At 43.1% G+C, this 70,828-nt stretch overlaps 7 protein-coding genes and 1 non-coding gene across 11 annotated transcripts in view; 1 reads left to right on the top strand and 7 right to left on the bottom strand.

Annotated features, from left to right (window-relative positions):
- LOC107281262 (aspartyl protease family protein At5g10770) overlaps positions 1-2,878 on the bottom strand; it is a 3,998-nt gene extending 1,120 nt beyond the window's left edge. Inside the window, exons 1-2 of the mRNA XM_015786807.3 lie at positions 2,710-2,878; positions 1-181 (exon numbers count right to left, since the gene is read on the bottom strand). The exon at positions 1-181 is cut by the window's left edge and continues 1,120 nt beyond it. Coding sequence (XP_015642293.1) covers positions 1-181; positions 2,710-2,878 — 350 coding nt within the window. The remainder of the gene's footprint in view (positions 182-2,709) is intronic.
- A 15,469-nt stretch (positions 2,879-18,347) lies between these two features.
- On the bottom strand, positions 18,348-20,469 carry LOC107281261 (aspartyl protease family protein At5g10770). Its single transcript, XM_015786806.2, has 2 exons — positions 20,289-20,469; positions 18,348-19,669 (listed from the first exon to the last, which is right to left on the bottom strand). The coding sequence occupies exons 1-2, from the start codon at positions 20,467-20,469 to the stop codon at positions 18,348-18,350; spliced, it is 1,503 nt and encodes a 500-aa protein (XP_015642292.1).
- A 1,464-nt stretch (positions 20,470-21,933) lies between these two features.
- Positions 21,934-23,241, bottom strand: LOC107277751 (aspartyl protease AED1). Its single transcript, XM_015786805.2, has one exon. The coding sequence runs from the start codon at positions 23,239-23,241 to the stop codon at positions 21,934-21,936; it is 1,308 nt and encodes a 435-aa protein (XP_015642291.1).
- A 6,047-nt stretch (positions 23,242-29,288) lies between these two features.
- Positions 29,289-40,362, bottom strand: LOC4340842 (nuclear pore complex protein NUP155). Its single transcript, XM_015787875.3, has 13 exons — positions 39,924-40,362; positions 37,777-37,946; positions 37,473-37,599; positions 36,555-36,817; positions 34,841-36,473; positions 34,557-34,769; positions 34,176-34,423; positions 33,661-34,072; positions 32,756-32,961; positions 32,291-32,636; positions 31,119-31,337; positions 30,681-31,009; positions 29,289-30,208 (listed from the first exon to the last, which is right to left on the bottom strand). The coding sequence occupies exons 1-13, from the start codon at positions 40,083-40,085 to the stop codon at positions 30,109-30,111; spliced, it is 4,428 nt and encodes a 1,475-aa protein (XP_015643361.1). The 5' UTR covers positions 40,086-40,362; the 3' UTR covers positions 29,289-30,108.
- Positions 40,363-51,193: 10,831 nt separating this feature from the next.
- On the bottom strand, positions 51,194-51,933 carry LOC4340841 (uncharacterized). Its single transcript, XR_010741793.1, has 2 exons — positions 51,651-51,933; positions 51,194-51,529 (listed from the first exon to the last, which is right to left on the bottom strand). It is a non-coding gene; the product is annotated as an uncharacterized protein (transcript).
- A 766-nt stretch (positions 51,934-52,699) lies between these two features.
- On the bottom strand, positions 52,700-56,072 carry LOC136351097 (putative disease resistance protein RGA3). Its single transcript, XM_066311241.1, has 2 exons — positions 53,564-56,072; positions 52,700-53,288 (listed from the first exon to the last, which is right to left on the bottom strand). Exons 1-2 carry the CDS (start codon positions 55,925-55,927, stop codon positions 53,256-53,258), a joined length of 2,397 nt encoding a protein of 798 aa, XP_066167338.1. The 5' UTR covers positions 55,928-56,072; the 3' UTR covers positions 52,700-53,255.
- Positions 56,073-61,568: 5,496 nt separating this feature from the next.
- On the top strand, positions 61,569-68,928 carry LOC4340840 (aspartyl protease family protein At5g10770). Its single transcript, XM_015788922.3, has 2 exons — positions 61,569-61,765; positions 67,166-68,928. The coding sequence occupies exons 1-2, from the start codon at positions 61,666-61,668 to the stop codon at positions 68,473-68,475; spliced, it is 1,410 nt and encodes a 469-aa protein (XP_015644408.1). The 5' UTR covers positions 61,569-61,665; the 3' UTR covers positions 68,476-68,928.
- A 179-nt stretch (positions 68,929-69,107) lies between these two features.
- The window catches only part of LOC4340839 (uncharacterized CRM domain-containing protein At3g25440, chloroplastic), a 3,672-nt gene continuing 1,951 nt past the window's right edge, over positions 69,108-70,828 (bottom strand). For 2 of the 4 annotated variants that reach the window (XM_066311558.1, XM_015788923.3), the window contains exons 5-6: positions 70,585-70,828; positions 69,108-69,651 (exon numbers count right to left, since the gene is read on the bottom strand). The exon at positions 70,585-70,828 is cut by the window's right edge and continues 30 nt beyond it. The gene's annotated coding sequence lies outside the window, so the exon portion shown is untranslated. The remainder of the gene's footprint in view (positions 69,652-70,584) is intronic. The other 2 variants (XM_066311559.1, XM_066311557.1) reach the window with 1 other exon arrangement.

Genomic DNA, 70,828 nt, shown 5'->3' with positions numbered 1-70,828 from the left:
GGAATGGGTGGCATGGCCGTCGGCGGCGACGCGTACGGAGCGAGGGAGGCGGCGGCCGACGCGGACGACGACCTCTGGAGGATGGTGCGCAGCCGTGCCCTGTCTCGGACGTGGATGTCGCGCGCCGCCGGCTTCTCGGCGGCCGAGTTTCGGATCGAGAGCTTGCGGCCAGATGTTGCGGCTGAATAATTTTCAGGTAGTGGAGGCAAAATCAGAGAATGCCAAGAGGCGCTCATACAACTAGCTAGGGCTCTTTTTTGTTGGAGACTGAACAATTGAAAGCAATTAATCATGCAAAGCAAACTCACGCACACAAATTCATAACACCGGAAAATGTATGTTTTGCTGTTCAAAAGGAAATAAAATCTTACTTGCGTTCTAGCATTTTTTTTTTCGGATGTAGCTACCAAACAATGAACAGATTTTTTCGGTATTGCTATAAATATGGCGACACATTTTTTCTTAATTCTCAGTCGAAATTTTTCTAAGCCTTTGATTGGCTGGAGCGCCGCTTTTTTCGGTGGCATAGGCCTCATCAATTGCATTTGTTTGGCTCGTAGCACTGCTTTCACTGTAGCTCGTTGGCACATTCTTTCAAATAAGTAATCAATATATGTAATTTTCAATGCAAAATATAGAAATTACATTGCACTTACATTATAATTACACTTATATATGTAATTTAGAGATTTACATATGTAATTTTGGGACTTATACATTATAAATACACTAAAATTACATATGTAATTTAGAGATTTACAATGTAAATATATGCCGACTATTTTTTGATGAAAAATATGGCGCTATAAATATAGTTACTCCTGATTTTTTTTAGGTGGAAAATTTTCAAACATAGTTTAACTTATACTCCATATGTTACTAGTATGTTTAGTTGGTTAGCACTTAGCAGTGTGGGCTTCCATGTTCAGTTGGTACTTGGTTAGCAGTGTGGGCTTCCGGGCTTCCGGCTGCTAGGCATAGGGCAAAAAAACCGGACAGGTAAGTAACCCAGACGATGCCTTGGTTCACCGGTCCAACGGTCTGACCGGTGAACCGCCGGTTGAACCGCGGTTCAATAAGTTATTATATATAACATGCATATCTCCAAAACAAAACGAAGCAAAGGTGGGATGGTTAAGCCTACTCGCAGACCCAGGTTCATATCCCCATTCCACCACCCTTTTCTATGCATTTTGTCGAAAAAAACAGCCGTGTGGGCCTATAGGGCATGGACTGGGCCTTAACGTGGCCTATTAAACTCCTTTGTCCGGTCCAACCAAGCCGGTTTAGTCAAAACCCGCCCGGTTCAGCCGGTTCAATCCGGGTCGAATGCATGTCTGGTCTTTCAGTTGAAACAAACCGTGGAGACCTCTGGTTCTGGTTTTTTCTGTTCGAACTGCCTACCCGGTCCGGTTGTTTCCACTATGCTGCTAGGTCGCAAGTTTGATTCCCTTCATCCGCACGTGCTCGTGAATTTTTTTTCCTCATATCTTGAGGTGATCTAATGGCTGAAAATTCGAAAGTTTAGAGACAAGAAAACTGATGAATTGTTTTTAGCCATTCCGTTTTATTTTTTCTCTTTTGCCACAATAATTATATCTCTTTGAACACAAATGTTTTCCTTTTAATATATGACACTACCAATTTTTGGATTTGACGTTTGAGTATTTATCTTATTGGAAAAAAGTAAATATCATTTGTTACTAAGTATATTGTGACATAATTTATAAGTGTAATTTTAACACGACTTACATTTGTTATATTTGTACTATTTTTTCTATAAGACAACAATATCATATATTGAAAAAACAAACAGTACAACTTCAAGCAATAAATTTTGTATATTTCTAGTAAATGTTGTTACAGAGTGTATAACATATTTGTAAATCCGAACATAACTATAATATCATAAAAAAGTACTATTCGAGCAAACAACTTATATAACATTATGACTCATGTAACATACTAAACATTCGAAAGATGCTTATGCTCAAATTTTAAAATGTTTGGGGAAGCGGTTGTTGATGCTATGGTGGCAGAGTTATTGGTTCACAGTTCACACGACTTTTAAGCACTCTGGAGCTAGTGTCTTGTAAGGCTACATATTTGTGAGTGGTTGCATTTTAGCATGTGTTAGGGCCCAGGGGGTACATTCATTGGTGTGTACACGAGTCTGGTGTAGATGTTCATGTACACAAATGTGTTCCGTTTGATCACAATTTTTCATGTTCGAGTAACGTAATACTCCATCCATTTCTAATAGATGACGTCGTTAACTTTTGAACCCATATTTGACCAATCTTCTTATTTAAAAACTTATATATGCAAATGTATACGATATAAATCATGCTTTAAATATTTTAAGTGATAAACCAACTCACAAAAAAATAAATTATAATTACGTAAATTTTTTGAATAAGCCGAATGGTTAAATATGTGATAAAAATTCAATGGTGTGTCATCTATTAAAAAACGGAGGTAGTATAAATAAGAATTTAAGTAAGATTTGATATTCATTCCATTGAAAGTTTGACACGTGCTAATGGCCGGTATACGTGCTCACTTCACGTGTGCCTCTTTGATTAAAAGATTAAAAAAATCATTTGATGAAGAAAGGAGAAATATCGCATGCCGACCACAAATCGATCGATCGGATAATCCAAACGTTGTGCTTTCTGAATAGCTCGGGTGATCCCATATTTCCCATACCTGGGGACGTCAGGGGAGGGGAATGAACTTGATGACCATTGTATCCACGCAGCTCGTCGAGGCTGGCCGTCAGGTAGCGCCGCCGCGAACCGGCGAGAACGCCGCCGCTGAGAAGGCAGCTGATCAGCACGAGCAAGCACACCACCAGCGGCGGATGAGGCAACGCCATTTGGTTGATAGCTAGTGGCCAAAGCGATTTGGGTGATTATGGGTTCTTATAAAATACAGAGATACATACACAGTAGGCGTGGCCTCCAAGAGTGTGTTAATTACATTGGTCTTGGCCGAACTTATCTAGGGAGAAACTTTGTTGATGAGTACTACATTTGTCCTAAAATAAGTGCGGCCGTGGATATTCGTGTCTAGCGTTTGACCGTCCATTTTATTTTTAAAATTTATAATTTTTTTTAAAAAGAGTCATTCATGTTTTCATCTAATAACAATAAAATATTAATCATAAAAACAACAAAGTACTAATAAAAAAATTTAAATAAGACGGAACGTCAAATGTTAGATATGAACAATGTAAAAATACACTTATTTTAGAACGGAAGGAGTACATGGGAATGGGAATATATACGGGATATTTTGCGTAGCTAATTAGGCTTCATCGTGATGTATGTATCTATGTCCATCGATCAATTGCTGCGACTACGGTTTCCTACATGAACAAAGCGTCGGCGATGGAACCGATGCAAGTGTTTTTCATGGAGGTCTTTTCATCAGCCAAATCAAAATTAAATGATCAGCAGTTATATTTTGATACGGAGGATGAACAAATAAAAAAAAACATGAATATTTGGACCTACCATGACAAAAGGTTATTTACATTTTCATATAAAAGTGAATTATTTTGTGTTGGTCAAGCAAAGGAATATCAAAGAGTTTTATTCTACTATTTTTGGTTGTAAGCTTAGAAATTTCCCTGTGAAATATCTTAGTATTCCTATGCATTTTAGAAAACTTAGTAACAAGGATTGGAAAACAGTTGAGAAAAGAATTGAAAAGAAACTTAATAGTTGGAAAGGTAAACATATATCAGTTGGGGGAGGTTGGTGTTGATTAATTCTGTGTTTTCTAGTTTAGCAATGTTTATGATTTCTTTTTTAAGATTCCAAAAGAAGTTCTTCAAAAAAAATTGATTATTATAAATCATGTTTCTTTTGGTAAGGTGATGAGCACAAGAAGAAGTATAATAGACTTACTAAATGGGATATGATTTGTTAACCCAAAGATCAGGGTGGTCTTGGAGTTCATAATCTTGAAATTCAAAATCAATGTCTTTTGAGTAAATGATTGTTTAGGCTCATAAATGAGCAAGCCGAGTGGCAGGATCTATTGAAAAGAAAATATCTTTATAATCAATCCTTAAGTCAGATTGAGAAGAAACAAGGGGATTCCCATTTTTAGTCTGGTTTTATGAAAGTTAAGAGTAAGTTTCTACATATGGGTTCCTGGATTATTAATAATGGCGTACAAGTGAGATTTTGGGAGGATAAATGGGTAGGGAATTATTCTTTAAGAGAAAGGTATCCGGCGTTATATGCTATAGTTCATAGGAGGAATGCTTCAATTGCAAATGTTATGTCTTCTGTTCCACTGAATGTTTCTTTTAGGAGAGCTTTAGTAGGACATAATTTAAACAATTGGCATAATTTATGTGTTTCAATTGTTCATATTCATTTGTCAGAGGTGAATGATATTTTTAGATGGAATTTCCATCAAAATAGTGTGTTCTCGGTTCGGTCTATGTACTTAGCTTTAAAGAAAGGTATCCATCATTATATGCTATAGTTCGTAGGAGGAATGCTTCAATTGCAAATGTTATGTCTTGTGTTTCACTGAATGTTTCTTTTAGGAGAGCTTTAGTATAACATAATTTAAACAATTGGCATAATTTATGTGCTTCAATTGTTCATATTCATTTGTCAGAGGTGAATGATATTTTTAGATGGAATTTTCATCAAAATGGTGTATTCTCAGTTCGGTCTATGTACTTAGCTTTAATTAATAATGGCAATATTGAGAGGAATAAGATTATATGGAGACTTAAGATGTCTCTCAAGATTAAGATTTTTATGTGGTACCTATTTAAAGGGGTTGTTCTAACAAAGGATAACTTATCTAGGAGAAATTGGCATGGTAGTTTCAAATGTTGTTTTTCCTGAGAAATGAGACTATTCAACATTTGTTTGTGGAGTGTCACTATGCAAAATTTATTTGGAGAGCTCTACACTTTACTATTGGTTTATATTCTCCTCATAGTATATCTCATACTTTTTAGAATTGGCTTGTGGGAGTTAATAAAAAAATCTACCAAACTTATTCTTGTTGGAGCATCCGCTATATGTTGGGCTATATGGTTGTGTAAAAATGATATGGTTTTGATAAATCACCATCTATATCTTATATGCAGGTTCTTTTAAGAGCAACATGTTGGCTCCGGTCTTGGGCTCAGCTGCTAAAGTGTGATGAAGAAATCAAGTCAGTGAAAGCTGCATGTCGTAATTTTGAGTCATTGGTTATGCAGCTATTCGCTAACTTTGGATGGAGATTAATAAATAGAATTCAATAATTTTTGTTATCTTTTTATGTTGTGTGAGTTCTTATTAGTTCGTCTGTGCTTTTGTTTATTCAGGTGTGAGTTTTTGTTGAATTGGTGTAATAATTGGTTGTAGCTCTTTGAGCAAAGGCCGGGATTATATTCCATTATCTAAAAAAAATGGACTCATACATTGCTCTATATTACACCCTCCGTCCCATTTTAAATACAACCGTGAGTTTACGTGTCCAACTTTAATCCGTCCATCTTATTTCATATTTTTTATAATTAATATTTTTATTATTATGAGATAATAAAACGTAAATAGTACTTTATGCATCACTTATGTTTTTAAATTAAATTAAATAAGACAGACGATTAAAGTTGGACATGGAAAATCATGGTGCTTAAAATGAGGCGGAGGGAGTATTTGCTAATAAAATAACACACAGGTTAAGCACATTTTGCACAGTGCGGCGAAGACAAGGTGAAGAAGAGCACAAACAGAGGAAAACCCAAGGAATAAGTTCATCTGAGGTCCTTAATTTTGCACCGAATCCGATTTTCATCCTTAAACCTGAAAACCAGATACAACCGGTTCCTAAACTATCAAAACCAGTGCAAATAAGGTCCCTCAGTGGTTTTGAAGACGGTTTTGACTGGCGTGGCTCCTACGTGGCTGGTTTGACTACGTCTCCGTCTTACGTGGCATTGACGTGGTGCTTACGTGGCAAATATATCTTAGAAAAATAGTAAAAACCATGGGTCCACCTGTCAGCTACACAAAAAAAATAAAAATGACGGGCCCACGTGGTCCCACATGTAAGTAAAAAAAGTAGGGCCCACGTGTCAATACATCGCGAGAGAGAGAGAGGATAGAGGGGATGAGGCGCTCAAGCTCTGTGTCGGCGCCGCCGCCGCCCCACCGCTCCGCTCCGCCCCTCCGCGATCTGCCGCTCTGCCCACCCCTCAGCTCCGCCGCCCCTTCGCCGGCATGCTCGTGCCGCCGCTCTGCCGACTGTGAGGCGGCGCCGCGATCTTGACAGGACTTACTTCACGTTCCTCAATCTCACAGTTGAAATCAAAATGCAAAGGAGTTTCTGACATATGCAGTGCTTGAAGAATCGTTGCCACAACCTCAGAAGCAATTACTTTTCCAGCCTGCAGCTGAAATTGATTCACCAGGTTTAACCTTGTGAGGGCAAAAAAGTATGCATGAAGGATAAAATAAGACTGAAGCAGAATAAAGATCAGGAAAAACAGCAATGAAAATGGGCGCAATGGAGGAAGGCAGCGAGGCGCAGCCGGCCAGCCGCCGCTCCAGCCGGAGGCCGTGTCAGCCGAAGCCTCGGAGAGTCGGAGCTGCCGCCTCCAGTTCCAATGGACCAAGACGCGCGGCCAGGCCAGGCGGCAGCTGCGGAGCCCATGGAAGGGGAAGCTGAAGGCGCCGCGGCGGCCGCGAGGACCATGGAGGGCGAAGCGGGATACGCCGCGGCGAATGCCGACCCCATGGAGGATGAAGCGGCAGACGAAGCCGGCGCCGTGGAGCCCATGGAGGACGACCCGCCGACGTCGTCCCCGACCCGGTCCGCGCCGTCCGCCACTGTGGCCGTTGACGACTCGACCATCGCGCGGAAGCGTCGCCGCCGTAAGAAGCAGTTCCCCGGCATGATCCCAACGGCGGGTGTTCATGTCCTCCGAGCAGCCGCCTCCGCCCCATCCGCGGCGCATCTCAATGGCGTCCCTCACCGCCGTGGTCGGCCCCCAACCTCCTCACTCCGCCTCGCCCGAGAGCTCGATACTGAGGCTCTCATAGCCCTCGTGGCGGGGTTCCCGGCGGACTCCCTCTCCGAGGATTAGGTCGCCGCCGTCGTCCTCCCACGCATCGGTGGCGTCGACCAGACCAACTATCTCGTCGTCCGCAACCACGTCCTCGCGGAGGGGTGGGGAGAGCAGCGGGGCGGCGCCGACGTCGACACACTAGAGCTTGAGCGCCTCGTCTCCTCTTTCCTCTCTCTCGAGCGATGTATTGACTTGTGGGCCCTACTTTTTTAAATTATTTTTTAGTTGGCAGGTGGGCCCACGGTTTTTATTATTTTTCCGATATATAATTGCCACGCAAGCGTACGTCAAATGCCACGTGGGACGGAGACTTAGTCAAATCAGACACGTAGGCGCCACGTCAGCTAAAATCGCTTTCAAAACCACCGAGCGACCTGATTTGCACCGGTTTTGACAGTTAAACGACTAGTTGTATCTAGTTTTCAGGTTTAATGATGAAAATCGGATTCGGTGCAAAATTAAGGGACCTCAGATGAACTTATTCCAAAACCCAAGCATGAAAGTGCTGTCCGCACGATTACGTGATGACGCGTGGGCCAACCTTCGGTGCTGTGGGCCCCATTCTAGATTAGTCAGCCCATCGACCGATCCCATCGAGGCATTCAATGGGCGGAAAATGTACACCGAAGGTCCCTGAACTTGTCATCGAGTTAGAAAAACGACCTCAAACCACAAAAGCAGATATCTGGAGTCCCTTAACTAATCAAAACCGGTCACAATAGGTCCTTCGGTGGTTTCGATCTGGTTTTGTCCTATGTGGCGGTTGAGTCAGCGTGGGACCCCACGTGGGCCCCACATGTCAGGGTCCACATCATATCTCTCTCTCTCCCTTCCTCTCTCTCTTTTCTCCTCGTTCACTCGCTACAGGGCGGCTGGCAGGCGCGCGCGGCCGTCGGGCGGCCAGGGGACGGCGAGCCGTGGCCGTGGGAACCGCCCTTCGATGCGTCCCTGCCGGCACCGCCCATCTCCTACCCCATCACCACGCTCGCGGCGCTCGCATCCCGCGCCTACCTCTCCGAGGACGGCAACTTCCACCTCCCCTTCAACCGCGCCTCCGTGCCGGCCCTCGCCTCCTCGCCCTGGGCCGCGCCGCTCCCGCCCCGGCGCCACATCCTCGCGTGCCACGACTTACGGGGCGGGTACCGTGACAACGCGGCGCCGCAGGGGGGCGACGACCCGGGCGCCTACGCGCTCTGGCACTGGCACCTCGTCGACGTTTTCGTCTACTTCTCGCACTACCTCTGTCATGCTCTCGCCGCCGTGCTGGGTCAACGCCGCCCTCCTCCACGGCGTCAAGGTGTCCCCCCCCCCCAAAAAAAAAACAAAATCTCCAACTTCATGGGAGTTCTTGCTTCGATTGAGTGGATCGGGATAGGTTCTTGCATCCGCTCGATTGACGTTTGCTTCTGCTTGGCGACTGTGAGCGAAGGTTTTGGGGGCGTTCATCACAGAGTGGGATAAAGTGGCAGAAATCTGCAAGGAGATGCTTGCTACGGAGGCTTCTGCCCAAATGTATGCTGAAAGGCTAACAGAGCTGGCTGGTAATTACTTTCTTGATGTCTTGAGTTTGATATTGTATTCTAAATGATACTTTTTGAGGAAAATATGCAATCTACCAACTGAAAAGATGATTCACGTTCATTAGATGAGATTTTGTGGATGGTGGGAGGAGGCGGAGAGGTCGGCGTCCGTGATGAGGCGGCGGAGCTGGGACTCAGTAGGGGGAGTGGGACATCCGGCAAGCCAGTGCGGCGGGCGCAGCTGCCGCCGTCGCTCCGCCCTCCTCCTCGCGCCTCGGCCCGGCGACCTCCTCCCGCGTGGTCGCCGCCATGTCGTTGCCACCGAGGGAGGCCGGCGAGCTTCGTGGTAGGATTTTTCGTCGGGACGCCTTCTCCCGCGTCGCCGCCGCCGTCCTCATCCACTCCCGCCGCTCCTTCGATGGTGCCCGCGACGGTGCCGGTTCCAGGAGGTTGTCGCCGATGGCGGCGGCGGCGGCAACGACGGAGACGCACGGACGCGCTACAGCCGCCGCCGCAGCCAACGGAGCCGCTCCTGGGCAAACGCGCTACGGCCGTCGCCGCCATCGCGCGGACGCGCTACCGCCACCGCCGTTGACGGAGCCGAACGACTCGTCTGGGTGTGTGAGCAGTGTAGGAGAGAGGAAGAGAGGAGGAAGGGAGAGGAGGGGGAAGAGGGGAGGCTGACGTGGATAGTCTGACATGTGGAGCCCACGTGAGTCCTATGCTGACTCAGCCGCAATGTAGCACAAAACCGTGGTCAAAACCCCTGAGGGACCTAAAGCGAACGGTTTTATTAGTTGAGGGACGTCTGGTATCTGGTTTTGCAATTGAGGAACGATTTTGTATCTTGATGACAAGTTGAGGGACCTTGGGTGTACTTTTTCCTTCAATGGGCATATACGAACCAGATGCTATGGGCCGTTCGATGGTTCTTTTCTTCTGAAGGAAAAAGTACACCCAAGGTCCTTCAACTTGTTATCGAGTTACAATATCGTCCTCGAACCGCAAAACTGGTTTTATCCTATGTGGCAGCTGACTTAGCGTGGGACCCACGTGGGCCCCCACGCGTCAGCCTCTTTTTCCCTCCCCTCTCCACCTCTTCCTCTCCAATCTCCACGGGCGGCGCGCGGGGAGCAGCTGCACAGGCAGCGGTCGGCAGGCGCAGGCGGCGTGGGGAGGAGCCGCGCGCGGGCGGCAGGCGGCGAGCGGCGGAGGCTGGGCGGGCGGGCGACGGCCAGCGGGGGAGGAGCTGGGCGGCGGTGCACGAGCTCCTCGCCGGACGAACGCTAGACCGGCTCCGCCACGTCCGCCGCGAGGAGGTGGCGCGCCTCGTCGGCTCGCTCAGCCGGAGTGCCGCCGACGGCGAGCACGTCGACGTCGACGCCGCGCTGATGGGCCTCACCAGCGACATCGTCTCTCACATGGTGATGGGCCGGCGGTGGACCGGCGATGACAATGACACGAAGGAGATGCGGAGCGTGGTCGCCGAGACGGCGGAGCTCACCAGCACGTTCAACTTACAGGGCCGCCGATGGACAGGAGCACGGTGATGCCCCTGGACTGGCAGTGCTTGATGTCGGCGCCGACGGCGGCGAGCGGGTGGCCGGAGATGTCGAGCGATCGAGTAGCGGCCGTAGCCGAAGACGTTGTAGAAGGTGATGATGACGGTGGTGTAGTGGTCGGTGTCGCAGGCCTCTCTCAGGGAGCCTTCCTCCTTGTGGCACGGCGAGGCCCGGGTCGTCGGCCGTCGCCGGCGGCGGCGCGGCGTGGAGCAGCAATGCTGCTGCTGCTAAGGGGAGGAGTGCGTGCACGAGGCCCATGTGTAAGTTGCTGTGTGCTAGCTAGGTTGATGGTTTTGCCATGTATTTATAGAGAGATTTGCAGGTGAAGCTTCATGTCCTCTTGTGGTGTTCGTGCGTGATGTGCATGCGTACGAGTTTAATGGATTGATTCGTCCACGTGGATTGAAGCTTATGAGATGTGAGCATTTGATTCGATGATCGGCGGCTAGTTCGTCGGTGCTGCTCGATGGCACTGCTTGATGGCTGCTCGATGGCTCGATGGCAATGATCTCAAATTCTCAGGTCATTTGCGTAAATGCCGTCGGCGGCACTCCGGCTGAGCGAGCCGACGAGGCGCGCCACCTCCTCGCGGCGGACGTGGCGGAGCCGATCTAGCGTTGTCCGGAGAGAAGCTCGTGCACCGCCGCCTAGCTCCTCCCCTGCTGGCCGTCGCCCGCCCGCCCAGCCTCCGCTGCTCGCCGCCTGCCGCCCGCGCGCGGCTCCTCCCCACGCCGCCTGCGCCCGCCGACCGCTGGCTGTGCAACTGCTCCCCGCGCGCCGCCCGTGGAGATTGGAGAGGAAGAGAGGTAGAGAGGGGAGGGAAGAAGAGGCTGACGCGTGGGGCCCACATGGGTCCCACGCTGAGTCAGCTGTCACATAGGATAAAACCGGAGTCAAGAACCATCCAAGGACCGTTTGCACTGGTTTTGTAAGTTGGGGATGCGTCATATCTGGTTTTGCGGTTCGAGGACGATATTGTAACTCGATGACAAGTTGAGGGACCTTGGGTGTACTTTTTCCTCTTCTGAAAGAAGGCCGAGCTGTCATACAGATGGCCTAAACAAGTCTCTTGCATCTTCCTCATTTCATTTTTTGTGGTTTTCGATGGATTTCGTCACCGCCGACTGGGAGTCGCCGGCTAATGCCGATTGACAAAACTTCATCGCCGGCCGTGCATCGCCTTGCCTGGCCACAGCACGGCGCCGCGTCCGTCGGCCACGCTGTGAACCATGAACGCCCGCCATGGCCGCGCCACCAGTCGGCTACGCCTTGGCCGCGCACTGCTCGTCAGCTGCACCGGCCGCCGGCAACGCCACACCTCCGGCCCGAACCCGGCAAGGAAGAGGTTGAAAAGAAGCAGAAGAGCAAGAAAATAAAAAAAAAGGGGAAAGCAGGAGAGGCAGCGCCGGCCGCCGCAGTCACGCATATGCTCGGCGGCTGCGCCGCTAACCCCGCTACGCGCCTTGTGCCGCATCACCGGCCACCGCATCGCACCACCATGGACTCCATGGTCGCCTCACGGCCGACCGCGTGGGCGCCCGACCACCAAGCCAAGCCACGTCGGCCTCGGGCTGCCGCGCCGAGCCGTCCTCGGCTTGCTGCGCCATCCCTTGTCGGCCACCGCAAGGCTTCCCGGCTGCCCCTCTCTGCGCCAATTTCACGCCGCCGCACCGGCCGTGCTCATGAAAACCGGCGCCATCAAAGGAAGAAAAGAAAAAAAAAAGGAAGGAGAGAAGGCCGTCGATGGTAACGTCGGCTGTCACATTGCCGCTGACCGTGCCGACGCCCGGCCTCTGCGCCACCGAATAGAAGGGCAGAGGCAGCACCGGCCGTCCCCGTCGCACCCGCGCCTCCCAGCCGCACGCCGCCGTGGCCGCCGCACCGCCCGCCGCTGTGCGCCGCGCCGTCGAAACTGGCCGCCGCGCTGCCGCCGCTCGGCCGCACGCCGCCGGCCGACCGCGCACATGGCAAGGCGCCATCGGGGGCAGAGAGGAAGGGGAATAGAAGGAAAGAGAGAAGAAAAGGAAATAGAAGGGGAAAAGGAAAGAAAAAGGGAAAATGGAAAGAATTGGTGATTCTTCAAAAATTTCCTCGTGTTTTCTGAAAATCATGCACATACTCCTCCGCATTGGAAGGTTTGCATTTTAAACCCTGTATTTTCCAGAAAATACACAATTAACCCTCAGCATTGGGTTATTTGTTTGAATGTCCTTCATAATTTGCAAATATCTCTAAAAATCATATTCTCGCATAAAAGGGACCACAGGACTCTGAACTTCGACCCTCAACTTTGCATTCCAGGTACCTTTATTGCTGACCTATATGATTATGAAATTATTTATCGCATTTACGATTATTGATTATTTGTGATGCTTTTATTATTTATAATTAATATCGTTGCGGTAAAATGTATAGAATAGCATAGAATATATTGGAACTATTCACGGGAATTTTGTATACCATTATATTGCGACACTTGTGCATTTTACTGGCATTTAATTTGCACATATTTTTGAATAACGGAAGATGACTAGCATCGCGAATTAAAAATTCGCTAAATCTAGAATATCTCTGATATATTTATTCAATGTCGAAATTAAGATAGAGAAAGAAGCTTTATAGTACCGTTAATCAAATAGCGCTAAGTGCATTGACTTGGTGGTTTGATCTAGCATTTCAACCTCTCGCCAGTGCCTCTAAACTACTCTCATGAATGAGTACGCTAGACGAATGAGCATGTTAGCATTTAGGAGATTATGGTACACACCCTATCTCTCGTAGAGCAAGGACTATGAGCAGCGTAGAGCAAGGACTATGAGCAGGAATGGGTTTTTTTCGACTATGGTTCACTGAGCAAATTACCCAAAGAGTACGGTAATACAGTGCACCGAATTTGCACCAAATACTGTGGAAACTCTTGGTGTTCTACCTGAACGCGACTAAAGTCGCACGCAAGCATCACTAGTGCACATACAAGAAGTATGCCTAACTAGTTGATAATAGAATTGCGTATCGTTCTGGATAGTGTTTACTAGAAGAACATTGTCTTCCCAAAGCCATCTAGCATAGTTGATAATGAATTCAACACGAACAGTTAGCCTGGTGCACTTACCTCAATGAAATAAGAGGAAAGGGGGAGTAGAACGGGGGTCAAGGTGAACAAGCTAGAACCACACACTCATGAATACGAAAAGAAAAGGACGATCCTAAAAAGCACCCCATCATGAATTGAGGGGGAGAACTCCTAACCTACTTGCATGGCTATGGACGTGGAATCTCCTATGCTAGACTGGATCGACCCTGAAATTTATGTCGGAATAGAAAAACATTGCCATAGCTTCTAAGCAAGAAGCTCGCTATGAAGTTAATTGAATGCGATGTAACAGGAATACTTCGTTGAATCAATATACTTCGTCATCACTTGTTGCAATTGTGAAATAGAATATTGGACTGAATAAATGGTCTTTGCCCACGTAGAGCACACATTTTCCCCTGCGACAAAGTATTATTTCCTGTATAAAATAGCATATTTAAGGCATTTACTATTTTGTTGCTTTTTTTTCTAGCACATAGTTACAATGCTTTGAATTTTGTGTAGCGCCCAAACATAAAAGAAAAAAAATGAATTGTGGTCCGCATAGCCACAAATAACACTTTAAGAAAAAGAGCTATTTCCAGACTCATAGAACTGGAAATATTATGACCATTGCTAGTAGCAACAATTGAACTTGTTGGCCTGGAAAGTGCACTTTATAGAAGCATCTATTGCCCGTCAACCCCATTGAATCTCTCTAAAAAGTGTGATGATTTGGGCTATACCTTTTAGCAACGGTTTTTCAGCCATTTCGGTCTTAGAATTATAAGGAAAAACATTACAACTCGTATGATCATAGCACATATATGCATAATTTTCCTAAATCATGAAGATTTGTGTGCCAGTATGCACCGACGGGAGATTAATGCATAAACCGCATATAGTTCCAGCATCCCTGAACTGGATTGCGAGGAATATCTGCAGTCCCATTTGGTACTATATGGATAGATGCACTTCCGAAGCAGCGAACATTCAGTGTCTCTTAGACACCGTGTCTTTGCCAAGATTGATCCAGCAAGATCACGTGAACACCAATGGAACTCACTAAATCATCTTTAGAAGTCCGCGAGGACAATGCCAACATTGCATTTGATGATTGGTGAATTGGCAGCACGAAGTTCCAAATATCCGCATGAACGGACTAAGTATAAGCTATGAATTGCAATATTTGCTATGTCATTGTTGTAATACCCACAATAGAAAAGGATATGTTGTCCTCAAAGCAGCGACCATTGGCATGAACATCCACCCTGCAACTAGTGCAATTGCATCTACTTAGTTTATGTGCATATCCCACTATCATAATGCATTGCAAAGGCTCTCTCCGAAAGTCAGGAATTTTAATCGGAGATACTTGTGAAGCCTAAATTCCTTGACATAATAAGAATTATTTCCAGTCATTTAGGGGGAGAGAATGAACCCCTAGATAGGAAATGTCAGGAAATATGATAGTAGAAATAGACAAATGCATGTTACACCGCACTAGTGAATGCAAACTAAGTAACAAAAGCATGTAGAAAAAACTGAAACTGCCAAATCACTTTGCAAATACTTTTGTGATTTTGAAGAGTTTGACTAAGTTGCATAAATGAAATGCACCGGAGGAGGGTGAAATACCGAAGAAAGTAAAGGTATCCCTCGTCTTGTCCAGAGGCCTCCAACAAAAAGAATTGGACAAGAAACTCTAGCCCCTCACGCCCCTAAAGTAATCGGAGAAGTTTGGTGAAAAGAAAACAGGGCAAGAGGGATTATCATACTCAAAGTCACAAAAAGTACCCCACCGAGTAGAAGAGGAGCCAGTTGAGATCTGGCAAACGGTACAGAACCTCATAATAGGCGTATCGCACCTTCCCATCAAGGAAGAAAATCAGCTATTGGAGTGCACACTAACGCTGGTACATGCCCACGATACGAAGTATTAAGCAATAAGAAGAAGAAGCATATGAAAATGCATCTCCTCATATATCCATGGATACTCGCATAGAGTCTAATGCAACCAATAGAAGTTGGCAATGAGATCTATTATGGGCATTGTCTCTTTTAGACAACAAAACTCACTGGCAGTCAACCAAGAGTTGAATGGAATTAATGAACTAGAAGTTGAAAAGAAGAACTCAACCTGAATGTTGATAAGCATTGAAGGTAGAATCATTGAATGCATTTAAGTAGCTTGGATCGGACATTTGCATAATAGTACATGAAGAAGTACTAGGTCACGAACCAACATGGAAAGAATAGAATAAACCAGAAAAGAATTGAAGAAACAAACTCGTTTGTTTTGAATTTGAGTTTGATTTGAAATATTTGGCCGAATCCAAATCATGCTTACGCTTGCAGCTAAAGGCATGCGACAGATGGAAACCTAGTACATCAGTTCAATTGCACTTAAAAATGTTCATGGTGTATAGCTTTGGAATAGTCAATTATCGCCAAAATGGGACGGAATTCCCAAACACAAGTGTGTCATAGCAGCACATGAATACTTGGCTAATTGAACTAAACCAAACTAAGCATCGTTGAACTATTTAGAGCCTCGGCATGGTTTTGAGAGATGGCTACTGTTGGTATTTAATACGGTTACAGATAAAATCCGCAAGCGCACGGATATACCGATGTAGCACTTCCCCTACGGAGTATTCCAAGGGTATCGAATCCAAGGGAACGTGTGTGATCAGATCTTCCTCCGGTTCATCCAAGGACACCAAGCAAATGATAGGCCAGGATAGAGAGGATTTACTAGTGAGAAACAGTGTCTAGGGAAAGCTTAACTTTAATCCTAACGCAATACTTCAGGCACTGGCAACCCGCTGTTCCCAGATGTCGCTCTACTATGTACCCGGACAGGGAGGACTTAAGTGATCTCGAGAGCTGTCACCACCTCTACACCTACCTTAAACGTACTGTGGGATACGCAACAATTACTGGATAATAATTACCTAAACACCACGTCTAAGGAATTACTATCTACTTTAGTGTTTATAACTCACTAAAGCAATCACTATAGTTTAGTTGATTATAGTGAACAATAATCCCGTATGCTATTTAGGAGATAATTCTCACAAGATAAATCTAAATTACTCAAGAAGAATATTATATTAAATTCAAAATAATAAACAGAATAAAAAAATAGGAGAAGATTACTGACAACACTGGAATTCTTCTGACTTCTTCTACTCTACTCTCTTCCTATTCTAGTATACAATATAGTACAATAGAGCCTCTTATAATTCAGCTCAAGCTTGGAAGTGTGTGTATGCAGTGAGGAAGTGAAGCCTTTATATAGAGGTAGGTATGAAGGTTGGCGAAAGGGAAATGTCCGAAGTACCCCGCAAGCGCCATCAGGGAGTGATCTGGAGTGTCCACGCCAAACCCCAGGATCAACGGTGATCAGGGGGGTTCGGCCGAACCAGGGGGTTCGGTCAAACCTGGGCTAGGCCCTCCTGGCCTGGCCTTCGGTCGGTGGACTCCTTAGACCTTCCTCTATCCATTTCTCGGAGTTTTGGGTTGATTCACTGATGTTTTGATGAAGTTTACAACCCATCCTTGTAGAGATACATATTTCTCCTCACTTTAGTCTAGATTTCCTCCCAACATCGGGGTTTATCACCTGCATACAAATATACACCAACACTTGTGGAATATGTGAGATTAAGCACCTATCACTATGTTGGATGTTTTATTATCTAAACTTTATGCAGATGTTGGCGGTATGAGATTGGCTTTTAACAACCGCCAACAGTTACCCGCGATAGAAATCATGATTTGAAAACTATTTCAAACCCCGACTATTTATGAAATTTAAGCAGCATATGTCGAACATATACAAATGAGTTACGTGAGAAGCAAACTCACTAAGCACATGAACCCCAATCTCTTCTATGTACATGAATTACATAGAAGCAATGAACTAAGTCATGTGCAAGTCTTGTAGATTCATCCACTGACTCATTATTTACATCTTCTCTTGAATATGTGTGCTCGAGAAATCGGAATAATGAGATTTAGATAAATGCAAAATTCAGGGGGAGAATTTCGCTGACTCATTTCAGAATCTTGATGTAGAAAATCAAATACCCAAAATCAATCTAGAAAGATTGAACGAAGAATTGGGTGGATTGTACTCTTTTTCCCTTGGATAAGTTTTCCCAACAGTTTCTTATCAAGGTTTTTAACGAGGCAATCCGTGCGACATTGTAAGCGTATGCTATGTACTCTTTCTCCAAATTTTTCCCACTGGGTTTTTACTGGAGTTTTGATGATGCATAGACATCACGCGGTGAGTACACAAGGGGGAGTGTTAGGAAATCTTCCATACAAGCAATATGGAAATCTTCCATGTATATACTAATTGGGCCCACACCTAAACCTTCCATCTATTCAAGGTGGCTATACAAAGAGGAGGGGGGCTGCTCATTTGTACACTTGTGGTTGAGGATGACAGAATGATGAATGAGAAGAGAAGTCCCACCCTATATCTTGTATCTTCACTTTGTTCTATAGATTATGTAACCCCGTTGGATTACTCTGTAGCAGGGGGTTGCATAATATTTAGATCTCCAAAAAATAATCTCTGACTTATTGAATATTTTCTCACAGACAGTTTGCTGATAGACGGAACAAGAGCTCAAATCTAGCTGAGGTAACCTTTTGATACTAATTTAGAGTATATTTGGTTTAGAGTTAATTTTTATCCTACCAAAAATTTGATAGGTACCTATAGAAAATGAACAAATGTGGACAAAAATTGGTAACAAAGCAAACATGCGTTAGGTAGTGTTGAAGTTGTCAAAATTTTCATAGGGCAAAATCTGCTTCAATCCAAAAACAAGCCCTCGATGCACTAAATAAACAATGTCCGTTGTCGAAACTGTTAACTTCGGAGAATAATGCTACAATATCAAACTTGCAAGGAAATCAAAGCAAAATGAGAACGATGGCTCTATTCGTTATCGATCGAGCCTTATTGTGCACGCGCATATATGGGTGCGCACGTACGCGTGCATGAACGAAGACAGCAATACATCAAAGAAATCGCGACGAAACTGAAGTATGAATCCATCGATCGATCACCAAATCGATCAGCAGCTCCCCGGAATGAACCCGATCTTCCCTCCCGGCACGTCGTGCACCACCTCCATCGACGACTGCGCCAGCGTCCCCATCACCATCGCCAACGGCGCCTCCGCGTCGCCGTCGGACGGCAGCGCCGCGAACGCCAGGCACGTCACCGAGAAGAAGTTGCCGGGCTCCGACATGTAGAACATCTGGTCCGCGCCGAGACCCAGGACCTGGCCGCCGCCGCCGCCGCCGATCCCGCGGAACGTGAGGTGGACGAGCGGTATCAGCACCTCGTGCCGCACCCCGGTGAAGTTGTAGCACGTGTCCAGGTCGCCCATCGCCGGCGCACGCGGGTACCGCGCCATGGCGCGCCGGAACGCGTCGCGGAGGGGCGCGTACATGGACGGCTTCATGTAGGTGTATGGCAGCGCCGTGTCGAGGACCATGGCGGCGGACGCGGTGGCGGCGTGGGGCGGGATCGGGATGTCGCGGCCGCCGAGGCTCACGCCGGCGAGGTCAATGACGTAATGGTTAGGGAAGGCTGGGTCGTACACCAGCGGCGCCACCGCCGTCACGCGAGCAGTGCGGTTGTGGGGCACGTCGGCTTCGCCAATGGCGAGGAAGCCGTGGGAGGAGGTCGTGGAGAGCGGCAGGCAGTAGGAGAATGTGCCACCGGCGTCGGCGGCGAGCCGTGATGCCACCGACCGGCTGTCCCGGCTGAGGTCGAGCAGCCCGGCGGCGCCCAAGGGCTCGCCGCTGGAGCCCTCGACGCAGCCGAACGTGAAGTCGTCGACGCTCGCCGACGGCGTGAGCGTGAGCACGTCCTGAGCCACGGCGCCGGACAAGAACGGGAATGACGTGAGGGGACACGACGGCGTCGACCCTGACGAGCAGCCGCTCCGGCAGTCCGGCGAGCCGCACGGCACGGGGGCGAACGTCGACGACCGGGAGGGGTCGAACGACGCCAGGCCGTCGCAGGGCGCCCCGGGGCGGCACGCCGCGCACCGCACCAGGGAGATGCCGAGGCCGGTGTCGAACGCCATGGCGAGCTGCTGCGCCGGCGTGCCGTAGCCGACGACGACGGTGTAGTCGTGGAAGCCGGGCGCACCGGGCTCGGGGGTGCCGGTGGTGGGGATGGTGACGCCGCCCGATGCAGCAGCAGGCGCAGGGGCTGGCGCTGCGTCGTCGCCGGACTGGACGGCGGCGAACAGGGAGCGGAGACGGCGGCCGGCGCGGTGGGAGACGTCCACCGACGACGTGGTGCTCTGCTTCCCTCCGGCATTGAGAGGGGAGCATGGATTCAGCCGGTGCAGCACAGGTAGCTTCTTGCCATTACTCGCACCTGCATATACGTTTTGCAACTATGAATTGTACTACTGCTCCCTTTGGTCAAAATATTTGACGGTTAGGATGACTCAGCCAAAGTTTTTAGATTTCGACCATCCATTTATGTTATAATAAGTTTGTAAAATCCCATAAATTTATGGTATTACGATAGCATCTTGTATATAGGCAAATATACATGTCATTTCTTTTCTTTTAAACTAGGCATTCGAGGAATTTTGTGTGTTTAAAATTTTAAACAATAAATTTTAAACGTTGGATCGAATCTTATCCTAAACAATAAATACATATGAGTATATGACCACGGAAGTAAGTACTCCCTCAATTTCTAAATATTTACTCCCTCTATTTCTAAATATTTGACGCCGTTGATTTTTTTAAATATGTTTGACCGTTCATCTTATTCAAAAAAAATATAAGTTATTATAAATTCTTTTCCTATCATTTGATTCATTGTTAAATATACTTATATATATACATATAGTTTTACATATTTCACAACAATTTTTGAATAAGACAAACGGTCAAATATGTGCTAAAAAATCAACGGTGTCAAATATTTAGAAACGGAGTGAGTATTAATGAACTGAGCATGGAGGAGACAAGTAATGCTTTACCGGAAGGGATAGGCGAGCAGGACACCGGCGGCGCCGAGGCCCGTGGAAGGTCATCGGAGCGGCGAACGACGAAATGCGTGGACCCTCGAGTGTAGCGGCTGGTGTGGTATGAATAGCCGAGGTGAGGAAGAAGAAGAAGAAGGAGGCAAAGGAAGATGGAGGAGGCAATGGCTGAAGCCATGCTTGAATGGAGTTTGGGATCGAAGCTAATTAATCTAGGAGTACTATGATGAGGATTGAGGATAGATCTCTCTATGAGCCTACTTATAGTTATAGCCCAGTAGGAAGGTACAAGGTTGAATGCTACCAATGGATGATGGTTTCGTTTTACATTGCGAAGGACGTTGCCACCAATGCGGTAGCCTGTAAGTTGGGGCCAAATTAGCAATGGAAGTTTACCTTTGGCTGTACAGCGTTTGGAGAAGAGAAGCAGTGTAATTATATAGCCGGCAGGTTGTACAATGAGAAATAGTCATGGACCTCAATCCAATTCTTCATTGAGTCAGTGGCTGGCGGGAACGAACTCTATGAACATACATCGAGAAGCTACCTTCAGTTTGCGCTATCTAAATACTCTGTCATTTTTTACTGCCGGTTTTTTTTAAAAAAAAAACCAGCAATCATACTGAATATCACTATCCGTACGTGTAAAAAGCCTATATGAACCCTTTTAGCAGTTGGTTTTTTTTAAGGTCTATTATCACTTTTTTTTTTAGAATTACACAGTACAACACAGACACTCATAATGTACGCACACTCACCCTATGAATACACGCACACAAACCATACCCCTATGAACATCTTTGAAGACTGGGCCGGCAAATCGTCGAGATTGACAAAGTTACCACAGGCGCCTCACTGTCGATGGGTACATCGCCTATCACTGAAAGCACAATGCCGATAAATTCTTTAAAATTCGCTTCCATAAAGAGTCAAACCCAGGACCTAAGGTGCTACTAAGGCTCTTGTAACCACTAGGCTGCAGGCCATTTCGCATCCTTATCACTTTTGGTTCAAAAAGAATTCATAGTGATTAATCGATTCATATTGTTGTTTGGATACTAATTTGGCAGGAATCGCATTATCTTTTTTTTTCTTAGAGAGCATGTTTCCCTATTTCTTATGAAAAATAAACGATAAGGTGGATTAATATGTGATATATCACTTTATATAAATATAAATTAAATTTATACAAATTAAATTTCACTTCGATAAGTTATAACAAATATAACTGTGAATATATGCATACATTTAGTTTGTTCAACATTATTACACCTTGTAGAAATTAAAATTTATTTTGCGTATTTGTTTAGTAGACATTAATTTATATTATTATTTTTTTAAAAAATATATTTATAACTATTTGGATGATCCGCAAGAGACGGGTCATCCCTCGAGGAAAAAAAAATTCTCTTGCTGAAAGTAGTACTATGTATTTTCCATGTAATTGGGAAACAAATTTACTTGTAGAGCGAAACTTGGATGTATTCTCTTAGTTTATTCGAGCATGGTAAACTGTGGAATAATCGGAGCATGTGATTTACTGTGACCTGTTCGGTTGTAACCGAGCCTTACTACATTGCGCCAACACATACAAACAAGTGTTCGGCGAAATGACCCATCAAATGAGCTACCCCACGATTCATCAGCATCGCCCGGGGATGAACCCGACCCTGCCGCCCCGCAGGTCGTACACCACCTCCGTCGATCGCTGCGCCAGGGTTCCGATGACCGACACCGGGAATGCCGGGAGCGGCGCGGCGGCGAACGCGAGGCACGCGACGGAGGAGAACACGCTCGACGGATCCGCGAAGTACATCATCTGCCGCACGTCGAGCTCCAGCTCCGTTCCTCCGGCGAACCTGAGCGCGACGGCCGGCACGGCGAGGCTGGCTAGCCCGGTGAGGTTGTAGCACGTGTCGAGCACGCGGAACGGCGGCGCCGCCGGGTAGGGTGCCATGTCCTTCCTGAACGCGTCGCGCAGCGCCGCGTAGGCCGCCGGGGCGAGGAAGGTGAACTCCGTCGCCGCCTCCAGCAGCGTGCCGTGGGCGGCGAACACGGCGGGCGGGACGGGGAGGTCCTCGCCGCCGACGCTGATCCCGACGAGGTCGACGAAGTAGGAGTTTGGGTGGTTGGGGTTGCTCGACATGGGCGCGTACTTGATGTCGCCGCCGGAGTACTCTGGCCGGCTGGCGCCGATGGAGAGGAAGCCGCGGGAGCTCGTCGCCGACGACGAGGGGAGGCAGTAGGAGAAGGCGGCGGCGCTGGTGGTGGCGCCGTTTGAGATCACTCGCGACGCCAGCGAGTGGCTGCTCCGGCTGAGGTCGATCAGCCCGACGGCGCCGTCGAACGTGTCGGCGTCGGCGCCGACCTCGATGCATCCGAACGTGAAGCCGGCGAAGGTCGCCGACGGGGGCAGCGTGAGGGTGTCCCTGACCAACGTGCCATTGGCGACGGTGACGTTCCCGAACTGGATAGTGAACGGGCAGCTCGCTCCCGTGCACTCTACCGCGCATTCCGGCGAGCCGCACGGTATGGCGGCGAAGGAGGACGAACGGGACGGCTCGAACGCCGGGTCGCACGGCGCGCCGCCGACGCACGGCTTGCACCGGAGCACCGAGACGCCGAAGTTGGTGTCGAACGCCACGGGGAACCGCTGCGCCGGGGCGCCGTACCCGGCGAGGACTCGGTACTCCAGCGCGCCAGGAGCCACCGAGATGGGCGCCACCATGGGAGTAACCGTCACACCACCACCCGCCGCCGCCGCCGGAGCAGGTGTGGGGGCACCACCACCCGCCTCCACACCGCCCAGCTGCCGCGGCACGGCGAAGAGAGAACGGAGGCGGACAGCATCACGGTCGAACGCCTCGTCGGCGGTCGGCTGCCCGCCGTTCTCGTCGCTCCGCGCGCCACCGAACGCAGAACGGATGCCGCGCCGGTGCACCAGTGGCATGGTGTTGGCATCCGAAGGAACTGAGGGTGATGAGCACGGCGATGTCGACGGCGAAGAAGGCTGGGTTGATCGGAGGACGATGTGCCTTCTCCGTAGAGGTGCACCTCCGAGGTCGGAGCTGCCATGGCGAGGAAGAAGAAGAAGAAGAAGCAGAGCACATAGTAGTAAACAGGGAGCATTAGATGACATGATTAATTACTGTTGATTAACAATGATCAGCTGTGTTAAGTGAAGTATAAACCGGGTGTTAGTAATAGAGAAACCAGCTAATTAAGCCTTCCTTTTATAGATTTTATGAACACAAGAAGAGGGAACAACAACATAGTAATCTCAGCATCGCGAAGTTGGTTCTTCCACCCAAAACATGTCCAACTGTTCGGTTGAAACGGTAGATCAAAACCGCTTTTTCCATCATCTCATGCCACTGTTACTGTCTACAACCGGCGTTAAATAGCCAGTATTTGCAATTTGAGCTTTAATCTGGATGGATATATGGATTTGAATTTAGTTTGGTTGGGGTCGGATCAGATGGATCAGCTTTGCCATGATGGGTTGGTCCAAGATGAGACCAAAGAAGAATTACTCTACTTTTGGTTGGAATTTTAGAAGAAGAATGGAAGCTTAGTCTTCTGTACCCGTGACTTTGTTTGTCTGTGTACACCCCACAAAGGTGTACAGGTCGGATTTAATATGTACTTTGGCTATGTACCTTTAAGGTGTAGAGGCGAGGAGAAGCAACCCTCGCTGCTTCTTGCATCTGCCAAGGTCGCTGCTCTCGCCCGCGTTCGTCGGGCTGCCACCCTTGTCCACCCGGCCGACACCCTCGTTTAGCTCAACCACCGCCGACACCCGCATCAGCTGGGCCGTTGCCCTCGTCCAACCCATCCACCACCCTCCAGGTTTTGCAATTGTTAAAAGGAATAAGTTTACTTGCCATCCCTCAACTTTACGTCGAGTTTATTTAACATCCCTAAACCCCAATACCAGAAATCTTCACCTCTAAATTATACAATCTCTTCCTAATCTAGTGTAGTGTACTTAAAAATATAAAAGAGCCTCTTATAATTCAACTCTTGCTTGGGTGTGGGCGGGTGGAGGATGAGAGCTCATTTTATAGCCTCCCAATAATGGTTATGGTAATTGGAAAGGTGAAAAATGCCCTGCAACCATCATTGGGAGGTGATCCTAGACGTCCACATGAAAGCTGAGGATCAACGGCCTAGATTGGGGTTTGGCCGAACCCTAGCTGGCGCCTCAGCCCGTGGGCTTTCTCCTGGACCTCCTCATCTACTTTCTGCATCCATTTGTGTATTTGTTGGGCTCAATTTATGATGTTTCGATGAGGTTGTGAGTCCAATTCTTTTATGGATGGAATTCTTCTTCACTTTAGTGTAGATTTCCTCCCAACTTCAGCGGTTTATTACTTGCATCAAATATACACCAACGCTTGTGAAATTTGTTAGATTTAAACCCTATCACTATGTTGGATGTTTTATAATCTCTGTTTTACGCAAGTATTGGCGGCATAAAATTAGCATTTAACAGCCGCCAACATCAATTGGAGTATGATACCCCTCCTAGCCCCTAGCTGTCTTTATGGAAAAGTCATTTTTCCACAAAGACATATTAAATCTTATAACAGACGAAACTCAAGCTATGAATTCCTAGTCCCTAGCCATGTAGTTGGAAAAATCAATTCCCGATTACACGGCTTAGTTAATACGGTTCCATAGAGCACTCTAACATGACTGATTCTGACATGGTCATTTAGCCCTGCAGTGCCTGATAAGGCCTTATCAGCTCTGAGTGTCCCCAGCTGAGGTCCGTGGGATCTCGAAGGCTTGTCAGATTAGTGTAAAAGGACAATAGGATTGACTTCGAGACAAGGCAATGGTTTTAAAGGACAGGGATCAATGGACAAATATTGAAATTTTATATGTATAAACACTTACAGAGATTGATGCACATGAGTGATGAGGTTGCTACCACGCTGGTGAATAACCAGTTATGTAACTACTCGTAGATGTGGTGGGAGAATCGCTACAATCGCTGGTCAGGGACCAGGTATGTAAACATACTCAACCACTCGTAAATGTGGTGGGAGAATCGCTACAACCGATGGTCGAGGACAAGGTATGTTGACATACTCAACCACTCGTAGATGTGGTGGGAGAATCGCTACAACTGTTGGTCGAGGACCAGGTATGAGGTATGTAGTCGTACCTCGACCACTCGTAGAGAACTCGGAGAGATGGTGGGATCGGTACAACACATGTACTCAAGCTGGGTGTGTGGTCGTACCTCCACTCGTAGAGAACTCGAAGAGATGGTGGGATCGCTACAACGCCTGTACTCAGACCAGATGTGTAGTCGTACCTCGACCACTCGTAGAAAACTTAGAGAGATGGTGGGATCGCTACAACACCTGTACTCAAACCAAGTTTGTAGTCGTACCAACTCATAGAGAACTCGGAGAGATGATGGGATCGCTACAACACCTGTACTCAGACCAGGTGTGCAGTCGTACCTCAACCACTCGTAGAGAACTCTGAGAGATGGTGGGATCGCTACAACGTATGTACTCAAACCAGATGTGTAGTCATACCTCGACCACTCTTAGGGGTGCTAAAGTTGGTTATTACATGTGCAACTCATATGGCCAGCATGACTCACATACCCAACTTGTAGCATATCGGACGTCTGCTTGCAATCACGCGGGTGATCAAGTCAACAACGTTCATGAGGGGATTGTCCGTAACAACCTTATCTCACATAGTCCAGACATCTATATGTGAGATAGGTCGTCGGTCTTCGTTGGTAGGTTTGGTCCGATAACTCTGCATTTGTTTGAGAACGTTCTCGATAATGACGTTGTACCTGATCACTGCCTACTCAAGAACTCGATTATTCCTGAAAAATATTTTCTAAAAGGCAAGATATATAGTACAGAATATCGAGCATGTACTAAAAAACTATATAAATCTTTTATTATTATCAGGATATAACAACAGATTCAGATTAAATATTGGGTACTATGTAAACCGTAAACAAGCATGTTTTATACGAAAGCATGCTCTAGTTAAACATAATAAATTACAGATTTGACAATATTGTATGGATTTGAAAATTAGGTACAAATATGTCATTTTAGATAAATGCCACTACTATTCACGATATTGGCTACGTGCCATTGGAATTTGGGGAAATTGGAGCTGTGCCACTCCGTCGCGTTTTCCGTCAAAAATCTCCATTAGCCTCAATTGCACGTGAGGAAGAAAGAAGAGTGAGGATGAAGGAAGATGGGACTAACACGTGGGTCCCATGTCTAGGGTTCCAACGGAAAATGCGACGAAGTGGCATGGTTCCAATTTCCCAAATTCCAGTGGCACGTAGCCTATATCGTGAATAGTAGTAGCATTTATCTAAAATGACATATTTGTAGTGGTATGGATCCAATTAACCCTATAAAATACTGCGTACCTTTGTAGAAATACGCCGGATGTATATACGAAATTATTGGATTAATTTAAAAAACCAATCTACTAATTACCTTGTTGCGTACTTGTTCAACATCATATATATTTGAAATCTTCTGGTACGCCAATTGTCTTGAACCTTGGATGATCTCAATAGATCAAATTGTTGGCGACGATGATTCTGATCTAGTCGAGGAGCGTACTCTGGCTGGGTCAGATCTCCCAGGGCGAAAGTCATTGAAGTATCCCTCATTGAAAAATCCATAGCGGCGATGACTTGACAAAGCTTGAGATGGCGAGGGTCCTCATCGAGTTGTATCACCCTATAGCCGAAGTCGTCGAGTTGTATGTCGTCGGCAAATCTGTCTTCTTGAAACCCATCTCATTGAAACCTTGAAACACCAAAACTCCCTACCTGGAGCGCCACTGTCGACGGAGTAGATCACGACTACGGTATTTGTAGAGTATGGGGATCGTTGGTGTCGGGATATATGCGAGATTGATGTAAAAGAGACGGAGACAAGGATCTTTATACAGGTTCGGGCCCCTTATCCGAAGTCATCATTTTTATTGTTTATAAAATATAAGTGACAGTATAGCTTTTGGGAAACGAATGTTTGCATGACTACCTTTTCTGCAGTCATATTTCTTATGTGCCTATTTCACTTTCTTCTATGGATTATTAGTATCGATCCCTACAGTTTTCACTTCATGTGTTCTTTGGTAATTCAGTACGAAATTTGTAATGAGATGATGTGTCTTTTTCCAATGAATAGTTTCAGCATATTTGTTCTTATTCAGAGAAAGAACAATTGTCAGGAAATTCTATTATGCCGTTATGACATTCGTATAGCGCTATAGTGTATCAACTTTTCAACATCACTTCTACTCACTCCATTTCATATTATAAGTCGTTTGTCTTTTTGTCTTAGTCAAACTTTGTTATGTTTGTCTAAATTTATAGAAATATTTAGCAACATCTAAATATCAAATTAGTTTCTTTATATCTCACATTGAATATATGTTGATAATCTGTTTGTTTTGTGTTGAAAATGCTACTGTATTTTTCTATAAACTTGATCAAACTTAAAGAGGTTTGACTGGGACAAAAGTCAAATAACTTAAAATATGAAACGGAGGAAGTATTTTGCAGGCCAGCCATATACTCATGCATTTGAAGGAACACATTGTCCTCGAGGTACTGATGTATATACACTATCAGGCATATAACACTTTAATAGTAGGGCCTATAGTGGGAGAGAGGAAAGTAAATGCAAGAATATATCCATTTTTTATTTTCAATTCCATGTTTTTTCTGTCCATAATTTTGAATAGATTCAATTTGTTTTCATGTTTTCAATAGATATCCAGCACAAATGAATTCAATTTGTTATAAGAATAGGGGTAATGGAAAGTAAGCAAGGATGACAACAAACTGTGACCGAAACGATATTAAGGATTATGATGGTATGTCATTCAGTTTGGGAACTCATTAGTAGTGCGTAATAATTATGATTGTTACATTTGGCAGGTTAGTCTTTGTGGTTATTTCCATTAGAATTTATCTATATAGATCATTGCTCATTACGTAGTAAATTCATTGATGTACAATTTTAATCTGGGAAGAAATTGTGAGGCTAATTTCCTACAGGAACCGAGAATTGACTCGGTTTATTTTTTAACTATTCTATTTGTTTCTGAACTCTCAGATTGTTTACTGCTACCACTGCTGTTATTAGTAATACATAGCTTCAGCAAAGTTATACTCAATGAAGTAGTTATCTCAGGATGATTTCTTAACAAAATTATGCTCCCAGCAGAAAAACCTGCATCGGAGAAAGATTTGAAATGAAGTTTACACATGGCGACAATACCTCTGAGGTATTGTTTCACTTCCACTTTAGGTTGACATGACAAATTCTAAGAAATAATCTATGCAACCGTCAATTTGATTTATTTATGTACATGATGCAAGATTTAAGGGCAGGAGTTGAAATATCTCTTCCCCAAGTCAAGAAGGATATGAACCTTAACACGCAGCTATAATCCTAAGATTATATATTTTGTTCCGACTTGTCACCACTAAACTGATCTACATGATGTTTCAGAGTATGCCTTTTATTATCCATCAATTAATCAAGGTATTATTGGAGAATTCCTATTATACTTGCATGTGTGCATAGATTTTGCACAATTGAATGAAGGTTTGTCTTTTGCGGTACTTCAGATGAAAAGTGTTCTTTTATGAATGCCACTCCATTTGTATATTTACGGTAGTTTATTTTAACATCCGTTTGTATATTGGTAGTTTATTTTAACATCCATTTGTATATTTACGGTAGTTTATTTTAACAAAAGAATTGATGACACTAGGAGCAACTTACATCACATCAACCGCCACAAGAGATTAGCATTTATATCACATCAACCCAATATTAGCCACAAAAGATTGTGTAACCTTGCTTGTCGTACGAGAAGCATTTGTTTAGCAGTGTTTTGCTTGTCATACGAGAAGCATTTGTTTAGCAGGTTTTAGTAATGCAGTTTAAAAGGAAATATGAACAAGATTGATGATCATACAAGCACTGTGAGTTTTCCAGTACTCTATTAGTACAGTAAAATTAGCTAAACATTTGATTTCATACAAATAGTTTTCTTAATGAATCTCAAGCTAATTGGTTCAAATGAATGGCAAGAATATGACTTCATATCATCAAGATCGTCACCATAGTACTCCAATATCATCATCATGATCAGCATCAGTCTCTAATATCATCATGAGCAGAAACCACCGTCTCCATGATTTGATTCACATGCTTTTCTTTTCAAGGAACTTGATGCACCATACATTGAGCTTGACAACGACTGTCCATTCGTAGACAAAATTAACCCAGGATATAATGGCAAGTACAGAGCATGATCTTGATTTTGGCTGAAAAACTAAACTGGGGTGAATCGAGAGAACATGATACAAATTGAAATTTTACAGCATGAATGAAACGAGATCTTTGTGTCGCTTTAAGAGCCCTAGTTCACTTTCCACTCTCCTGATCCACTTCAAGTAGTGCCAGACGAATGGCATCGCCCGCAGGACTTGCTAGCAATCAGTACAAAACAACTTTACCACATCAACAGCCGTAATTCCGTAATTCATACGGAGTACTGATTACTTAAAGTAAAGGGGGGGCTGCACAGAAGGATAATATTTGATTGATATGCAGCCCCTTGTACCCTTGGGATCTCACAATGACGTCAACCACAGGAAGAGCCTATCAGAGTCTTCGGAGATCATGTCCAATTGAACCAGGATGGCTTAGCTTTATCTCTCTACTTGGGTACAACAAATGCACGAACCCATGTTTTACAGTGCCGAGAATACAAATTGAAATGTCTAATTAGTTAATAATTTCTCCTCTAGCTCTTGGAAACCTCGATAGACATTCTCTGTTTGGTTCTTTGGAAGGCTTAACCGCCTCACCTCAGCCATATACCTGAAGTTGCACATACAACATAAAGTAAAAGGAAAATAATCAGCTCTAACTGTAAAGTGGTTACATGATATTTATAAGAAAATATGTTGAGATAGCAGTAGTACAAAGGAGCAGGAGTATTTTGACTTAAAGGCTAACAGGGATCAGGGGTTTATAGTTTTATATGGCAATGTTGAATAACCAAAAAAATGTAATGCTAAAGATAAAATTGAAATTTAACGATAAATAATTCAAATCTTGGTTGTCAAAATAAATTGTGATGACTCAGTTCAGGATTTCATGATGCATGGTTGTTACCGGCTAGCATTCCACACATCAGGTAGTGGCCAATGGCTAAGGCCCGTGTGACAAGATGCCAGCCATATGCATATTTTTACAGAAATCCAACAACAAAAATATTGCACTTTGTAGAACACGCTAAGAATGGGAAAATTTTGAGAATAAAAATGACACTTAGATGAAGTAAACTTACCGGTTTGCCAAACTACTTATTTTATCTCGAACGCCTTGATTTAAAGACCATGTTTGATTCAGCGAAAATGTTCCATCAAGAAAGAATGAAGCCCCAGCAGTTGTGGTGCCTAGTTTATGTGCAATGACAGTCATGCCCCATTCACGAAGGATTGCAAGAACTGATCTCAGAAGCCGCAGCTTCAGGTTTAGGGAGGGAACAATAGCGCCATTTGATAACAGTTGATCATACACGGCAAGCACAGGTTCAGGTAGACCTTTACAGGCTCCGAGAAGGGCTCTTGCAACATCCTCGTCACCAACTAATTCTTCTCCTGAGCTTAATCTATCCTGTAGATATTAGCGTGATGGAATAATTATGTAAATACCACTACAAAATGGGTTACAGTTACTTGTTAGTATAGAAAATACTACATAATAGACAGAATTGACAGATTACCAATGCAGCCTTCTCGAGATGAAGGCATATTATATCCAATGGTAAACAAGCGCCATCTGCAGGATCAAGTTTTGAACCTACTCTTCTCACCACAGAACATGCTTCTGCAACACCACCTCTTGTAAGTGCCTGGTCAAGAAGCCTGGCCCAAATTTCTCGAACAATTTTACTGTCAGCATCTCCAGAATAATTTGCAAAGTTGAGCATTTCCAGGCAAACCTAACAACAACAAGGTTCAAGTCGTCATGAAAAATGAAAAATTACAGTGACTACCTAAGACACATTTGCCTTACCAAGTAAATAAGTGCAACTAAAGCACTAAATACAGCTGCACAAGAAAAATGCAGACCATATTATATAACTTTAGAGCAGCAGCTTGTGAGAATTTACTGTGATCCCACACCCAGTTATAGAGCTATATTACTATATCACAAACTGTAAATTCAGCAACATGAGAAATTCAAAAACAGTTTTTTGTGGATGCAAATTCAGAGGATTTAGATATACCTATCGGTAACATGTAAATATTGATAAAGTGCTTTCTTATTTTCACACAAGCAAGTAAACTCTTTTGAGATACAGTTTACAGTGAGAAAGTTGTATTACCCATTTAATGTAGCTATGTGCAAAGTTTCCAAAACCTTATTGGAAATTCTGCATATATTAACCAGTCAAGTATATTTATTATATGTATAAAGACGCAATGGAATGCTGAGGATATGCTCAGATCACCGGTTTTCATTGTATGATCACACTACCACCACAAGTCCACAAGACATCATAGTCTATCCTACTGATTTGTGGTATCAGTTCATATGACTTTAACAGTAAAAGGAGTACAATCTTTATGACAGTTTAGAACTTATCGGATCAGACTCCCTGACTTTGTATAGTTTACAATTGTGGTATGGCCCACATGTCAGTGGCACAACTGCAGACTGCACAAAGTCAGGGGATCTGTTTCCCAACTTATGATGTGAATTTCACAGTTCTACTAACTGCTACAATCCCCATAGATATGTTGGTTATTCCTAGTAAAAACAAGTGGATCTGCTGTGCTGCTATCAATACTAAAAATGCTTATTGCCTAGCAACTCTCTTACAAGAGAGAAGCCTAAATAAGCAAAAGCAGGATCAAGGAAAAAACCACCAAGAAACAAAGATAGTCTTACCTCCCAAAGATTAAATGGAACAGCATAATCGTTGTAAAGTTGAGTAATACTCTTTAGATTCAGTGAAAGCTCTTTAGCCTTGTCCATGGCAAATCTAGCAGTATCCGCATCAGCTAGAATGTTATCACGAGGAAAGGGATCATTTGGTGATTCAGAACTGCCTGACAGATTTTCAAGCTGTGAAGCCATGAACTCTAGTTCTTGCTTGATTTGCATTTGGAACCGAAGAACTGCAAGTTTGCCTTCAAGTAGATCTATCGTGCTGCTATCAATAGGATTCCTCGAAGAATCTGCAGTAATGCCTGCACTTTTGGCCTGAATCGCTGCACTGCTCAGATATTGATACCTGGATGCAAAAAAAGGTAGGTGTCATTCCATGACACATGGACCTTATGAAAGCAAGGACCAAAACTGAGCAAAAATCACATAAGTAAACGAAAAGAAGTTGAGTCAAAATTGGGAGACCTCTGGTCAAGAGTTGGAGCTTCTTCCGCACTGGAGCACTGTCTTTCTGCCAATATCAACAACATTCTAGCAGCAGCAATATGCTCCCCCTTGAGAACATAATACCTGGCTAGCAGCTCAAGATACTTGGTTTGACTAGTTGAAATAGGTGCATCCAAATCAGTCAGTTTAGAGGCTTTTGATGCAACCACAGAAAGTCCTTGAACCTAAACGGAAAAAGAAATGAAAAAACTGGTCAGGATAGAATAAAATGCGGATATCCATAACACGGTAGAGACATAAACTGAATTTGATGTAACCACTTGATGAATTGGAAAGATATATAGCAAACTCAAAGGTATCTGTGGAATCATATAGCCAGCATATAAGAAAGACTTGTCCAGATCCTTAATGCAGAGAGCACACTAATTCTTAGGATGGTACACGGTAGTAAGATATGTTCTAACTGGCATTATTTAAGGCATGACAAGCTGCCTCATGTGTATCTAAGGAAATTTTGCAACTTCCTGGCTTGAACTGAAATGATATTTTTTTATCAAGTAAATCATGCCCAATTGTTTGTTTTTGTTAAAGATACATCATACATGGGTTTAGAACACATGAATCCTATCAGGACAGTAAGCATGTACAAGGAAAGGGGCGAAGAAGGGCCAAAATGCAAGAAAGCAAAAACACAGGCAAGCACAGAAAAGCTAAAATCCTGATTTTGCAACGGTAGAGGGGCCATCAAAAGAAAATTCACAGGCCATCCCATAAAAGTTTAAGTTAGGCAATAAATGGCACTTTTCAATAAATACAAGTTCCCATCATAAATGGACGAATCTAGCACATCAATCAAGTGTTTCAAGTTCCACCAGGATATGTATTGCATTTCTAATCAAATATCAGTAGGTATTAGGATTCACCTCTTCATGATGCTTACGACCAGCGCTCTGGAGAAAAGCAACCAGATCAGAACCTCCATATTCCAAAAGTTCATTTTCCAAACCAAGCTCAATAAGAGTCCTATACAGATGCTCATGAAACACTGTGTCTGGCCACTGGACACTTAATTGAATAATCTGTTTAATATACTTCCCTCGAGAAGCTGGATCAAGTGCAGTAACTGAAGCAGATGACTTGTCTGCACCTTGTGTGCCACTCTGTCCAACACCCTTGAGGGTACGTAAAGCATTCATAACTATTTTATAGCACTGTTCACGCTGTGCAGTTATAGTATCATGATGCCTTGCGTCGATTTGCCCATTAATAACATCAGCATTGGAATCAAGTGCTTGAGCTTTCTGTAAAGGCAAACGGACTACTGCCTCGTAGAACCTGGACCCCCACACAACAGTGAAAAAAGTCAGCTAATGGAGAATATGTAGAATTTGTATATTTATGCTACAAAAAGTAATTCGGTAAGTAATGAGCCAATAACCTTAGGTTCTCAAATCTCTTGCATATAGCACTCAAGTCAGCAGAGTCAGGAATTTTAGTTAAAAGATTGAAGGCATCTCTAGCAAGGATGTCTTTCTCGTCATGATTGTTTGTCATAGATGCTCTCTCAAGGCATTCCACTGCTAAGTAATATTTATAATCTGACTCATTGAAGTAACTAGGACAACCCTCTCTCAATTTAGTGCTGATCTCATCAACAGTTCCCCTGCCCTCTGGACCGATATAGTACTGCAAAGATTCACATAAAAAGAGAACTAAATTGGAATGGGTGAGAAAGCCCTGTGGGCATGTGTCACATTTGTGCTTTCTTCTCATTTTTGTTGACAGTGTGGGGAGGGAGGGAGAGGGGGGAGAGTGTTACCTCCATGAGTGCAGAAATAAGGCGCATGGCAAGCTGGTCACCATCCTCAGAACATACCAACTGATGAAATGTTAACTGAACTAGTTTCTTGCGCAAATCATTACCTAGTGTCTGAACCAAGCGAGCAACATTATGCTGGCAAATAAGTTGAAGCAGAAAGAGTGCTTCACCAGATCTTCGAAGCAACCGCCTAAGGCACTCAATTGCCCTCACCTGTTTACCAATTGAGGACCGTTAGTAAAAATAAATTAAGGCATGCATCCAATAAATTTCTCAAGTGTTACCTCCATCGCAGCTAGTTCGGCTGATGTGTAAGGCAGCCTTTGCTTTTTATTTGATGCAGACTGATCTGTTGGATCAGCGTCTCTAATGCGAGAGCTGTATGGACTCTTCCCACTGCTATGACCACCAGACCCAATGATAGGCCCTGCTTTGTACAGTATGGAACCAGAATCTCCTAGACCAGCAACATAACCATAAAGTCCTCTTCTTTTGTTTCTTCTTGACCTCAAAAATGTTTCCAATGAACGGATCTTACTCTCAAGAACCTTCATGGCCCCAGTAGAAAGCCTGCAAACAACCACACCATCACCACGATCATTGGAACCTACCAGTCCTCGAACCACCATAATTGGAAGTTCCCAGATAGGATACAGTAGTCTAGAAGAGCACAAGCAAAGCCCTTCATATGCACCAGAAAATATAGGTTGTGCTTCTTGAACAACTTGTCCCATACTAAAGCCTCCAGCCTGAGTTCGAGTGTTAGACAAGGCAGTACTGCCATCAATTTGAGGCATTCCGACAAGTCCAGGGTCCTCAAATGCTTCAGCAGCTTTCTCAGAAACTGCATTGCTTATCAGGCTATCTTCAGCATAAAGCAGCTTAGCAGCTAGCATTAAGCACATTGCTGCAGCCTCTCCAGCACCAAAGCGGCTAAAGAATTCTTCTAACTGAGATCTCAAAGTGTTCCCATCAAACAATTTTCTTAGGATATCAACAGGTCTGTTAAAAACTACCTCCATCAAACCCATAGTATTGAATATAACAATCCTCCTCCGAGGTAAGATATGCTGGGTAGGAAGATCTCCTTTAGCCCACAGTTTAATGGATGACTTCTCAGAAGGTTTTCCAAAAGATGCAAAGCATTCCACGTCTGCATATAATGACTGCATGATGAAAGCAGCATCTGGAAGCGGGAAGACATCAGAGGCACAAAGCATCCGACCTTCAACAGGCAAAGCAGAGACTGTTTCTCGCAGAGCCCTCGAGCTTCTAGATGCTGTCCCAAAAGTACTGGGAAGGGATAATTGGGCAGCTGAATCTTTCTGCACAGCGAGAAGGGAGGACATAGCTGTAGCAGATGAATCTGACATTATAAGAGCACCGGCAGAATAGAAAGCGGACTCCACTTTTAAAGCAAGATCCTCAGGTTGAGCTCTGCCAGCAGCTGAAACAGCACCAAATGTGAGACCACCACCAACCCCTAGAGGTGGGGAAGGCCTGGTAGCAACAATTTTTAGACAGCTTGGCCTCTGCAAACCAGTGCTAAGTCCAACTGAACTACTCCCACCTGATGTAGAAAGGAACAGTCTCTTGCCATCTGATAAAACAGCAACAGCATGAAGCCATTTTGATTCCATAGCTGACAAAGGTGCAATGCAGACAATTGATGGTTTTGGGGATCGTGCAGCTCTTTGTGCATTAGGCCTCCGACTGCCATAAGGTGCATCTCGTGGATCAACAAGATTCTTTTCTTCAGTGATCTTTCTCAGAGGACCATCGCCAGTAGCTCCTAAATCAAATAGCTGCATCTTCATGCCTTCTGTGCGCGCATAAATTGTATTTCTCTCCTCATCAATAACCATATCAACAATAGGATCAACAGCCGAGAACTTGAATGCATTTGGCAAAACCCACCTGAAAAGCATGTTTGAATAATTGGGAGACTGTTAAGAAACAAAGCAAAGCGTCACATTTCTTGTCCTACAGCTTTAGTACCTGGAAAGAAGGCTGCCTAAACCAGTAGTAAGGCAAACTTTACGGCAGCGCTTTCGCCAACCTGAACCAGTTGTATATTGCAGCTCATATATATGGCCATCACGCCCAGATAGGAAAATTTGACCCTTATCTGTACAAGTGATGCATGTCATTGTGACACCATCAGTAGAAATAATGTACTCAGGTAAAGGTTGCAATGAGAGCTCCGCATACGGATCAGTTCCATCACCACTAGCTGAACAGCAAACTCCGACAAGTATCAGCTGGCACAACAGTTGCAGATGAGTATATGACGGCTTGGAAATAAAGATCATAAATAGAAGAAAAGGTAGTAAAATTGTTGCTTGGAAGATTGGCTAGTTCACATGGTAAATTTCAATCACCAAAGAGAAAGATTAGCAAAGAGGAAGCTTGATAGTAACTGAGACAGATATTTTGTATCTTTATTTTTTTTATAAAAGGAGTCAGTGATTGTCCCATTCCTTTGATACTATGGATGACTCTACACAGACCTGTGCGCGTCATTTTTGTAGGATCTTTTGTGAAAGATTGCATCTCATATGCAAAAGCGCTTGCTTGATTGATCTTAATAAGTGTATTATTTATTTGAGATACATGGCAATGCATGGGCACTACACTAGTTAAGCTTTATTCAGCAGAAGACCTTTTGTAATGTATATGAGCTTCCAAGAGATAATGCATCGCTAAATGTCCTTGCACTTCTGTTGTTCTATTTGTAGCATTTACTAAATGTCCTTGCAGAAAAAAAAACACCTATGAGCTAATTATGTGATATTCTTTTAGATCAACATTAACCTTAGATTCTTAATCAAAATAGAACTAATGGTGTGTCCGCAAGGCATCATAGGTTTGCTCAAATTTAGCACGGAACGTAGTGATTCAAAGGGGCATAATTACCTCAACAGGAGTTGCTAATACTAAAAGGTACTGAATGGCTGCAACAAAAACACCAGGCTTTGCTCTAGCAAGGCCAACAGCACAAATCACTTGTTCATCCGCGTTATGCTCTTGACATTGCCCATCCCTGAGTGGTACATCATAATATCAAACCATATGTTCATACATTAGATGGTTAGCACGGCATGCTAAGGACAACATGAAAATTTCGAAACAAAAGGTAAGAATCACCTTGATCCATAAAAAATTGTTTTCAACTAAGTTCAATGTATCGGGAAAATATAAAGAGAAGCAAGTCAATTACCACTTATCAAAGCGCCAAATAAAAAATGAATTGTCAACAGTTGCCCAGGCACGGTGTACTTCAGAAAATATTCCACAAAGAGCTGTTCCTTCACCAGCAGCGGCATTATATCTTTCAACCAGCATAGGAGGTAACTGCCTAGTTTCTGCTACTTCCACCAAAGGAGGCCACTGAAATAAAAAGGGGCAGAGTGAGTGTGTGAAGCACAAAAGAATAAAAGATGCATTTCCAAAAAAATTGAGGAACATTTTCATAATAACTTCAGCGTATAACTTAAAAAATACACAGGAGGTAGAAAAGAATAGTCGGATCTATGTAATTTCCTCTTTTACAGGAGAGCACAAAGGTGTCTATTTATTCTTCATTAACATCAAGCATAAGTATCCGGTAAAATCTAAACCGAGAATGCTCTCGGTTTAGTATTAAAGAGCGATACACCCGTGAGAGAAGGTTCACTTGCAACTAGTACACCTACGTGAGAGACCTACGTGAGAGATGGTCTAGTTGTTTACTACTGCACAAAGTGTATCTCTTTTTTTCTTCTTATAGATTTTTCTCTTAAAATATTTATTCGATATACAATCTGATTACACCATTGTGTTCGTTGTAATTAAATCTTTATAACAAGATCTTACATGATTATATTATAATAAAAAAATATTTATGTTGTAACTTACTTTTATCATATATGTAAGTTACTTTTATCATACATATAAATTACTTTTAGATTTGATTAAGTTACTTTTTAGACATTTACTTTATCGTTAGTTCTATAATATGTTGATTAGATTTAATTTCTAGATAAACTTAGGTTTTTACCTCTATAATAGATTTACTTTTGATGTCGTGACAAGTTACTTTTTTTTTTGTTTTAAGTTACTTCTATAATATATGTAAATTACTTTTACCATTTATTGAATTTACTTTTATATGTCTAAGAAGTAATTTAATGAAATATAAAAGTAATTTAGATATATTATAAAAGTAAATTGTATTTTTCATAAAAAAATATAATCATGTGAGATCTTGCTGTAAAGATTTAATTGTTACGAACACAACGGTGTAATCGGATCATAAATCGGATGAGTGATTTAAGAGAAAATTCTATAAGAAGAAAAAAAAACATGCACTGTTGGGTATACTAGTAGCAACAAGAGAGGCCGCTGGTTAAGACAATCTAGCTTACATCTCGTCGTAGTCATGTCCTAAGTATCCAGTATCACAAGAAATGTTGATTTGCAACCAATACAATGGATCCCTGCACTTCAGTTGATTTTTTTTCATAAAGGAATTGTTTCACATATCTAATAGAAAAAATGGAAAGTAATAAAACAAAACACCTCAAATAGGTTCCAAATATTTTAACAGTTTGAGAGGTGAACTCTATACCCTTTGTCGGTTTGTCCCATCTGTTGAAAGAAGGATATATAAGTTGGTTCCTAGTTTCATAAAATTTCACTGCCTACCTGGAATGTATGGGATCCCCAAACTACAATCAAACTATGGATGTTCACATAGAAAGAAGGAATTTAAGGGAGACAGGAAAATAAGCTCACAGAGTGATTAATGATGCTACAAAAAAAGTGTTACTATTTAACGTATATCAAAAGATAACTTCCCCTAGAGTTTTCCCCGGATTTCAAATATAACTGGAGAGTTTATTCCACAGTTTATTATACGTAATCCAGGGTTAGCAGGATCCTAAAATTTAACAAAATTAAATTGGCCCATAAATACATTGGTGAGCTCTGTTTTTGTCCCCGCCTCCAGCCTCCCGGGATCTCAAATTATGACACAGAAGATAAACCAGAATTTTCAAATGATGCACCACAGTAGCTACAGAAAAATTCACCCTAACGTTCTACTTAACTAAACATAACGGCCCATTTCAGGGTTCTCGTTCTCATCAACACCCCACTTCGCAGCTTCCCCTCCCCTTTCTCTCAGGAAACAAATAACTAACTAGTTAAAAATTCCAGCGAATCGCCCAAAACAACAGCTGCTTGGCGCACCGCTCCCCAACTCCGCTGCAAACCTCAAATCTACCAAGAATAATTTCTCCCCGACAACGAGAGCCTCTGCAGATCAACGGCTCAGCCGCGCACAGCCCCGAGTACAGAGCACGCGATTGGTTCCGGGGAGCTCACCTCCTTGGGATGCGAGGAGTAGGGATGGGAGGCGTAGCGCGAGGCCTCGAGGGCCTCCTCCAGGTCGGGCTGAGCGGCGGCGTCGCGGCCGATCCGCTCCGAGACGTGGAGCCCCGCGGAGGCCACGTCGGGGCCAATCGCCTCGTCCTCCGCCCAAGCCATCGCCGGAGCAATACGCCTCTTGCGGGGAGAAGGCGCGGAGGAAAAAAAAAAACCTAGAGCGCAGCGATGGGGGTGCAAATGTGAGGAATGGCGGGGTGGGAGGGGGTTAGGTTGGGGTTTTTCAAGTTTTCCAGCGCGGGTTCCCCCGCTTTTGCCGTGGCGCGTTGGGGAAACGAGGCGGAGGTGGAGGCGAAGGCGGAAGTGGCGGCGACGGCGCGAGGCGGAGGCGGAGGCGGCGGCGGCGGCGACGGCGCGCGCCGGTGGGAGATGGAGCGGCGCGGGGCTAGGGTTTGGGTGGGGGTTTTTTTTTTTTACTACCGACCGGAGGTATGCGGAGAAAAAATATTCTACTGTTGCCGACGTGGCACCGCTCCGGCGCTCCCTGAGCTCCCCATGCGTCGATAACGGATGAAAACGGTCAGAAAATACCCTAAAACTGTGTTTCTGCAGCCATATTTTCCAAACTCATCTCCATCGTATTAATTTATTTAAAAAAAATACCTAATACTTAATTAATTATTGTAGTACTAATGAGTCGCTTTGTTTTTAATACGTGTAGGATGAATTGCCAGCCATTTCCGTAATCATATTATTTTTCGGAAATCGAATCGAAAATGATAAGCCGAAAATGGAAATGATATTAGAAATATCGGTAAATCGAAAATAGAATTATTCGATCGAAATCGAGACAATGCCACCCAAAAATATTATCAAGATCAGCTCCATCGTATAGAACGGTGAACCATGAATCGAGACAATGTTTACTAGAGGAGGCTGCGTTCGGGAGTACTAGTTCCCAACCTCTTTCCCTCGTTTTCCGCGCGCACGCTTTTCAAACTACTAAACGGTGCGTTTTTTTTGCTAAAAGTTTCTATACGAAAGTTGCTTTAAAAAAATCATATTAATCCATTTTTTTAAAAAAATAGTAAATACTTAATTAATCATGCAATAATAGGTGCTTCGTTTTGTGTGCCGGTCTAACCCCTCCTCCCAAACATAGCCTTAGGAATTTCATTGATTGCCTGGCCCCGATGAATAGGGCTAGCTCCACCCCTAGGTCAAAAGTCGACAATTCATGGTGGAAACAACTAACTATAACATCGCACATTTAAATAGCAACGTTGCATGATTACATAACACAAATTCATCCTCACTCCATTCAACACAAATACGTACTACATACATGACAAATTTTTGAAAGATGATAATACATTCCAGTATTTGCCGATAGTTATAAATGGGGATAATTTCATTTATGCCCCACTTTTATCTCTAATATTGATTTTGCCCATACTTTTTAGGGTTTTTGTTTTTGCCCCCACTTTTTAGAACCGAAAAATAATTTTGCCCATGTTTTGGATGGAGGAGTTAACGGTGTTAAATAGGACATTTATACTCTCTCCCATAACTATTCATTAATTTCATTAATTGAGTTTTTACCCACATTATGCATGGCTTTGGAAATTTTTATTTTGAATATGTTTAAAATTAAATGACAGATTTTGACATTACAATTTGGACAAAATTTGAATTTGATGGAATTTTGACAAAATTTCGGTAGCATTTTGACAGAAATTGAGCAAAAAAATTGACAAAATTTTAACAACATTTTACACAATCATATGAAGTCAAAATTACCCAAATTATGAAATGGTGCATTAGTAAGAAAACAACGAGATGCAAGGGAAAATCAACATTATGCAGTACAATACATCCTTTTTTTATGACTTAGGGGTCGGAAAGAGCAGATGCAAAGACTCACCAGGAAATGAAATATATAGGTCATCACAAATGCTTAAAAAAGATCATATCAGTAATATGGATATGAAGCTCCTGGATGGGGTGTCACTGGCTCACTGCTTTCGCTGATTGCAATACGTATCCACCCAGAATGGATGGTTAACACTAGGTGCACAACAACACAAGAGATTACCATTACATGCATTGTTCAAACTAACCAAAATTGATGGTTCTTATAACATGACACATACTTTTTGTTGGAAATTTGGTCATAATTCGGCGTATTTTAATCCAAAATAACAAGATAATAAACATGATATTTACAATGGGATTTTTTTTTGAGAAACATATTTACAATGGGATTTGATCTAGTGATAGTGGTGAATGTAATCAACATGAGCATGCTTAACGTAGAATAAGCATCAACAATCACATAATAACGCAATGTTGACATTTGCGATGAACATTAACAGTAAAACTTCTAATTGAAATAATGTAAAAAGGTTATACCCCAAGAATGGTCCTCCCCTAGAGTTTGAGGCAGTATTGCCTCCGTTGGTGTTGACGGAAGCCTCCTTCTCCTTGTCTCCAGTGTTGACGTTGTCTCCAGTGTTTGACATGTCGGTGAAGACGAAGTAGACGTTGACGAACAGTGAGTAGTCGCGCCTTGCGCTCCCCAAAAACCCGATCGCCCGTCCGTCCGTGCAAACGTCGCAGCAGTGCGTGGTTTCGGAGGCCTACTCTCCCAACGCGTGTGCACACACTCGTCGGGATGGGATTACTGTAGCAGCAACAGCCTTGGAAATAGATGAAAGTGTGTCTCTCTTCTCCTTATGGAGATCAAATCCATTCTCATTTTATATGAGGAATGGAAGATGAAGAGTAAGAGTCATATAATAGGAAGAGGAATAGAGTAACTAATTCTCATCAATTAGCCATGAACCATCCTCCACTACACAACCATCAACCAACCATCAATTAGGAGTAATTGATGTAGGTTACCAATGGAATAGGAAGAGGAATAGAGCAACTAATTGTCATCAACTAGCCATGAACCATCCTCCACTACACAACCATCAACCATCCATCAATTAGGAGTAATTGATATAAGTTACCAATTCCCTAATCAAATGGATTAATTCTCAAAACTCCTCATCCCATTGATATCCCATAAGAGAATGAATACATATGAATTCCTAGCATAATGAGTCTTGGAATTTATTTGATTTAATTGATTTAAATGGATCAATTACCCAATTAAATATAACACTTTTTACTAAACCTCCCCTTCTTCCCAGCTTTTCTTTTATCTTTCTTGATCTTCAAGTGAAGTTGTACCTTCTTCTTGCTAATGCTGCCAATTGGCTTCAAGAAGGACATGGACTTGTTATTTCCTTCATCCACCATCTCCACGTCTGTTTAGTTGATAAAAAAGAGTATGTCATTAATTAGTCAAGAAACAAGGTGCAAGTGAAAATGTAAAACCAATTATAATATACAAATTTCTATCTCTGAAAACCAAGCTTATTTAGTAAGTACATCATACTTGATCGTTACACATTCCAACAAGGCAGCAATAGAAACAAATTCCAGACGAGACATCAACATAGCACCAACGCGTTGTCAATCGGAGCAAATCCCACCGCAGCTACACTCCAAGAACTATCATGGTCATGTACTAAATGAGCAAAGCAATATAGCGGAAGGTCAGCTCAATCCACCGATTGCTGCTACAACTATAACCCGGTGTGCATCAGGATCATCGTGAGATGAAATCTGCTGTATTCTCTACCTGAAGAATTGATATTCAAACTAGCAACCAACAACAAGCATGTCAAATTGCCAATTATAGCAGGCAAGGCGCAGATTGGTAGTGTCTAGGGCCAGCTACCGCACTATGAACCAGGAAGACGAGAGAGGGCTCACCCATGGCCGAGGCCGAGCTAGAGGCGGCGCGGGAGCCGCCGGAATCCTTGGACGGCGGCGGCGGCGCGTGGACCGGCAGCATGGGCGCCTCGAGCGCGGCGGCCTAGCCCTCTCCCCGCCGCCTCCAACCACCCTATCGGCCGCCGTCTTAGCCCTCTCCAGGGCTGGCCCTAGGAGGGGTCAGGCCGTGCGGCCGCCCGAGGCCCCCAAAATTTAGGGGGCCTCTATACACATATAGTATATATATATATATATATATATATATATATATATATATATATATATATATATATATATATATATATATATATATATATATATATATATATATATATATATATATATATATATATATATATATATATATATATATATATATATATATATACTACGCATTGTATAATTTTAATCCATGGGCTATGGGCCTATATTAAATTAGACAACTGAATAGCCCAATTCAATTTTAGTCCATCACCAGGCATGTTTCAGCGAAGCCGAAGCGATATTCATCTGACTCCTGTCGCGCCGCCTCGATCACATCACGCCACTCGTTGCTCCTGCGCTCGCGGTGACTTCTCGGTGTCTCGTAAATGGAAACAGCAAGTGGACACGGCAAATCGCAGCTCGCCAGTAGCCGCGTGTCAATAAGGGCCTCCATATGAGTTTTTGCCTTGTGGCCCCAAACCCCAGGACCGGCCCTGCCTCTCCCCGCCGCATCCAACCACCCTCTCAGCCGCCCCGCCTAGCGCTCTCCCCGCCGCCTCCAACCACCCTCTCAGCCGCCACCGCCTAGCCCTCTCCCCGCCGCCCGCTCCCCGTCGCCTGCCCGCCGCCTACCCCTCTCCGGATCACCGGCAGGAGGAGTTGCGCCCTAGCCGCCGCCACCGCTTGTAGAATCGAGAGAAAAGCAAAGAGGTTGGGGGAAGAATCGATTCTCTGTTAGATATTTGCCAGGGGTAAAAGAGTAAAACACAAATTTGAAAAAAAATATTTCCTTTATTTCTCTATTTTTTTACTGCCATATACCCGGTCCCACTAACTTCCATCCAAACTAGGGGTAAACGCCTCTTCCGGTTCAAAAAAGTGAGGGCAAAAACGAAAACCTTAAAAAGTAGGGGCAAAATCAATATTGGAGATGAAAGTAGGGGTAAAAACAAAATTGTCCCTTATAAATTTGATGACATATAACTGTAATAATTCTATAAAGTATCAGGGTATCTGGGTAGGGAGCTATCAAACTGGAGCAGCTCTATGTTTTAGGGTTATTATAGCCTTGTGGGACACTAGGATTGGGATAGTTGGGCCGGGGAATGGGCCATTAGAGATAACTTGGGCCAAAGATGGGGTCGTCCCCCCTCACCTAGTGTAGTTGAGTAGTCGGGCTAGTCTTCTTAGGTCGGGTTCTTCCCGTTTTCTTCTTGTTGGTGTGGTATGGAAGTTGGGGACGGCAGCAGTGACGCGGATGCGGCCAGCGACGGCGGAGGTGACGCGGATGCAACTCGTGACGGTGATGGCAACACGGATACGACCCGAGGCGATGCGGATGCAGCTTGGACGGCGGCAGCGCGGATCAGGTCTGCGCGATGGCGGTGGCTCGGATGCGGCCCGCGGCGGCGGCGGCGGCTCGGATGTGGCCCGCAGTGACGACGGTGTTGCGGATGCGACCCGCGGCCGCGACGGTGGCGCGGAGGCCCGCGGTGGCGACAGCGGCACGAATGCAGCCTGCGATGGCGGTGGTGGTGCAGATGCGACATGCAGTGGTGGCAGTGGCGTGGATATGGCATAGATGGTCTCCTCTTCTTCAACCCTCTCCATCGAGTTACCAAGACAGCAAGTTCTTCGCCATAATCTTCGAATTGAGTCATTGGTTGGCTGGATTTGGGGAAGTTCTTCCTCTTTGTCTCTTGGCAGCAGTAACCATGAAGGGTTTACCGTTAGGGTTAAGCACAGATTGAATTTGCAATCTTGGTTTGCAGGTTTACAGTCAGAGCTCCTCAGATTCAACGATAAACTCTGTGGAAATTTTTTGTGGAGTCCGGTGATGCTCACACCAAAATCTACGGCTTCGCAACAAACCTATCATATGTGTCGTTCCCGTGGAGGCAACCGAAGGGGCTTACCGGTTTGTCAAGCGGAGTGCACATCAATAGAGGCCCTCGGATGCAATCGTCGTGGCATTGCCGTAATACCCTGTCGATTTGCTCCTTCATTGCTGCTTAGTTTCATTAGAAAGTTTGCTTCCTTTTTTCAGCTGACCTCTCTCTTGTTAAAGATGGTTCAACTCTTATGTTTATCCTGGCAATGTATTCGGGAATTTAATTCCCCTAAATGATGTCTTTTAATAAGTTGTTAAGTGTTTTTTTTTAAAAAAAGGGAATAAGTTCACCGGAGGTCCCTCAACTTAACAGCGAGATTTTTTTAGTCCCTTAGCCACAAAAACAGACATGTGTACCCCTAAATACACACAAACCGTGCACTTAAGGTTCTATGGCAATATATATGGGTGGTTTTGCTGACATGGCATCCTAGTAAAAAAAATTAAAAAAAAGTACATGGGGCCCACATGTCAGCTGCACATTTTTTTCTTCTCCTTCTCTTCTCTTCTTGAGCGCCGCGACAGGAGGGAAAGGGGAGGCGGCTGGCGGGAGATGGGGGAGGGGAGAGGCGCAGCGACGAGGACGCGAGGCGATGGGGGACGGGGACGCCAGGTGTGAGGTCAGCGGCGGGTGGAGCAAAGTCAGCCGCGGAGGGCGGCAGAGGCACCGCAGCTGGTGGAGGAGATCGAGGGCCGGAGCGCAAGAAGCGTGGTGGTCGCTGCCGCTCCGCCCCCTTTGCCTTGTCGCCTGCCGCCGTCCCCGCTCTGTGGCCTACTCCGGCCGCTCCGCTCCGCCCGCTGCCACGCTCACCCGCCGCCGGTCCCCCCCTCTGCCGTGCTCGCCTGCTGCCGGTCCCCCCTTTGTCGGACTTCATCCTTCTCTCTCGAAATCGATTTTGAGGGTGACGGCGATGAGTCCCACCTTCTCTCTTGACATCGACGGTGATGAGAAGCACCGCCGGTAGGAGCAACGGCGAAGTTACGAGGCTCTCGACGCGCCCTCCTTCTCCCTCGGTATTAACTCCGATGGCGGCAACCCGGATATTCTTTCACCCGCTGCCGCTGCTCGCCCGCTGCCGCCGCCGCCACCTCTCACACCCAGCTGTGGATTTGAAGGGAAGAGAAGATAAAAGAAAAAGAAAAGAGAGACCTCACATTTTTTTCTCACTTACATGTGGGCCCCACATATTTATTTTTTATTTTTTGCTGACTAGGATGCCACGTCAGCAAAACCGGGCAAAAATACTGCCATGAGACCTCCTTTGAACAGATTGAGTGAGTTTAGGGTTACACATTTTTGGTTTTGTGGTTAAAGGACCTAAAAAAATCTCACTATTAAGTTGAGGACCTCCGGTGAACTTATTCCTTATAAAAAGGGTAATTTACCAAAATATGTAAACAGTAATTACCATAATAATAATAATACAGTAATCGAACAAAACGGTTGGCAAATCACCAAACCATTTTTTGTATTTTTTTACCGCTTCCGTTTCCAGGAATTATCATTTCCGTATTATTCAGTCGGTAAACTTCGGAAACAGCAACTTGGCCGGTTAGTAATTACCGCTATCGTTTTCATCCCTACCGATAACAACTTTTGGTTGCAATATTTTACCTGAGTGGGAGGTATATCTGTTTGTATATCTATCCGCAATATCTTGACAACAACTATTGAACATAGAAAAAAATTGAACATATGAGATGATATGTGAAGATGGTTTTTCATCCTTCGAGTGAACATCATCTCATTTCTTACATACCACCTAAATAGTCATAAAAATAAAAAATAGATTAATATAAATACATAACTTTACGAACATAAAAGGTTAAATTCAACTTCTACATGAAAATAAACTGAAAGTAGTTAATGTGTAAATTCACAGATATATTTGTCATTTTCTATAACTCGTAAAAGTCGAATTTAAGTTTCCATGTTTGCATAGTGATATATTTTATATTAATCTATTTTATCTTTTTATAACTATTTAAATGAAATGATATGCTAAAAACGAGTAGATATTTTCTTTATCCTTTCTAGGCATAAAAACACCTCCCCATAATATGTACTCTATAATGACTAATGGAAAAAGTACAAATTACCTCTCGAACTATCACGGTCGACTGAATTACTCCCCGAACCACAAAACCGGACATCCTTCACCCCCAACTATATAAACTGGATAAATAACCCCCCAGCTCAATCTACGGTGGTTTTAGTCATACATGGTAGTTCAGTCAGCAGTTCTTTTAATAAAAAACGATGGGTCCCACCTGTTAGTTCCTACTCCTCTCTATCTCTCTCTACTCTATCTCTATCCCCAATCTCTCCCCCTCTCTCTCTTCTCCCTCCCCTCACCAGCTCACCACCACGGCGGCACCGAGAATAGCGATGGACGGGCGAGGGTGGGGGCAAGGGTAGGCAGAGCTTGCTCGGGCGCTGGCGGCTGTGGCGGAGGTGGAGGTCGCTCGGGCGGCCGATGGAGGAGGAGGTAGCTCGAGTGGCCGACGGGGGAGGTGGGGCTCGCTCTGGCGGCGGACGGCTACACGTGGGGTGGGCAGTGGGCGGCGGCGCGAAACGAGGAGGGGAACTGGTCGGTGGGCTCCGCGCAGGGAAGGAAAGGGGGCGGTGCAGTAGCACCGGCGTGTCCGAGCTTCGCGTCGCGTGACGATGGGGAAGGAGGATCCCGCTGCCGTCGTCGTCGCCGCCGCCGCCGCCTTGCTCCACATCCCGCTGTTGTCGCCGCAACCGCCTTGCTCCACGTCACGCCGTCCTCACCGCCACCGCCACCACCGGAGCCGGCCGAGCGCTGCCCCCTCGGCGTGTCGATGGTGAGCCCTAGCGCGACCCTCCCGACTCGTATCCCAGCGTGAACATCGCCATGAACGCTGCCACCGCCGCCGCCACGCTCGTCACCGCCGCCCATCACTCGGAGCCAGGCGATGACACGTGGAGGGAGAAGCCGAGGACGAGGAGACACACGGGCATGTCATGCCACACGCTCGTCGACCCGTCGTTGTCGCCCACCACCCTCCCCCGCGCGCCGCTGTGCGCGCTGCCTGCCCGCCGCCGCTCAACCTGCGCCCGACGGCCCGAGAAAGAGAGGCGGAGAGAGAGAGAGAGAGAGAGACCGACGGCATGAGAAGAGAGAGTGGAAGAGGGGATGAGGAGGTGATAGAGCATATACAACAGGTGGGCCTCACCATAAAAAAAAGGAAATGTTTTAAAGTATTAAATATAGGCTAAAAAAATAACTAATTGCACAGATTGCGACTAATTTGCGAGAAGAATTTTTAAGCCTAATTGCTCAATGAATTGATAATGTGGTGCTACAGTAAACATTTACTGATGACAGATTAGTTAGGCTTAATAAATTCGTCTCGCTGTTTCCTGATGGATTATATAATTAGTTTTTTTATTAGTGCCTAAAATCCCATGCGACACCCTATATAATACCCGATGTGACATGTCAAAACTTTACACCCATGATCTAAACACACCCATAATAATAATATTTTTACTGACTGTAACTGTTTCTAAAATTTAGTTTTTTTATTCGGTTAATGTTGCAGCAAAGTTGATACTAAATAGTTAAATTCTTAAATACGAGAATTTCCTGTCCTTTTCCGTAAAATAATAAAATAAAGATACCGTTTCCAACTATTTCTAACCATTTTCATCCCTTGCTGACTGTCGTGTCGTCCTGACTCCGATGAACACGACATCCGGTATGTATGTCCAGATCTGTCCTTGTACTAACAGTCCAACGAGGCCGATGACCGCTCAAGATCGGTATAAACATCCTATGGTTTCTTAGAATCATGACATAGTCACAAAATTCCCAGGTTGATTGGGTCGAGGAATGGGGCGAACATAATCGCTCCTTGTGATGTTTTTTATAAGGTGGGGGATAAAAATGTCCCCAATTTCCCAGGATGGGGACGATATTCCCGGGTCGAGGAACGCTGCCTTGGACCTTATTGATATACAACGAATAGTCATGAATTGCCGCGTAGATTGGTTCATGAAGCGAACCGTGCCGTCATCCTCAGGGAGGAGGTATGAGAAGAGGCCACTGTGAGCTCAGTTCCAGACGCCGCCTGACCATGTATCATCTGAACAGAGTTGACGTATGCGAAAAATGATTATTCTCATCTGAACCGGCGAAAATAGCACAAATAATTTTGCAGAATCAAACTGACTGAACGGTTTTATACAAGAGATTTAGTTACCTGGAGGTATTTTGGAGCAGCAATAATGTGAACGAGGCCAGGCAGAATGACGGCTGCTGGAAGCACGGATACAAAACTGTGTCGTGCTTTCATTAACAGGAGAATCACTATGAACAAGGAATAGGAGCAATACGTAGGCACAGAGCTTTAGGCTATGTGCCATTTGCTGTGATTGAATATGTGGATCCTAGAACAAAAGGGTATGCAAAAATGTATATCAGCTTTATATATACATAGTTCCCTGAACGTGATTTCCAAAGATGGTTGACAAAAACAGCTGCCATCTTGTCCTCTGGGCTCTGGCTTCATGTTTTTGTTTCTGGATGACAACTGTTTTTGGTCAAGCGCTAAGTTTTGGAAACTATGCAGGATTTGTTTTATGCTTTTGTCTATTTCATTTTGGTTTTCTTAGAATTGTGTAAATGCTCCAGGTACTCAGAACAGGTGACAGGTTACCCATATACAGATCAAATAGCATTAAAAATTGTCGAGGAGAAAAGCACACGCACCATTGACTGGTTGGCCATAAGAACTCTGACAGTAACAGCTGAAATCTGGTAGATGAAAATCTTCACTCCATCAATTCATGGATAAGGATACAAAATATCTGAAACAAAACATATATATGCATCAGCATTAGGAATTTGCTCTTGCACGAGACAGTCCTCGAGCAATTCCTCATTATAATTACCATGGAATGAGCCGCACATAGTAGTGTTACTACACATTAGATAGGGTCCAAACCGTATAAATGTTGCTGTCAATTGTGTTGTTCCAGTATATTGTAGTGCTGTTTCAGTATATTACTTGTATATTGTAGTGTTGTTCCAGTGCATCTTTTCTATACGATTAACCAACTATAATTCGTTGATATATGTGCCTCCCCATTATTCTCACAAGTACAAAACAGAACCCCAAATAATAGATACCAAGAAGTTACAAGGATTGGATACCATTAGAAATTAAAAGCTTGTATTTTTTTGCAGAAACATTTTGTATTTTCGCACCTCAGATAACCCTCCAACCCTGCAGTATTTTTGCAAATACTGGTTTGCACTGCTTTGCTGTCATTGTTAGTGCACTAGTGATTAAACAAAAATGAAGTGGTCTAAATGGAATGAGCTATCAGAAGAACTTAATATTGTTTGTTTTAGCACATGTGTTCCACAGGAATTTTGTAGCAACCATAGAAATGTTTCTTAGAAACTCACACAAATCTTGTTGTTCCAAGCAGAGCATTAGAGGCATTCACTTCTTTTTACTCAGCATAATTACTCCATTACCCTACTCGAAAAGATTTTGTGGCCTTAAATTTGTACACTATAGGTGTTCGCAGGGAGTCCTTCCACTTGCTTGGCTGCCTTGGAGCATTCATCCACAGGAAAAGGAGAGGAAGATGAAACTGGAAGCTCTTACAAGTTGATGAAAAAGATGTCATGAGGGCAGGATTTATCTGCATAATCAATGTTGTTAGGAAGTTGCGAATCAAACAATAAAGAGTACACAATATGAAATATACAACTATTGTTCATCTATAACACTGATTTTCATGAGGGGGATATAAGCGATCTTACTCCAGTCATGAGCTCCCTTTCTGCACCGGTCAGCTAATATTGTGTGGCAATTTTGAACAATGAGATTGCTCAGCGATGCTGGCAGGTCTGGAATTGCACTGACAATGGGAGCATTGATTAGAGTAAAACTTTGGAGATGGCAGAGATTTGCCAGGTTTGAAGGAAGACATTGTAGAGCCTTTGTGTTCCATATCGACAAATTTCGTAGAACAAGGCGGCTCTGCAGGAGTCATATTGCTCTGGCAATGAAGTCATAACAGGATCATCCCATATTGTCAACTCCCTGGTAAAATGCATGCTTTTTAATGGCTCACGGCGGATTCATTTTTTCTCTAAAAAATTGAACAGAGCAGAATTACTAGTCAAGATATATCAATAGCACTTACCACTGTAGAAGTAAGGTAGAGGACCTACAAGGGCTCGTTACCATTAATTTTCAGAAGAGTGACATGAGCAATCTTGCTCCAGTCACAGCCTCCTTTTCTGCACCGCTCAGCTAAGGCTATTTGACAACAATCAATAATGAGATCCTTAAGTGATGCAGGCATGTCTGGCAGTGAGTTTACAAGAGGAGCATTAAATAGAGTGAAACTTTGGAGGTGACAGAGATCTTTCATGCTTGAAGGAAGGCATTGCAGAGACTTCACATTCCATAGCCACAAAATACTTAGTGTCGTGCGATTCTGCAGGAGCCATTGCTCAGGTAGTGATGTCATGATAGGATCATCCAAAAGAGATAATCTCCTAGTAAACCGAACACTTCGTAGTGGCTCCACAAAAAGCAGAGAGTGATCATCAATAAATAATGTCCCAAGTTTTAGCGAATTCTCTGTGGAATCATCTTGGCTACTCCAGCATTGTAATGGAGGTGGCAATGAAGAAATCTTTGTGAGACTACAGCAACCACGGATAATCAATAGTCTTAGAGATTTGAGGCACTGCAACCCACCCAAGGAAGACAATTCTGGACAACCATATAGTCTCAGTTCCTTAAGTGCTGTCAAAGTTTCAAATGTCTTCACTGTGGGCAGGGATATCAGGTGGCTGCAATTAGCTAGCTCTAGGAAGGTAAGAGCTTCCAGTCCTGCCAATAAATCAATCAATATGTTTGCTAATTCACCACAGGATTTAATGGAGAGCTGTTCCAGCGATGACGGAAGAAGCTTAACTTCCATCCCACTTTTCTTGAGCATTGAACAATCCGACACCTCTAGGATTTGCAGGTTTACTAATTCCATTAAACCATTCAATGGTAAATACTCAAGCTTTTCACATTGGTTGATGCGGAGCTCTCTAAGAGATGTAAGAGTTACATTCTGTCCCAAGAAACAATGTAACAAAGAATTCAAGTTTGGGCAATATTCGATGAGCACGTTTGTAAGTTGTGATTCATTTGGACATGGGAAACTTCCCTCTGTATCATTGTGCTTCTGGTACATCTTTGGAAGAAGCATCAACCCAGATTTTTCTATTTTCAACTGCTTTAGCATGGATGGTAAAGTTGGGAGTTTCATCAGTTGAGGACATCCTCGAATTGTCAGAGTACTGAGATGAGGCGGAAAAGAGACTCCTTCTGATTCAACATCAACCATCCCTTCCGACATATCAATTGAACTTGGACATTCTTGGAATGAATGACTGCAACCAACAGGAATCTTGTCACATTCATGAAGCATGCAGCCCATACTTGCTAATAGTGAAAGATCTTGCAAAAACAGATTCTTTAGTGAACAGAGACTTGCTAACGATGGAACGTGCTCAATTTTGCAACAATTGATGATATTGAGCGATACAATATTTACAAGATAGGAGTCTGTTATCCAGAATGGAAGCCTAGTGCCAGAGAATCCTATAATATCCAGCTCTTCAAGGTCAGAATGCGGTTGCAAGTAATCAAGAACTAGGTCACTTACATTTTCTGCAATAACCTCGTGAGAAGACCAATGCAAAGAAAATGTCCTCATATGTTTCTTATCCTTCAAGTTAGCATCCAAAACTTCTTTGCATGACCCAACATTCTGAATATCTCGCAGTCGAAGATGATGAAGTTGTGACAAATTCTTTAGTTCACACACAGTGTGTCCAATTCTTTTCTGGACACTAAATGCATTTAAATATTCAAGACATGTAAGTTTCCCTATTCGAGGTATTGAGGAAATGGTGTCATAAGGAACATGCAAATTTCTCAAGCATACTAGATTGCTCAGGCCATTTAGTTTGAGCATTTTCCCTTCTGAATACTCCATAATCTTCAGTGTTTCTAGATGGTAAAGAGTGAACCGCTTATGCATTGACACAAGGAAAGATCTTTTGGTGCTAAGCAAGGAGATGTAGCGAAGGTGTATTAGCTTCGAAACAGCACCAGGCATGTCAAACCAGCATTTAGCAGTTACGCACAGTAGGCGCAGGCTTCTAAAACTTTTCAAAATTTCATCAAATGTAATTGAATAATTCATACTGGGGTCATCTCCGACAAATTCAATAACTAAACTGCGTAAGTTGTTAAGATGGAAGAGCTCCTTGAGATGAGCTGAATCTACTATTTTGACAGACAGGTGGCGAACTGTTTTTGCAATCTTCATTGATCTAATACCTCCAATCCTCAAGCATTCACCAGAAGACACAACTTGTGCCAAATCATGCAATACGTCATGCATAGCGTAATGCTCTTCAAGAACTACTCCATCCCTTTCTTTTGATGTGAACTCAAAGAAAGATTTTCTTGTCAACTGGTCCAAACATTGCCCTCCAATATCCTCTAGAGTTTTTGTTTCATCTGTAGTTTGCAAAATCATCCCTGAACCCAACCACATCTCGACCAGCTCTTTCTTCCCAAATCTGTACCCTTGTGGAAATATACTACAATATCGAAAGCACAGCTGCAGGTTTGCAGGTAAATGATGGTAGCTTAATCTAAGGACCTTCATGACACCATCCATCCCTAGTTGTAAGTTCTGTAAGTCTTCTTGCAAAATTTTATTCCAGTACATATAACTAATATTATCCCTTAAATGTGCACCTATAACCTTGGCTGCTAAGGGACACCCGCTAATCTTTTTCACAATCTGTTCACCAAGTGGGTGTAAGTTTTTGCAGCAATCAAGACTGAGACCGCGAAATGCATGCTTGTTGAACAGCATCAGAATATCTTTCTCTAGTAAACCATCTAATTTCAGATGTTGCACCTTGAGTCCAAGGGCATAACCAGCCATATCTCCTACCGACTTCATCCGGGTCGTAAGCAAAATAATGCTCCCAGTTCCACCAATTCTGAGGGGAGCTAATAATTTCTCCCACTCATTCATATCATTGTCATTCCAAACATTGTCCAAAATAAGCAAAAATCTCTTAGAGATTAACCTATCTTCAAGGATGGCATGCAGAGCTTCCAGTGTGTTGGCTGGAGGGGTCTTTTTTGAAACTGCCTCAATGATACTTTTTGTTATTGACGGTGCATCAAAATGACTAGACACAGATACCCATATGCATATGTCAAAACAAATTTGCACTTTCTTCTCATTATAAATGAGCTGAGCTAAAGTTGTCTTCCCAAAACCACCATGTCCTACAATGGTAAAAATGCGGAGATTGGTATCTGCAGGATCATTACCTGTTGGTTCGGTGAGCCATTTGATCATGATGTCTTTCTCCTTCTCCAAGCCAAAAACCTCAATCGCTGTCGACCTTGAGCTTGTTTCAAACTGCTTACCCTTCATTTTCAGCTCATAATCCATGAAGTGATTAACAACACCAACCTTATTCACAAAACCCATGAAATCTTTTACACCAGCAATTGCCTTATGCAACCCTTCAACAGATTCCTTCAACCTCTTCAACATGCCATTCTTAGGGACATGCTTAGTGAGCTTCCTGATAAGTTTCCCTTTTAGCTTCGAGACACTGCCACTCGTCTCTTGTTCATCACGGGCTTTAACTTCTTCCTTCAACCTGTGGTAAGCCAACTCATCGAGTGAATCCTCAGCTTCCTCAACGGCATCCCTGAGTTGCCACAGCCATGCATCCAGCGCTGCGCTCTGCTCTTTAATGTTATCCCAATCAACAGCATCAAATACTGCTTGGACATGAGGTAGCATCTTGAGAAGCTCTGCTTTCACAGATTCCATGTCCTCGGTCCTCCAGTAATTAACCAGATAAGTGAAGGCCTTGTTCAAAATATATGAGATAACTGGTGTTGCAACCGCTTTGCCTGCAAAAACGAGAGAAGCAGTAGCCATAGTTTGTGTACGAAGGGGGGAAGAGAGACAAGAATGAAGCATGCCAGCATCAGTCAGGAAGGGGAAATGTAGGATGATGGATGGATAGTCAACGAGCAGGAAAAAGAGACAAAACTGTGTGCTCTTATTAACCTATAACCGGCAACCATTAGGTGCACATGACGCAGACTAAACAAAGTAGTTTATATCTATTGCAGAGTACCATTACTCTCCAAACATGCAAAATACCATAAAACCTTTTAGAAGACAGAAAAAAAAAACTCAGACGGTACTCAACGGCAGTTCTATAAACTTGAAAAGAATCATTACTGTACTCATTATGCAGATCGAAAGCAACAACGAAGATAAATTATGTGCAACAAAATCTTTAATAGCTTCTTCTGTTTCTGTTCGATCTAGTACTTTTATTTCTTCCAAAGCAATAAAGATCTAGACCATGGCAAGAAGTAAGCAACTCAATTGCTATTACATCCAACCATTTGTTAGAAACCATTATGTTTTTTTTCCATTTTTGGTACTTGCATGATGTACAATATTAGGATTTAACAATACTAGGCGCTACAACCTGACCTGGCACCAATTTAGCCCACATTTGCATGGGAACATAGGTTGTTCTCTCGCCCACCGTTATCCGCATAATTAATCCAAGTAATTGCCAAACTAATTAGCAAGTGGTGTTTTCTAGTAAAGAGTGTCATGTCAAGCAGAGCTAAGCTGAAGAAATGTCATGCTTCTCAACCTCACGCCAAGAATCTGCGGGACCAATGAAAGCGAGCTCAGCTACGAGATGCGCAGATGCGCTAGGCAAGCTATGAACCCAATCATCGCCATTCCGGAGAAACCAACGAGGGATTGAACCCTCAAACGCAGGCGCTAGCAACGGAACAAGACGAAGCAAAAAAGGAAGATAATTAGGCGGAAATGGTGAGATTCCTCTGGGAGATTTTAGCATCTCACCCCGTCGCCGTCGCCGCCGCCGCCGCTGCCGCCGCCGGGGATGACGCCATCGCGCACCCCTCTTCGCGCAGGCCTCGTCAGGCCGTATCAATCTAGACGAAGCACCCCAGGTTGCAAATTGCATGGGCTTTTCCGAGACAATGGGCTAACTAGGCCCAATTAATGGCACTTGCATATGATATCTTTGGGCCCAGAAATTTTTGTACCTTTCTGAACAGAGGTGATGATAATAATAATAATTGAGAGAATCCACTCAGTGCCACTGAGTTTCTACCACTTCTACAATATACCACTGACTTTGTCAAATTGAATAATATGCCATCGAGTTTTCCCAAACGTCTACTGCGTGCCATCGCCGTCCACAAGCCGTTAGGGTGCATCCGTTTGGTGTATTGAATTTTTTCTTAATGACTAAAATGCCCATGACTAATAAACCCTAGCACCTGTTTTAGTAAAATATTTTGGTATTCATTTCTATATCTATATGAGCTCAGTGCCATGCACCATGTTCAAACTTGTTTTATATCTAACTGTATGGGGTTGATTTTTTTTTTCATTATGTACATTTATTTTTTTCCGATATGTCCCATTTCAAAGTCAACAGATCACTAGTTCACTACGTCTCTACCAACGCGTGAAGCTAGCAATCATAGGCTGTTATATGATTCAATCAGTTTCTCTATATGTATTCATATAATACATATGTCCCTCGGCAAAAAAAAAAAAAACATGTACAATGAGTTAGGGGCAAATAGGTCTTTTTACAGCTCTAACAGATGCCCAACTAACAGCTTCTGGACTGTGATGGCACGCAGTAGACGTTCGGGAAAACACGATGGCATATTATTCAACTTGACAAAGTCAGTGGTATATTGTAGAAGTAGTGAAAACTCAATGGCACTGAGTGGATTCTCTCATAATAATAATTATTTGATTTGAGTTGTTTGGTTTCAATACGATGTGGCACTACTTATGTGGCCAATCATATTATCTTTTTCATCCATGATGGTATTTTGACTATCTCGATAGCTCGTTTACTATGTTGCTGGAACATGTCGGGCATGTTCAGATTATAGCTAAAATAAACCTTTTTTTTATAAGTTGGTAATATTGCTAAAATTTTGGTATGATTTCTTATGTATTTACTAAAATTTGGTAAAAACTAAATGTAGACATATTTTTTACAACTTTATTAAAAAAATATTATGGTTAAAAATGGCATAATCTGAATAGCCTTGTCAGCCTTGTCACGTGGTCGGTTAGATGACAGTTTCCTCATTATTATCATGCATGTCGTAATCATCCTATATGGTGCTCCATGACATAATTATCTAGGATAGCTATGTATTAAGCTAGGAACATCGAGATAAATTTTTGGACTAAACTCGGTTTTTTCTATTTTACGAGGAACATACCGTAATGGGCCGGAACCATATAAATTAAGGCTGTGTTTGAGGGAGAGGGGATTGAGAAGATTGGAAAGAAACGCAAAATGAGGTGAGCTATTCGCATGATTAATTGAGTATTAACTATTTTAAATTTCAAAAAATTTTTTTTGCAAAAAACACACCATTTAGTAGTTTGGGAAGCGTGCGCGCGGAAAACGAGTCACAATCTCTCCAATCTCCTTTGAAAGAACGCAGCCGCCATTAGGTGTTCCCAACCGAAAGAGTAAACACGGAAAACTGAGCGGTCCATTAGCACGTGATTAATTAAGTATTAGCTTTTTTTTCAAAAAAGGATTAATTTGATTTTTTAATAAGCAACTTTCGTATATATATATTTTTTTAAAAAACGTACTGTTTAGCTGTTCGAAAAGCGTGCGCGCTGAAAACGAGAGAGAGAGGGGGTTGGGAAAAAGAGGTGCCGAACACACCCTAAGGATATAACATTGGATTTGGTGGTTACCCACATATGCTATGCATATGAGCGCGGTGCATGCAGTGGGAAAAGGGGACGAAAGGAGAACGGCTTTGCTTTTCAGGTAGTAGAGATATGTCTTTAAGTAAAAATCACACTACGTTTTTCTAATAAATTGTATTGGCGATACATGAACTTATCATGTGGGTGCAATCTAGTAATAAACTTGTAAAACTCTTATTTTGGTACATGAACTTGTTAGGTGCATGCGAACCAAGACCAAAAGAATAAAACAAAGGCTAATCTTGCTAACTTAACTGTTTATTAGGATGGTACATAAACACGTACGTGAGAAGAATGCTATGTTGTTCAGTAAAAAGGTTCAATAAAGTCTAAAGATTAGAGAAAGACATAAAAAAGGAGAAATGATCCAAGGTTAGAACAATAAATAATAAAGCACAACTCAAGTTTATAAAGATAGCATGTCTCATGTCCACGTCGTATGTGTACGCATCACGTCTTAATCAGTGTCTGACTTGATAAAATTAACCATGATGAATCCTTTTGTGTCTTGTTTAGTAAGTATCAGAGTTCATCATGTACCAAAATAAGCGTTTTTCAAGTTCATATGCTAAAGTGCGCTCATATGATAATTGTACCCTCAATATAATTTATTTTTTTAAGAGATTTGTCTAGAGATGTATTACATTGTTTTTTTCTCCTGAGAGTGTTTATTTGGTACTTGAACGTGTACCGAGAGTCGACATACTTATTAGTCCCCATTTTTAGGAACCAACAACAAATTAATATTAGAAAATATATTTTAAAATAAACCTTGTGGTGATATTTGGTGTCACTGACTCACTGTCCGTTTGTGCAGTCCATTCTTCCCTCCTGCTATCATTACCCCTTGCCATGTGTCAGGGGCGTGCCGTCAAATTTGTAGGCCTTGTACAGGACTCTAAGTGAGGCCTAAATCAAGTATCAAATATAGCTAAAATAATATATACTTCACCTGTCCAAAAAAAATTAATTCCTAGCATCCCAAGGTAGAATTAGTGGAGAGTGAGAATGACTATAATACCCTTAATAATTGAAAAAAAGTAATAAGAGTGATAGGTAGGTAAAGGGTATTGAAAGAATAAAACTTCTCGTTTTACGTGCTGAGGGTAGGTAGGATAGTAGAAGTTGGTTTTTTGTGGGATAAAATTCAAACTCTAGAAGTTGAGTTTTTTTTGAAACGGAGGGAGTATACTGCAGAGCAAATGCGATATATCGATAATAGTACATTTTTGAACTCTTGTTTTGCATAATCAGAAACTGTCAAACTAAAAGTGGAGAATGTTCGTTGCTGTGCTGGCTTGCTGCCTAGTGCCTTGCTTGTTGGTTGCTTGCTAAGTTGCTATTCGCTGGATGAATAAACATATGAAATTGGATGGGCCGGCTGGCAGCCTGGTGCTCGGAGGAGACGAGACGTCGAGACTTGAGACGAACTGAATAAGTCACATATACGAAAACGAAAGAGAATACAAAACGCTATTGGGCCTCGGGGCTCGGAGTTGAGAATACGAAGCACTACACACGCGAAGTCGCCACGTGGAGACACGCGCGGACTCGAACGGGGTTCTGGCGCTTTGGCCCCACACGAATACATGGGCCTTCTCCGGTTGGGCTGATTTTTTGAGGCCTGGAAATTTGGAGACCCTGTATGGTCGCATGGGTTGCACACCCATGTGCACAGCCCTGCGATGTGTGTGATGCGCTGGAATCATTAAGCATATTTAAGAACAAAAAGTACCTGACAATTATGCTCCATCGATCTCATTTTAACCACAACCATAAGTTTTCATGTCCAACTTTGATTGTCCGTCTTATTTAATTTTTTTATTAGAATTTTTGTTGTTATTAGATAATACAACATGAATAGTACTATATGCGTAACTTATGTTTTTTAATTTTTTTCATAATTTTTTTTAAATAAGACAGACAATTAAAGTTGGACACGGAAACTCATGGTTACGTTTAGAATGGGACGAAGGGAGTATATAGCTACTAGCAAAATTCCTCTTTATGCTTTGAAAACGGACTCATTTTAAATGTAGTCATGAGTTTTTTTTTTGTCTAACTTTAGTTATCAGTCTTATTTAAAAAATAAAAAAATTATAAGTATATTCATGTTTTATCATCTAATAATAATAAGAATACTAATCATAAAAAAATTGAAATAAGATGGACGTTGGACACAGAAACTTATAGCTGCGCTTAAAATAGGACGGATGAAATATGATTGGAAGGCTATGCCAAGTTGACGTCATAATAACTTCGTAATAACACATCATAATAATTAACTTTAAAAGAATAATTTATATTTTTTATGCTTATGATAGATTTTTAAATAAGACGAGTAGTTAAACATTTCGTTCGAAATCAATAGCGTCAACTATTTACGAGTGGAGCGAGTACAGTGCAATTGAGTCAAAGAGATTCCGAATAAGCAGCCGAACATATAAGAGCAATGGAGCATGCATGCAAAGGACATTGGTGATCAGGTGATGCTTAATTATACCAGAAGACAAATTGATGTGTTTTGAAAAGAAGGCACATATTGATGTTATAAAGTGTAGCTGAATAATTCTGATAAGACAGACCTGATAGAGCACCTCTTCTACTGCCCAAGTGCCAGATTGATATACTAAGTTACTAATCACAGCATATAAGTAGGAGTATAGGCAAAGAATCATTTACTGATCACAACTCACAGCAAGTGATAATTACTGCCTAATCATTTGGGTGGATGAAAACGGTGATTAATTTAGAGTGTTAAGACGAAAGCAACCGGCACGATTCCCATACACCGGCACAATGAGAATCTTTTCCCTATAAAAAGGGTCACAAGCATAAGGGCCTCGCCATACTGAACTTCTCTGAATTGAAGAAGCTTCCAGCTGAGCTGGGGGATCAAAATGGAGGTGCTTCTTCCCCTTCTCCTTGCCTGCTCTCTCCTCTTCACCATTGCAACCCCTATCAGAGACATCACCGACGTTTGTGCCTCACAGATCAGTGGTATATATGCCTGACCTTGCTTAATTTTCTACATGTAGTTCAGTTCATCTGTTGCTTTCTCGTCATTTCTTTGCTGTTATTCTTCTGTTACTGCTGAAGTATTGTATGATCATGTGAATTGTTAGATTCCTTAATATAATTAAGGACCAAAACATAGTATGTCCAATGGATTATGCCCATATAGATAGAGAGAATAGTTTAGTGCTTAGCTTGAACTGTCATGACAGTTTTTGCAAGCAGAGACAGTGTAATCTTCTTGACAAGTACAGAATTAACAGATTACTGGATTCTTTCCAAGGCTGGTGTTACATTTAGATGTTTTAGTACAAAACAGATGGACAAAAAAAATTAAAATACACAGAAATCAACCTATCTTGTCTCCTTTTGCCCTTTTCTCCTGAGATCACGAGTATTAGTTCCAGCCTGTTTCTTGCCTGAAAGGCTGAGACACTGTGATCCAATTGAATTGGAAGCAGCGGTGCTTCATTATTACTTCCTGAATATTTCCACGACATCCAAACACATACAAATTTGCGTACTACTGATCTCGTGAATCCAATTGCTGCCACCTCCAATTCAGTTCATCTCTATTTGCTTTGCACAAGATGGTCAAGCCTTTTTCTCTTGCTTTTGGAAATATGAAGGCTAGGAGAGGCAAGAATCCAAGAGAGAACTAAGGAAGTGGTAGATGGCGCGTCAACTGTCACTAGCTAGGTCCACACACAGTACTGATCTCTTTTCAATTTAGTGATATGATTAATTGAGATGCTATTAATCATCATCTTTTTGTCCTTTTGGTTTGCCATGATAACAGAGATCCGTATGAACCTATCCTATGCAATATTGCATTAATCTCTGTAAAGAATTTAGCATAGGAATGGCTTCAGGAGGAAAAAAAAAACAGAGAAACAACGTTAATCTTGTAAATCTATTCTAGTAGGCTGTAATTAACTCCTTTTTAACCTGAATAAATTGCCGATAGATGGTAATTAATATTGTTCTGAGAGTCTGCTATCAGCAGTTCCTTTTGCAGTTTCAGCCTTTGAGCTGATCGATCTTTTAACATACTACCTTCGTCGGTTCGTAGCTAAAAAGACACTCTTTTAAAAAAGGTTGGACACTAAGGACTTAATGTCAATAGTTTTAAGAAAGAAGAAGTAAATATTTCTTGTGAGCGTCGACGAGAGTCGAACCTGGGCCGATGGGGTGCAGAACAACCATATTAGGGCAGTCTCAACCCATAACACTAGACATAGTTTCCATAAACTCCACATCATCGATAAACTAGTACTAGACACTACTCTTCCAATGCAAACACCACTATTCCATATTTCAATTTAATGCTAGTTATCTCACATGATGTCTTAGATGTTGTGTAGAAACCATGTCTCATGCAAGACATGGTTTCCTTCTCTTTCCTCATTTATTCACTTGCCATATCATTTTTTATCCTAGGTGGCAACTTATTTAATGCTATGAACACCTTCCTAGTCATTGGGTTGGGAATGCCCTTATCAGACAAAGTTAAGAGCAATGATGAACACTACAGCAAATTAGCCTATCAATAGCCGACCTGAAAAACATGGAGCTTGTCTTTAGGAGCACTGAATCAAGTGATGCTCTGCCCCTTTTCTTTGAAGCTATAAATAGCAGTGGTCCAGCTATGAATTTTCCAAACCAAACCCTATAGAACTCGACAAAATCCAGCAAGTACCATGGTCCATGGATGATTAAGTTATTTGATTTAACAATTTTTGGATGCTTCTAATATGATATAAAAATATTCGAAATGCGCACTAGTTTCTGCACTATGTCAGGCGTTTTTTGGGGGTACGCTACCTGTAAAAAAGTGACCATCATCTACAGAGAAGAGTCAACCAATGACGTGTGGCGAATAGACCCTCGCGTGCACCGATTAAATTCTCTTCTTCTGAGTAATCAAGTCCACAAAATTGTTTGGTTTACTCTTGACTCCGCTTGACTCGTTTTGACCCCAACCCTCTGTTAACACTCTCTTACTATATATTGTGTGTTGTTCACTCAAAACGTTTTGTTTAAGAGGAGGGAAAATTAAGAAGACTGATTTCTCTCTCTTTGTTGTTCTGCATAACACAACCAACGGTTTGGTGTTGATGGATGATGGATGAAACCAAGCTTAATTATAAAATATATTTTGAAAGCACAAACAAATGAATTAAATATTAGAAACTTTAAATTTTGATTTATAAAGTTTTCTTAGAAATACCAATGAAAAGTTCACTTAAAATTAATCGTACCGTTTAGAATATTAGAAAACGTGTCCATGATATATATTCCGTGTTCCGTTAATCAATTAAAAATAACTGCCCTAAATATGAAATTGTAGTGGTGATATTTTCAAACAAGAACACATCAAAAAATTATTGAAAAACCTGATCTGATGGATGATCGTCCGACAATTGCACCCTTATTAAAAAAAAAGAAAGAACGGCCATGGCAATATATATTATTCCCTCCGTTTCTAAATATATATTTGACGTCATTGACTTTTTTAAATATGTTTGACCGTTCGTCTTATTCAAAAAATTTAAGTAATTATTAATTATTTTCATATCATTTGATTCATTGTTAAATATACTTTTATATATACATATAGTTTTACATATTTCACAAAAGTTTTTGAATAAGACGAACGGTTAAACATGTGCTAAAAAGTCAAGGGTGTTAAATATTTAGAAACGTAGGGAGTATCTGATTAAGGGGGGTGTGAGTATGTGACACCTGATGAAAATGTGACAAAATAGATGCATACTTTCAGTTGTATAATCATCGTTTTGGAAATTGGAAGCAGACATGAAGAACCTAGACATAATATAGCTAGCTAGGTCCCAACTCCAAAAATTCCCATTCGTGTTAGGACAGATTCTGCACTCCGTGGTCCATGTATATTGTACTCAAGTACATACAATCCTGCAACAAATCATTCACACGTGACCGTATGACCCCACACCAACCTAACTTTTTTTATTTTTTTGAGAACACACACCAACCTATCGATTATCGAACAATACTGTGCTACGCAACAATGGCATCTCGAATATAATCAAACGTGACATTTGGTTTGGCTTTTTCTCGATGGAGTATATATATACAACATTAATTCGATAGTTTTTTTTTTAAAAAAAACTTTTAAATGTAAGAATGTACTTCATCCATTTCAGGTTATAAAATATTTTGATGTTGGTCAAAGTTAAACTGTTTTAAGCTTGAATAAGTTTATAGACAAGTATAGTAATATTTACATTACCAAATTAGTTTTATTAAATTAATAATTAAATATATTTTTATAATATATTTTTATTGGTTAAAAAATATTACTATTTTTTCTATAAACTTTGTCAAACTTAAACTAGTTTGACTTTAATCAAAGTCAAAACATCTAATAAGCTGAAACGGAAGGTTATATTGTAAGTGAACTTAGATTAAGCAATTAAGGTCCCCATCATTTGGCTTATTTCCTAATAAGCCAAAACGGCTTATTAGGAAATAAAAATAAATTTGTGGGTAAAACTTTTATAAATGTGTTATTTGTGACTTAAAAGCCAATGTTGAAAAAGAAACTATGTTGAAAATATGTCAAAATCAATCTTAAAATTAAGCTTAAAAATTTAAAATTTGGCTTTTTCTTTGGTTTATTAGGCTATCCGACGAGGCTGTAAGTGCAGAAAGTCGATTAGCACCACGAGCATATGTGCGTGAGGTCGTAGGTGCAATCCTCGCCTCACGCGAGCGCGCGGCAGAAATTTTATTTCATATTTGCATGAATCTTAACACTCCTTTGAGAGTTTACAAAGTGAAAGCTTTTTGATCAAGCTGTCAGACAATTTTGTAGCGATTTTCGTTCCTTAATTACATGAACGATTATAATAAGGCTATTCGGCCTTCGTACCTAAACTATGCTCACCTATATATATCCGCTAATGCCAAAATCTGTGTCGGCTGGCCAGTCTGCCTGTCTGTCCGAGATCAATGCATCTATACAGATCGGTGTCTGATTACTTAATTTGTTTGGCTAGCTTAATCTGCAACGTGTTGCATACCGCGACAAGCTTATCGATCAAAAGCTATATATACAGACAGATTGATGTACGACCACAAGTACGTACGTACTGGGGTCAAATCGAGGATGATATCTGTACGTCGACAGAGAGTATTGGACAGGTGTAGACAGTCACATGCGTTTGTTCTTGAGAAAGTTCTTCAGACCAGCGACTTGTTGATCGATCGATAGCTCGGTGCCGCTGCTCTTGCATTTGGTGGCGCATCACTGTCTCGTCGCATTGTCGCACGATCGACCACAAATACCAGAACTACTTGTGGCACAACACGATTGTCTCCGGCCCTACGGCCGGCACCTACCTAGCTAGGTTAATTAGCTGATTAGCCAGTGGCTACTAGCCCTATCCTAAAATATAATAATTTTTAACATTTAAAATTTATCCTAAAACTTAATAACTTTTTCATGTTCATTTTCTTCTCAACCAATTATAATCTTATTTCATTCAAATTTTACAGTTATTTTTTAGTGGTGGTTATAGAGGTTTTGAGGGTGGCCTTTGGATTACCCTATCCGTTAAATATTTTTTTTAAAAAAGATGTAATTTCGATAAAATAGATGTAAATTTGATATTATGCAATTTCGAATTATGGGGGTAGGATCACCCAATGAAAACTTCTAGAGCCACTGCTACTTTCTTGTCCCATGCTACTTTCTTGTCCCTAGCAATCACAATCTTTTCACATTTAATTCCACATATTTTCTTAATACTCATATTCAACCCTAAAAATTATTATATTCTGGAATGAATGTACTCCTAGCTAGCAAGCATCTGTTTCAGTCACTTGGCAGAGTTTGTGGAGTTTCTGCTACTGAGTTAAACAATTGGGCTTTCCCTATGATCAAGTGATTAGTTCTGTATTTTCATCCTAAAATATAAAAACAATTTAGGATTAAACATATTAAAAAAAAGTAGGTGGAATTAAACAGAAGAAATGTTTTGATTGAATTAGAAGAAAAATTAGGTTAAGAGATTAAATGGGGAATGTTCTCAACAAGTGAATCGTTAAGAAGATAATATAGTTGGAAAAATTGTTAAATTTTAGGGTAAATTTGAAATGCTTACAAAAGTTGATATATTTTAAGACTGATGGAGCAATTGTTTAGGTTTGGGTTCACAGTTTCGGAAGTAAATTTGCAAAATTTGGACCGTGATAAGCCCGACGCGCCTCTACAAAAAATAATGTTTCTAAATTATTTAAATTTGACAAAAGTTTGTTCGAATTTACTAGTGTTAATCTGTTCAAATTTCAAAATTTATGTTCAAAAAAAAATGTAAGGTTAATTTAAATTGTTTGTTGCAGATTTCCAGCACCTGAACAGCTCCGGACTGCACCTGACGCTGCACCACCCGCAGAGCCCCTGCTCGCCGGCGCCGCTCCCCTCCGACCTCCCCTTCTCCGCCGTCGTCACCCACGACGACGCCCGCATCGCCCACCTCGCCTCGCGCCTCGCCAACAACCACCCGACATCGCCGTCGTCATCGTCTCTCCTCCACGGCCACCGCAAGAAGAAGGCCGGCGGCGTCGGCGGCTCGCAGGCGTCGTCGTCGTCCGTGCCGCTGACGCCGGGCGCGTCGGTGGCCGTCGGCAACTACGTGACCCGCCTGGGCCTCGGCACGCCGGCGACCTCCTACGTGATGGTGGTCGACACGGGGTCGTCGCTCACCTGGCTGCAGTGCTCCCCGTGCTCGGTGTCGTGCCACCGGCAGGCCGGCCCGGTGTTCGACCCGCGCGCGTCGGGCACGTACGCCGCCGTGCAGTGCTCCTCGTCGGAGTGCGGCGAGCTCCAGGCCGCCACGCTCAACCCCTCCGCCTGCTCCGTCTCCAACGTCTGCATCTACCAGGCCAGCTACGGCGACAGCTCCTACTCCGTCGGCTACCTCAGCAAGGACACCGTCTCCTTCGGCTCCGGCAGCTTCCCGGGCTTCTACTACGGCTGCGGCCAAGACAACGAGGGCCTCTTCGGCCGCTCCGCGGGGCTCATCGGCCTCGCCAAGAACAAGCTCTCGCTGCTCTACCAGCTCGCCCCGAGCCTCGGCTACGCCTTCTCCTACTGCCTCCCGACCTCGTCGGCGGCGGCGGGCTACCTCTCCATCGGCTCGTACAACCCCGGCCAGTACTCGTACACGCCCATGGCGTCCAGCTCCCTCGACGCCTCGCTCTACTTCGTCACCCTGTCGGGGATCTCGGTCGCCGGGGCGCCGCTCGCCGTGCCGCCGTCGGAGTACCGCAGCCTGCCGACGATCATCGACTCCGGCACGGTGATCACGCGGCTGCCGCCGAACGTGTACACGGCGCTGAGCAGGGCCGTGGCCGCGGCCATGGCCAGCGCCGCGCCGCGGGCGCCGACCTACTCCATCCTGGACACCTGCTTCCGGGGCTCCGCCGCGGGGCTGCGCGTCCCGCGCGTGGACATGGCGTTCGCCGGCGGCGCGACGCTGGCGCTGTCCCCCGGGAACGTGCTCATCGACGTCGACGACTCCACGACGTGCCTGGCGTTCGCGCCGACCGGCGGCACGGCGATCATCGGGAACACGCAGCAGCAGACGTTCAGCGTGGTGTACGACGTCGCGCAGTCCAGGATCGGCTTCGCCGCCGGCGGCTGCAGCTGAGGACCCAAACTGCAGCTGGCCGACTCAAGCTAGGTAAAAGAGCAATGCTGCTTCTTCTGCTGCTGCCGCCGCCTCCTATCTCTGCTCAGGCACAGAAGTGACAACTTCTTAACTGCAAATTCATTCATCACATGTAAATGCATATACATGTGCCAGGAAGTTACGAGTGTGGCTCTAGGACCTAGTTTTACATGTCATAAACAAATATAGATGTACAAATAAATACAGGGTAACTACTTTAGGTGAAGATAATACTTATCAATGTGAAAGATTATTATGTTATATGGCTGCTTGTTAGCAATCAAGCCAAAATGTTCATCATGTACATGTAAACTATGGGTGTGTTTGGGTTCTAAATGTTCAGGGTGAAAAGAAAAGCAGTATAAGAACATGAAGATTTGAGTTATCATTTATCATTGGTTAATTGATATGTAAGTCTGAGTCATTTCACCATCTCACATTTCTCACAAAGGCACACTTTTGCTCATTTTTCCTTGATGGAAAGCACCATCACTTCTATCGTTTGGACGTTCAACTCAGACAGTTCCATTGTTAGCTGAAAAAAAAAAGGTTCACATACTGCACATATAAATAAGCTAACTTCATGATTCAGAATCTCTGCTCCAAGACAATAACGGCAAGCAACAAATGTAGCCTCTGATATCTGTTGACAGCGAATCTCATGCCTGTAAGTAGCACAATTTGGTGACACATGATTTTCAGAGTCCATGTTACACAACGCTAAGTGGTGAACAACTCCACAGATGATCAGGTCTACAGTTACACTAGCTCATAGGATGCCAGTAATCATGCCAAGCAGATGCTGCTAAACTCTGCACAATATTCGGTTCTATGTGATGACTGATTCGTCTGATTACCTTGCTTTATGCACCATGACAAGGACTGGAACCAACGAGTGACATTTAGGAATCATTTGGAGTCGATTGGTATGGCATCAGCTTCATCAATCAGGGCCCTGTTGAGGCGGATACAACCAGATCATGTCAATGGTTGGGGCTTAAATACCTAACAGAGAAAAAAGAAGACGCTAGGAATGCATCCCCAGTGAAGCTGAAAGGCACCACATGGGATCTGCTTGCAGTTGCAGGCGTTATGTCACTGGAGCTTAACAGCAAACAACACTGCAGATAGATTTGTCTAGGAGCCGGCCATGGCCTGCATATACAATCGTACAAAATGTCAAAAATGTTTCTTCAACATTGACAGATTAGCTATCAAAGGGAAAGAATTAGATGAAACAACCACCTAGCAACTGTAGTTCACAAGATCTACTTATTCCATAACTCAATTATTCCGTTTCTTATTATATGATCACTTCTGTGCAAAACATTACATTTCAGTGGTGACTGCAGAAAACCAAACCTTAAATGGTGAAAAAACTGTAGCCTGGTTAATATTTCAATTTCTGATGTTGTTGATATATACTAAATAGTAGTGGTAAACTAAGGATATATGATTTAGTTGATTATCACAAAGAAAAGAACTAAAAAACTTGCACTGCTTTTCCTTTGCTGTCAAAGATCCAACTAAACAAGAATAACCTACTAAAGTTGAAATTCACTAATTATAATAGTATCAATGCATCGATTGTAGTGACTACCATTTTCCACAGCACAGATTTAATTCAATTCTTGGAGAGTTGCTAGATATTAATTTTAGTAAAAAAAAACAAATTTAGGGTTTACGTTCTTATATTCATGCAATAGTATTGTTTTCTGCCAGTAACTGGTTAGCAAGTATATACCAGTACAGTACCCCAGTACTGAAATATAGATACTGACTCAAATAAGTTGGTTTTAATGACCACAGTGATAGCTTTGGCAGATTTTTATGTATCTTCCCAGGCAAAATAGGACTATCAAGAGGAATTTCCTCTAATCTGGCATAAAATGTCTGTAGAGACTAAAACAATATATGGAGTATTATAAGTTATCTACCATGGAAATTGTCCATTGAGGCATTGACATCATATTGCCTTAATCTCATAAATTAATAACTGTGAACAAACATAATTTGCCAATCTAAAAACAACATTCTTCTACATGTTACTAAATTATTCAACTCATGGAGATCTGGGTGAGAGTTTACCAGTTTTCAATTGAGTAGATGGCCCAAGTTTTCTGTAGACCTCTTTCAAGTAGTCAGCCCCAAGTTTTGATGTTTCAAGATTCAAGCTCCAAGGAAGCCATCTGTCACACAAATACAGCTCATGTTGCTACCAGCATCCGAAATTGATGTAAACGTGTACTGTTGTAATGTGGACAGATCTTTAATATATCCAGATGCTGCGATCACAATAAATAGTGGTACATGGATCTCTGTATGCTGCACC

This window comes from Oryza sativa, chromosome 6, assembly GCF_034140825.1.
Source record: "Oryza sativa Japonica Group chromosome 6, ASM3414082v1".
Lineage (NCBI taxonomy): Eukaryota > Viridiplantae > Streptophyta > Magnoliopsida > Poales > Poaceae > Oryza > Oryza sativa.
Note: the sequence above shows the minus strand (reverse complement) of the source record. Positions and strands in the feature narration are given on the sequence as shown.

Coding starts and splice junctions, on each gene's coding strand:
- LOC4340842 (XM_015787875.3), bottom strand. CDS start 40,085: ATGGCTTGGGCGGAGGACGAGGCGATTGGCCCCGACGTGGCCTCCGCG. Junction 36,474..36,554: donor TTAGGCAGCCTTCTTTCCAG/GTACTAAAGCTG, acceptor CATGCTTTTCAG/GTGGGTTTTGCCAAATGCAT. Junction 34,073..34,175: donor AAGAGATTTGAGAACCTAAG/GTTATTGGCTCA, acceptor GTGGGGGTCCAG/GTTCTACGAGGCAGTAGTCC.
- LOC4340840 (XM_015788922.3), top strand. CDS start 61,666: ATGGAGGTGCTTCTTCCCCTTCTCCTTGCCTGCTCTCTCCTCTTCACC. Junction 61,766..67,165: donor TTGTGCCTCACAGATCAGTG/GTATATATGCCT, acceptor TGTTTGTTGCAG/ATTTCCAGCACCTGAACAGC.
- LOC136351097 (XM_066311241.1), bottom strand. CDS start 55,927: ATGCTTCATTCTTGTCTCTCTTCCCCCCTTCGTACACAAACTATGGCT. Junction 53,289..53,563: donor ACGAGGTTATTGCAGAAAAT/GTAAGTGACCTA, acceptor TGTTGGTTGCAG/TCATTCATTCCAAGAATGTC.
- LOC107281261 (XM_015786806.2), bottom strand. CDS start 20,469: ATGGCTTCAGCCATTGCCTCCTCCATCTTCCTTTGCCTCCTTCTTCTT. Junction 19,670..20,288: donor CTGCTCGCCTATCCCTTCCG/GTAAAGCATTAC, acceptor ACGTATATGCAG/GTGCGAGTAATGGCAAGAAG.
- LOC107277751 (XM_015786805.2), bottom strand. CDS start 23,241: ATGCCACTGGTGCACCGGCGCGGCATCCGTTCTGCGTTCGGTGGCGCG.